Source organism: Arachis hypogaea, chromosome 20 (assembly GCF_003086295.3).
Source record: "Arachis hypogaea cultivar Tifrunner chromosome 20, arahy.Tifrunner.gnm2.J5K5, whole genome shotgun sequence".
NCBI classification, from domain to species: Eukaryota; Viridiplantae; Streptophyta; class Magnoliopsida; order Fabales; family Fabaceae; genus Arachis; species Arachis hypogaea.
This window is the reverse complement of record NC_092055.1, coordinates 134,742,873-134,814,570: the sequence shown is the minus strand read 5'-3', so window position 1 is coordinate 134,814,570 and position 71,698 is coordinate 134,742,873. Positions and strand designations below refer to the sequence as shown.

The 71,698-nt window shown below is 36.9% G+C and overlaps 5 protein-coding genes and 1 pseudogene across 7 annotated transcripts in view; 2 read left to right on the top strand and 4 right to left on the bottom strand.

Annotated features, from left to right (window-relative positions):
- The window catches only part of LOC112784794 (sm-like protein LSM8), a 3,592-nt gene extending 2,632 nt beyond the window's left edge, over positions 1 to 960 (top strand). Inside the window, exons 5-6 of the mRNA XM_025828120.3 lie at positions 571 to 623; positions 705 to 960. Of these exons, the coding sequence (XP_025683905.1) occupies positions 571 to 623; positions 705 to 795 (144 nt within the window). The 3' untranslated portion in view covers positions 796 to 960. The remainder of the gene's footprint in view (positions 1 to 570; positions 624 to 704) is intronic.
- Positions 961 to 2,453: 1,493 nt separating this feature from the next.
- On the bottom strand, positions 2,454 to 4,746 carry LOC112786850 (uncharacterized). The gene is made up of 5 exons (XM_025830222.3): positions 3,807 to 4,746; positions 3,550 to 3,636; positions 3,319 to 3,468; positions 3,029 to 3,214; positions 2,454 to 2,700 (listed from the first exon to the last, which is right to left on the bottom strand). Exons 1-5 carry the CDS (start codon positions 3,978 to 3,980, stop codon positions 2,596 to 2,598), a joined length of 702 nt encoding a protein of 233 aa, XP_025686007.1. The 5' UTR covers positions 3,981 to 4,746; the 3' UTR covers positions 2,454 to 2,595.
- A 17,324-nt stretch (positions 4,747 to 22,070) lies between these two features.
- LOC112785200 (pectinesterase 31) lies at positions 22,071 to 27,301 on the bottom strand. Of its 3 annotated transcripts, none has more exons than XM_025828649.3 (6): positions 26,916 to 27,301; positions 25,831 to 25,935; positions 25,606 to 25,683; positions 24,280 to 24,467; positions 23,015 to 23,188; positions 22,071 to 22,356 (listed from the first exon to the last, which is right to left on the bottom strand). In XM_025828649.3, the coding sequence occupies exons 1-6, from the start codon at positions 27,168 to 27,170 to the stop codon at positions 22,206 to 22,208; spliced, it is 951 nt and encodes a 316-aa protein (XP_025684434.1). In that variant the 5' UTR covers positions 27,171 to 27,301; the 3' UTR covers positions 22,071 to 22,205. The 3 variants fall into 3 exon arrangements, with proteins under 3 accessions (XP_025684434.1, XP_025684433.1, XP_072086404.1); XM_025828648.3 differs by having other exon boundaries at positions 25,606 to 25,710; positions 26,916 to 27,267; XM_072230303.1 differs by lacking the exon at positions 25,606 to 25,683 and having other exon boundaries at positions 26,916 to 27,252.
- A 15,846-nt stretch (positions 27,302 to 43,147) lies between these two features.
- Positions 43,148 to 46,336, top strand: LOC112784331 (uncharacterized). Its single transcript, XM_025827484.3, has 2 exons — positions 43,148 to 44,620; positions 46,019 to 46,336. Exons 1-2 carry the CDS (start codon positions 43,343 to 43,345, stop codon positions 46,094 to 46,096), a joined length of 1,356 nt encoding a protein of 451 aa, XP_025683269.1. The 5' UTR covers positions 43,148 to 43,342; the 3' UTR covers positions 46,097 to 46,336.
- A 14,680-nt stretch (positions 46,337 to 61,016) lies between these two features.
- LOC112783922 (protein FAR1-RELATED SEQUENCE 5-like) lies at positions 61,017 to 61,970 on the bottom strand. The gene has a single exon (XM_072231271.1). The coding sequence runs from the start codon at positions 61,968 to 61,970 to the stop codon at positions 61,017 to 61,019; it is 954 nt and encodes a 317-aa protein (XP_072087372.1).
- Positions 61,971 to 63,468: 1,498 nt separating this feature from the next.
- On the bottom strand, positions 63,469 to 66,949 carry LOC112783921 (pentatricopeptide repeat-containing protein At5g15340, mitochondrial-like; annotated as a pseudogene).
- Between the last annotated feature and the right edge of the window lie 4,749 nt (positions 66,950 to 71,698).

Below are 71,698 nucleotides of genomic sequence, written 5' to 3'. Positions count from 1 at the left end.
AGATCGTTGGGTTAACAAGTATGAGTGTATGACTTCAATGAACTTAATATTTTAACCTCACTTAGAACAATCAAACTGGATTGCGGTGCTAGGAATTAACAGTTCTTTGTTGTGAAACATTGACTGTAAAGCACAGTGAATCAAACATCAAGTTTCATACTATTTGGGTACAAGTTACATGCTTCTCTTTAAAATTCGAGCTATAATTTATTTGTTGGAATAAATTACCATGTCTTAACATCAAAGATTTAAGCGTTACAATTCTAACCTGAAAGAGATAAAACTACCCAATGAACATCCCATTTTGGGTACTTTTGTTGACTTAATCTTTGATGGGTATGGAGTTAGTTTATATTTTTCATTGTTGGAATTATCAGTGCTCAATTATTTCAAGGTATAAAATGGTAGTTTATTCTTTATTGTTGTGTGATTAGAATAAAATCCTTCAAGACTCGATCAGATTGTATTTTAGCCATTTAGTTCCTTTCTAGATGCAACTTACTATAAAACGGTGAATATTTTGCTCTGTATGTAGTTCATTGATGACCTCATTCTGTTTTCTATTGGCAGGAAGGTGTCCAGCAACTTGTTCTAGGCTTGTACATCATTAGGGGTGACAACATGTATGTTCTTCTCAACATAAACATTTCTTGTTGTTGCATATATCTCTGCACCCTAAAACTTGTGTCCTTTTTCCATTGCAGAAGCGTTGTTGGTGAACTAGATGAAGATTTGGATTCAAACCTGGACTTGAAAAACCTTAGAGCACATCCCTTAAAGCCTGTTATTCACTGAAGTGAAGTTGAATGCCATTGGTTGTGACTTGCTTGGTATGAGGGCTTCAAAGAATTTGTATGAATGAATATATTGTTTACAACATAATATCTCTATCCAAAGAATTTAAATCTCTTGTATCTTGATGTTGAGAACACAAATATGAGCTTCTTTTTTATTTTTATATTTTAAAAATAGCAATATGAAATAACGATAGAAGTTATTTAATAATTAAAATATATACAAATAGGATACCATAACTTGCCCTAGATTGACCAAAGTTCAAAGGTATCCTAGCAATCATCTTGAAATATTAGAGACAACAATATTCTAAACAACAAACATACGAGAATGATTGTTTATGAGTAATAATTGGAAAGATAATTAGGAGGATAATTTATGATTTTCAATCATTCTTCATTATTTAAACAACTAAAAATCCAATCCTACGGCCAAGGATATCCGTGGGCGAATGCATCAACTAATCTTTCGTCGTGGATCATCTTCTTAAGGGCAAACATCTGCTACGAAATATTATATAAACTTGCAAAAGACATACTTATCCTAATAAAATCTAAACACACTCTTTGTCCTATTAACTAATTTACAATAAAATAACTGAATATCTAATCAATAAAACAGAAATTTTCACAGAGAAATTGAAAAATAAATATACAATTATTAGGAAAATCAAGTTAAAGTTGTGGTTATCAGTACCATGGATAGATAATGGTAGGATTGACACAAGACTAGAGTTTCTCTCCCTGAAGCAACCCAGGGATTATGATTGGCCATTTATTTTTTTATTAATAACACTGAGAAATTTCATTACTTATGTGACAATTCTTAATTTATCAATCTCTAAAATATGTTAAAATAGCACTAGTAGTCAGCAGCAAAAACAAAATCATGCAGAGTTTCAAGAAATTTACAATATTTCTTACATATCCCTGACTTATAAAATATAATATAATAAGCATGATTTGAACACGGCAGATACGAACATCAAACATATGGGTATGTGTTTATACACTTCAAAATCCAAATAACAATTAGTAACCTAAATATATTTGAGTTAGGTTTCAAATTCTTGTCTGTAATATGTAGGATACGTGTTCTGTTATCTTAGATTAAGAGGTTGTCCATTTAAACCAGCTAAAAAGGACCACCACGCAAAAAGTATTGATTTCAGTTAATCATTTAAAGTTTATTTTTCGGATTTTCAGCAACAAATGCAAAATTTTAAAACTTCCTAATTTCGGAATATTTAATGTAAAAACAAAACTTGAACTTTTGCATTTTATCTCCCACCATATTTCTCACTCGACAGATCAAGGACTAATTCAAACTTGAACACAATTTAAGAATTTGTCACTAGGTTGTTGCATGCACAAAGCGAGATTGAACCTCTCGACACTTATCTAAACGGACGTGTGAACTAACCACTTGACTAACCCAAATTGGTTTAAAACTTTTGACTTTTCAATACAAATTATTTTTCTTGTACTAATTTTTTGTCTTACGCAAGCATTTATTATTAATTTTTTTTTAAGAATAACTTTTGATATTTAATATATTCTCCTGTTTTTAGCATCCCATCCCATTAGAAAACAAAGCTGTCCAAAATATAAGTACTTCATACTAAGTACAAGCCAAAAACATAAAATAAAATTAGCAAGTAATTAATAGTTGTATGCATATTCATATATTGACAGGTTACAAGAATTGAATTACAGTTGATACAAGGCCATGGCATTGACCCTTCAGTTGGCTGTAAAATCCTCCAAAGAACAAATTAAATTGAATAATGAGCTGCAAATTTTAAACTGAATTCTTCTTGGATTTGTCCCTCTTAAACCTACCATAATCTGCTAATAATTTACCATGAAACTCCTGCCTCATTTCATCCATCATTCTTTTGAAAACCTGTTAAATCATGCATTCCACCAAAAACTTAGTTTAATAAAACTAAATAAGGATCATTTAGGTGCTCCAAGTTATAAAATTCTCTAGTAAACTCATAATACAGAGATACTAAGAGACATAATTTGATCAAACAAAATTTAAGACACTAACTTTTATGTGCTATCTCTGTCTATATATCTTTATTGTCACGAAACCCTTATCCCAAAAACTTAAGCTGATAGGAGAAGGCAACATTAATAGTTATATCTCTAACATTTATATTTCTTAACCTAAAACACTTATGATACTAAACACAGGGAAATTGAGTGATCAAAGAAAGTTTAATTACCAACTGCATGGCCTCTTGCAAGACACTATCTGGAATGAGAGCAATTGCTGGAGAAGAACAAAAACTCATTTTCATCTCCATTTCATTACTAAGCCAGCTATGATTTCCTTTCCTTTCTGGATATAAAGTCCCTCTAACATCCAAGGTAAAGTCCCTAGATACTATGCCTTGTAACTCCCACCTTAACTGCCAAAATGAAGGAGGAAGAAACTCGTCGCGCATAAGAAGTTATTCGACCACAGATCGGATATGCAATATATATGTTAATTTGAATTATAATTCATGCTTACAAAGTGGAGCTCCAAGATTTTGGTGACATGATGAGGAATGTTTGGTGGATAATCTTGTCCATTGGACTTGAATGTTAATCTTACATCTGCTGTTGGATATACATTTATGAATAAACATTGTATTGGAGGCATTTTGATTCTCCACTCTTCCTGTATAGTAATAAACACAACAATATTATTATTATTTATTTCCATTTTTTCTTTCTAGATTTTGAATGTGAAAGTCATCACCTCATTGAGCTGTTTGGTGCTCCCTTTGTCTGGGAATACAGCTCTGAATACTCTGTGTTTGTCATCCATGTAATGATCAAAGGAAGCCTGAAATTGAAAACATGGTGAATATTTCGACGAATCTCAAAAAAAAAAAAATGTTGTTCGAACAGTTAAAACTAGTTGTTCATTCAAACAGTAATAAAAAAAGTTGTTTGAATGAACAACTAATTTTAATTGTTCGAGTAATACCAACTTTTAGTATCAACTGAACATACCTCTGGCAATTCTTGAAGAGGAACATTGATAGTTTTTCTATAATTGAATGAACAAGTTTTTTGACACTTTATCACTAAGTTTGAATTTGATGCTGATTTTGTATGGCAGTTACCATGTAGCCTATGATTCTTCAGTAGTTGGGGTTGGCATGGAGAAATGAGAACACTTGCCATTGTCTTCTTATAAACTATGATATTTGTGAACAAATTAAAAACAAGATTATCTAGCTTTATAAGGCTTCCTTCTCAACATGGCAAGGAATTTTGGTTAGTATAATTAAATAACTAAATTAGATTAAATTATTTTTCTCTTAATCATGTTTTTTTTTTAAAGAAGAGAAGAATTAGCTGTAATGGGACAAAATAGTTTATCCAACTTAATATTTTGTTGAACTATGTTTGAAAGCTTTAATTTAATTTAATTTTTTTTTCTAATTGGACAAAATTGATAGTTGATGCTTGACACCAAAGTAAACCATTAGGACAAATTGGATAATTACAAAGTTAAATGCAATTTAGCTTTACAATTTTATGTTATATATAACTAATATAAGTCCCTTAAACTTTTTAAATATCTAATTATGTTAGTCTAAACTTTATAAAAGAAAATGTGTTAAGTAATTGTGAATTATTTTTTTTTTAAGAAAAAATTGTCAATATAATTAATCGGTCAAGTTTTACATATTTAAAGTTGAAAATTAAAGTGGTAGAGGATAAAGTATATAGTAAAATCTTAAATAAATGTATATTATGATATAGCAACGATCTATAGATAGAATATGCAAACTAAAATTTCTTGATATTAATAATGGGTTACGTTGTTTGAGGGATCACTTTATGTTACTTCCCTTGGATGGTAATAAAAGCTTGCAAGTATGTTCGATCATAGGGGCTCAAAGGACAAATTTGGCAAAATTGGTTGTCCACGTGGCCCATTTCTTTTGTAGTTTTGTGGTGTTCTTGCTTCACGGCAAAGACAAATGGCAAAAGAAACCAAAGTAAATGTGCCCAATAAATAAAAAGTTCCGCTACGTTACAAACAGCATATCTGTCAACTTCTGCCAAATCTTATTTATAATTGTGTTTTATGAAAGTATTTTCGTAGATGTGTCTAATAAAAATATCTTTTTTATGATTGTGTTTAATAAAAGTGTCTTTATAGATATATTTTCTGAATATGTTTCTTTATATATGTATTTAAAATATAATAATTAATTATTATTGATAATAAATTGGCAGATAATATATTGGTAGTTGGTATCTTATACTTTTTCATAAATAAATAAATAAATAAATAAATAAAACGGATAATTTGGACAAACCTTAGAAGTTGATGATTGGGTAAAAAAAGGAGAAAAGGAAAGAGGGGGGGGGGGGGGTAAGTGATTTATTCCGAATGTTTGTTGAAAAGAATTAGCTATAAAACTTTTTCTTAGTTGCACATACTCGCAGCAACGTAATTGTTTGAATATTTAAAAAATGACTAATAAGATTAGGTGTCTAATCTGTAAGTGAAGTCTTCTTCCTTTCGTCTTTTTTTAGTTTTTCTTTTTGTTTACTTTAATTGTGGGGACATAGATAGAGAAATAACTCTAATCTGTAGATATTTCTTCGAAATACGAAAAATTTTTTTACTTTAAATTATATATTAGTATTTGTTATTTTTTTCATAAAATCTGTCCCAAAACGAGGAATACACATACCAAGAAAATAATAACCAGAATTAAATACGATTTTAGTTTCCGTATTTTAATTTGAAAATCAAATTCATCCTTAAGATTTCTTTATTTAAATTCATTCCTAAAGTTCGATTTAATTTTAAAATTGTTCTTCGAACAAAATAGGGAGAAAGAGAAAAAAGGAAGAAAAAAAAATAAAAGAAGAAAAAAAAAAGATGACATCAATGAGCTGTACTATCATCGTCATCATTGTTGAAGCAAGAAGAAGAGAGGCTGAGAAAGAGAAGGGACACACAACAATGAAAAATCAAAAGAGGAGCAAAAAAGAAAGAAGGAGGAGGGTGCGCCAGCGCTGTGGAGTCCACCGTGAAGGAGAGTAGTGAGAGAGAAAGGGAAGACCGAACTGAAGGAGAGGGGATGAATGCAAGCAGAAGAGAGAACAATGAGTTATTTTTCTGTCATCATCATTGTGTTGATCTGTCTCTGCGTTGCTGCTATTGTTGTTGTTGCTGTTATTATTCCCCTGTTAACCTAAGAATACACCGAAGTTTCTAGACTCGCCGGCAACACCGTCCTTATCCTTATGATCTGATTCGAATTCTTTCATCCTTCAATCTATTTTATTTTCATCTTAATTCTGCTGCCAATATTCATTTTCTGCGTTGCTTCCACTTTGTTTTGTTTCACTGTGAAGGGTGTTTGATTAAGCATGAGAAATTGGTGCCTTGTCTAAGATTATTGATGGTTGATGATGATGTTTGAATTTGTTGAATGGTTGATAATGTTTGGATTTGAGATTTTTGAGATATGAGCTGTAAAAATGGTAAATTTATGAAAAAGTGAGGAAAAATATGCTTATGTGCGAGGATATTTGTCTAAAAATTAGAGAAATGACGATTTTAAAATCAAATTGAACCTTAGGAACGAATTCAAATGAAAAAAAACTCGAGAATGAATTCGGTTTTTAGGTTAAACCATATAGACCATAATCATACTTAACCCTAATAATAATAATAATAATAAAACTTGACCATAGTAGACAAGATGACAAAAATACTTGCGCAAGTGGATACTTGCCGCGACGAGAGTGGTTTAATGGGGACACAAAATTTTCACAAGGATGGAAATCTGTCTTTGCAAATAAACGAAAACAGAGACAGAATAGAAGTATTTACTCTATGAAAATTTGTCAAACTCTCACAAAAGATAAAATTACTAAAATATTCTCACTTATATATAAAAGTCATGTTATATTATTTTGTCAGAAATTATTTTTTTTAATGTGCAAGTTAAAAATTTTAGATGTGAATTATATTAAATTTGTGATTGGATTGTATTTTAATATAATAAATTTAATTGAATTATATATATATTGAATTATATTATAATTATGTTATTTTTAAAAAAAAATTAAAAATTAAAATCCGTGAATAACCATGGATATTCGTCTTTTCTACTGAAAGAATTAACAAAACCCATTATTTATTTTTTTCTTTTTTAAGTGTTGGAACATTTCCTTTCTATTTGTTCCGAAAATAGTTGAGTTTTTATTCAATTATTAAAAAAGTACTCTGTATAGATTCATCCCCATTTTCTTAATTACTAGATATTAATTTAGTGTTAAAAATAAGAACAAATTAAATGAAAGCAGAAAAGGTTGATGAACATAAAAGACGACAGGACAAATAGTACTCTATCTAAGCATGTGGTGGCTCTGCTCTATTCTCCTTTACCATAAACATGTGAAAATGAATTGGACCATTGCATATGTTTATTTTAGATATAACCTAGTCAAGTGGGTTAGTTACTAGGATCTTGTCATTGTTTCTTTTTTCTAATTTTACGTATACACACATACATTTAGGCACATGCCAATTTTGAAGCCTTGTCCTTCTCCGACTTATATACACACACTCAATATATAATAAAAGGAAAAGTAAAAAGAATAACCAACTACCACCGACGAATAAGTTTTGAACTTTGTTTGATCATGTCTATTACAAGAATAATCAACAACGCTACTCAAAGCTAGTTTTGATATTATACAAGATGTCTCTGATACGGGTTGAGGGATGGATCGGGAACTTACGGGTTGAGATGGATGCTTGATTGCTTGATTGGAGCAATGGGGAGAGGTACCTGCAAAGACACTCCGACGCTCATGTCAGAATGGATTTGAGAGGTGTAAAGTGTGAGGAATGAGTGAATACCTGGAGGGACCTAGGTCCTCTATTTATAGGTGATGGTGAATATCTTATCTTATCTTATTTGACTAAGATAAGGGATACGTTTGAATTCGAAAATTGGTTAGGAACTCTAGTGGGCCGGTTCCGGGCCTTCTGGAAGGGCGAAGCGGGTCGAACCTGGGTAACCGGGTTCGGGACCGTTCCGGGTATAGGATCCGTGGGCTGGATCCGTAACAGTTGCCCCCGGAGCGAGAGAGTGATGTTGCTCGGTCTCATCGCTGGAGGAACCTTTTCCTTGCCGTTGTGGTTTGGCAAGGATATCGTTTGTTTGGTTTTTCCAGTCGAGGTCGACAATTTGGGGAGTTCCCAGCCGTTTCGTGGTCAGGTCGACAATTTGGGGAGTTTTTGGCCTTTCATGGTCAGGCGAGAAGCGCGTTGTTTGGGCGTTTCATCGCATGCCGGGTTTGATGACCGTAACAGTTGCCCCCGGAGCATGAGAGCGAGTGAGGTCGGTTTGTCGCTGGGAGATGTGGGTTCGACCGCGAGTTAGGTCGGTTTGTTGATAGGGAGATGTGGTTTCGACCGCGAGTCAGGTCGGTTCCTTTTTGGTCGTTTGATTCCTTTCGAGGGGAGTTCGGCGTGTCGACCCTGGTCTTTTATGGTCGTGGCGACGTTTCGCCTGGCCGTTTTTGGTTTGACGCGACTCTTCTGTTTCCTTCGTGTCTGTTGCGTTTTTCGAGGCGTACTTTATTGGTTTCTTTTTTCGAGGGGCATTTATTGCGAGGGAACGTTTTTGGGTGTTTTTCCTCTATTGCCCCTGTGCGTCATTTTATTGCTCAGGGCTATTTGCGTCTTTCTGCTTTCTTTTGAAACCGTTTTGGTTTTTCTTCTTGCTTCCCTCATTCATTTTACTTTCCCTTTGTTCTCTAATCTGAAAAAATCTCTTTCTCTCTGTTGCGTTTTCTGGAGTTGAGTTTCTGCCTCCCATCTCTGTTTTCCAGGCTTGTTTTCTGCATTATCAGGTTGGTTTTCCTCTGCTCTTTCCTTGTTTTCATTTTTGTGATCTTTTGTTGTTCTATATTTGCCATGCATTGTTCTGCCATTTCCTTTTTTGTACTGCGTTTTGTGCTTTGGGTGGTTGTGTTTGTGTTTTAAAGGGGTTGAGCACCGCTGTGTTGGGTTGGTAGTGGCAGTAGGGTTTCGGTTGTCTTCCTTGCTTCTGCGTAGGGTTAGTAGGCTGATGGTGGTGCTCCTCCCTGTTTTAGGTATGCATCGGCGGAGGAGTGAGGGTGTGGGTACTCCAATAGCCCCCTCCCGGGGCGTCCCCGCTCGCTATACCTGGGTGACTAGCGACGTGTGGGGCGTTCCGTCGCGGATGACGGAGGCCGATCTTCAACGCCTCCGTGATCAAGGGGCAATTTGTGGAGGTGGCGATATGGAGCGGCAGTATGAGCTTGCCCTCCCAGACGCCGACGAGCGCGTTTGCTATTTGAACCTTGATTCGCCCACTGTTCCGGACTGGATGTGGGTTTATGAATCAATGTTTACTCGGCTTGGTGTGCGGCTTCCTTTTTCGCCGTTTGTTCAGGAGCTGCTGAGTCGGTGTTCCGTGGCGCCGTCTCAGCTTCATCCGAATAGTTGGGCAGCCGTTCGAACTTTTGAGCTTGTGTGTCAGTATCTTGATCTCCCGGTTTCTGTTCCTGTCTTCCTTTTTCTTTTCTTATGTACTCTTCCGTCTAAGGAGGGGAAGCATAAGAAAGGGTATATGTCGTTCCGGGCTCAGCCTCATCGCCGCATTTTTGGTTTGTTTGAAGACTCTTTTCATGGTTTTAAGAGAGAGTACTTTAAGGTGCGCCCCGTCCGGGGGCATCATCTATTTTGGTTGTCGTTAGAGGGCGTGCGCCGGTTTTCGACCTATTGGAATTTCTGTGCCGGTCCGTCGGTTTTGACTAAGGTCACCTATGATGGTTTGTCTTCAGAGGATAAGGACATCGCCAATGTCCTGTGGCATTTGTTCGGGGAGCGTCCGTTAAATTCTCGAGACGTTATGGGGATCATGTGGCTTGTCGGACGTATATTGGTGTGTGGCTTGTTTCTTTTCTTGTTCATGTTTGTCTTTCCGATTTTGTAACTTGATGTTTTTTCCTTTGATTTCTTGTAGTCGAGATGGCTGGTGGTTTGACTTCCCTGGCGCGTTTGAAGGCAGCGATGGATCGGGAGGAGGGGTCATCGGCGTCTCCTACTACCCCTGCCTCTAACCCTACTACGGATTCCCGAGCCGTTTCTCAGGAGGTGGTTTCGTCGGGGGTGAGGGCTGGTGCTCGGGCTTCACCTTGTCCCGTGAGCTCGCCTGAGGTTGTCGTGGTGACGGCTGCCGAGGCTTCTTGGAAAAGAAAGAGGCCTGAGGATCCTAGTAGTGAGACCTTTGGGGAGGAGGGTGTTGTGCCTATTGTGATGGATCGCCGTTTCGATGCTTCGGGGTTCATAGATCAGCACTTGATGCCTGGAACGGAGCCATTTTTTGATGAGTGTGATGTTTCGTTCCAGGCTAAGTCGGTGTACCGTGCCCTCCTTCGGTCTGCTGTTATTGTTCGGAAGGCTGAGCCAGTGATGGCTCAGGTCGGTTTGTTGGACAAGAAGCTCCGTCAATCTCAAGCTGAGGTGGCTAAGTGGAAAGAGCAGTTCAAAGCTGCCGAGGTGGCGAGAGAGAAGGCAGTGAAGTCTTCCGAGGAAGCTGGGGTGGAGATTCTCCGCCTTTCCGAGGTCGAGACTTCACTTCTTTCTCAACTGAGTGCGGAGCGGCAACGGGCTTCTGATGCGGGTTCTCAGGCTGCCGTGATTCTTGGCGAGCTGGAGGTTTTGAAGGTTGAAGTTGCTGCTCTGAAGAAAGAGAAATCGGAGTTGCTGGCTGACGCGAAGGGAGCGATTGTGGCCACCAAGGAAGCGATGAGGGCTCAAGCTTCGGTGCTGGCTCCGGGTGTGGACGTGTCCGTGAAGGGGGCTTTCAAGACCGTCCGTGATGGCCAGATTGTTGACCTTGAATAGTTTAATTGTAACTTTGTTATTTTAGTTTGTTTTAAACTATTTTATTTCGGATATTTGGTTGGCCGTGGGCCGTGTATTTTGTCGTTTTTTGAACTCTGGGTTGTGCCATCGTGGCCGCTTATAACTTGCTTTCTTTTTAATGACTCATGTGGCCGTTCGGGCTTTTTATTTTGAGCCGTTTATGTGTTTAAGCCGTTGTGACTTGGGGCCTTTGGTAGGCCGTTAGTGTTTGGGGATATCCGTGTGTTGGACCCCGAGGTTGATCAGTTCTCGGTGTTTGTGGCCGTATCTTTATTCCGTTTTGGGAGGTAGAAGGGGAAAGGGTAAAACAGTGGAATTTATTTGGGCCTCGTTAAAACCCTCCGTTATGGCGGGAAAGAGTACCCGTGTTTAAAAACTTTAAATATAAAAGAGTAAAACAAATGTAGTACAGAAGTAAAATATGAGTTAAAAAGGAATTTAGAAAGACAAGGGAGGACCTAGGGAGTTCAATCTAAGTGTAGTAGCGTCGTAAGTTGGCGGCGTTCCATGTCCTCGGAATTTCGTCGCCGTTAAGTCGTTCGAGCTTGTATGCTCCCCTTCCGATTGTGGCTTTGATTCTGTATGGTCCTTCCTAATTGGGGGTGAGTTTTTCTTCCCCTGGGGTTGGGGCTCCGATATCATTTCATCGTAGGACGAGGTCGTCGGGTGCGAATTCTCGTTTGATGATGCCGTGGTTGTACCTTAAGCTGATTCTTTGTTTTAGAGCTAGCTCTCTGACATGAGCTATGCTTCGTTCTTCATTGATGAGGTCTCGTGCCGCCTCCTCGTCGTTACCTCCGACCGTCTTTCAAGGCTTGGGTCTCCTATCTCTACTGGGATGACGGCCTCCACGCCGTATGTTAACCGGAAAGGTGTTTCCCCCGTGGTCGTTTGGGGTGTTGTTCAGTATGACCATAGGACCGATCCGAGTTCGTCGGCCCATAGTCCTTTGGCTTCGTCGAGTCGCTTCTTGAGTCCTTTGACAATTATTTTGTTTGCGAATTCTACCTGTCCGTTTGTTTGGGGGTGTTCTACAGAGCTGAAGCGGTGGGATATATGTATTCCTTCTAGGAACTCTCTGAATTTTTTGTCGGCAAACTGGGTTCCGTTGTCCGAGATGACCATCTCGGGGATCCCGAATCGGGTGATGATATGTCTCTAGATAAATTTTCGGCATTGGGTTGCCGTGATGGAAGCTAGGGGCTCGGCCTCGATCCATTTAGTGTAATAATCTATGGCGACAATGAGATATCGTAGTTGACCGGGTGCCGTAGGAAAGGGTCCGACAAGGTTGATTCCCCAGGTGCCGAATGGCCGCTCAGCCAATATGATGCTGAGCTGGTGTGGGGCAGCCTAGTGGATGTTGGCGTGCCTTTAGCATTTATCGCAACTTTTTACTAATTGCATGGAGTCTCGGATAACAGTGGGCCAGAAGTACCCGGATCGGATGACTTTCTGGGCAAGGGTTTTTCCTCCGATATGGTGGCCGCAACAACCTTCGTGGATTTCGCGGAGTATGTACTCCGTGTCCCCGGGTTCGACGCATTTGAGGAGGGGTTGCGAGAATCCGCGTTTGTACAGTTGTCCTGCGACGACCGTGTAGTTGGCGGCTTCCCTTTTCGTCCGTTTCTCCTCTTTGGGGTCTTCGGGTAGTGTTCCGTCGAGGAGGTATTGTAGGATAGGGTAGGTCCATGATCCTTGGCTGGAGAGTGTCAGGCAAGCGTTAGCCATTGTGGATATGGATGGTGATTTAACGATTTCCTGAATTAGCGATTTGTTGCCGTGTCCTGGTTTGGTGCTGGCTAGCTTGGAGAGAAGATCTGCTCTGGCATTTCGTTCTCTGGGAACGTGTCGTATGGTGATGTGGTTGAACGCTTCTTTCAGTTCATTCACCTTGGCTAGGTATTGTTGGAGTAGAGGGTCTCGCGTTTGGTAGTCTCCGTTGATTTGGGAGCTGACTACCTGCGAATCGGTGCTTACTTCCAGGACTTTTGCTCCGATGTCCTTGGCTAGGGCTAGGCCTGCCAGGAGGGCCTCGTATTCTGTTTGATTATTGGAGACTGGGAATTCATATCGTACTGATTGTCGATTATGACCCCGTTTTGGCTTTCGAGTATGACTCCTGCACCTCCGGAGGTGACGTTTGATGAGCCGTCGTCGTGTAGCTTCCATGACTCGGGAGTGGGGTTTCCTGGAGTCATCTCGGCGATGAAGTCAGCCATGGCTTGTGCTTTGATTGCGTTTCTGGGTTCAAACTTGATTTGGAACTGGGACAGCTTGATGGACCATGCTAGCATTCTTCCTGCTAGGTCGGGCTTCTGTAGCACCTGTTTGACCGCTTGGTCGGTCCGGACTGTCACGGGATGGGCCTGAAAGTATTGTCGTAAGCGTCGGGAGGCCGTGAGGAGCGCGAAGGCTAGCTTTTCCAGGCGCGAGTAGCGAGTTTCTGTGTCTTGTAGGACTTTGCTTATGAAGTAGATGGGTTCTTGTTCCTTTCTCTCATTTTCGCGGATGAGTGCCGCTGCGAGTGCTTCTTCCATTATAGAGAGGTATAGGTATAGGGTTTCCCCTGTTTGGGGTTTGGCAAGAACCGGCGGTTCCGCCAAGACTCTTTTGAAGTGTTGGAATGCTTCTTCGCATTTTGCCTCCCACTTGAAAGGGGTCCCCTTCTTCATTAGCTTAAAGAAGGGGATTGCTTTTTGTGCCGACGCTCCGAGAAAACGGGATAGCGCAGTGAGCCGTCCGGTGAGCTTTTGGATGTCGTTAAGGTTCTTAGGGTTTGTCATTTCAAGGATGACACGGCATTTCTCCAGGTTGGCTTCGACTCCGCGTTGCGTGATCATAAAGCCGAGGAACTTTCCCGCCTCCATTCTGAAGGCGCATTTTGTTGGGTTGAGTCGCATTTGGTGTTTTCGTAGGGTGTCCATTATCAGCTTGAGGTCGCTGACAAGTTGTTCGCCGGACTCTGTCTTGGCGAGCATGTCGTCTATGTAAACTTCTAGTTTGCTTCCGGACAAGTTCTGGAATATCTTGTTGATGAGTCTCTGGTAGGTGGCTTCGGCGTTTTTCAGACCGAAGGGCATCACTGTGTAGCAGTATGTCCCGTCTGGGGTGATGAATGCTGTTTTTTCTTCGTCGGGTCGGTGTATCGGTATCTGGTTGTAGCCGGAGTATGCGTCCATGAAGCTGAGGTATCGATGGCCGGATGCGGCATCTACTAATCCGTCAATGTTTGGTAGGGGAAAGGCGTCTTTTGGACAGGCTTTGTTGAGGTCCGTGTAGTCGACGCACATTCGCCACTTCTCGTTAGATTTTTTCACTAGCACGACATTGGCTAGCCAGGTTGTGTAGGGGAGTTCCCTGATGAAGTTGGCTTCGAGTAGGGCTTTAACTTGCCTTTTGACCTCGGCGGCTCGGTCTGGTGACATTTTTCATCTCCTTTGTGCTACAGGTTTGGCTTTGGGGTCCACGGCTAGCCGGTGGGACATTAGGTCGGGGTGTATTCCCGGCATGTCGGCTGGTGTGAAAGCGAACAAGTCTTTATTTTGTTTCAGGAGTTGTGAAAGATCCTCTTTAAGATCGTATGGGAGGTTCCTGTTGATGAAGGTGTATTCCTCTTTGGTTGGCCCTATTTGTAGTTTTTCCATGTCGCCTTCTGGCTCTGGCCTGGGTTGACCGTCTTGTCGACCGTCCAAGTCGGCTAGGAAAATTCCAGCCGCATCCCGGGATTTCTTCCGTAGAGCTAGGCTGGTGTTGTCGCATTCTGCTGCGACCTCTCGGTCTCCGTGGATAGTACCGATGGAGCCATCTTCGGTTGTGAACTTCATGAGGAGGTATTTGGTAAAAATGACGGCGGAGAAGTCATTGATTGTCTTTCTTCCGAGAATGACGTTGTAGGCGGTGGAGTTTTTTAGGACCACAAATTCGGATAGGATTGTCTTCCTCTGGTTACCTATCCCTATGGTGATGGGGAGGGTGATTGAGCCGTCCAGTTTAAGGAAGTTGTCTCCGAGTCCCGTGACACCGTTGCGATGTGTTTGGAGATTGTCGTTGTGGAGCACGAGTTTGTCGAAGGCTCCTCGGAAGAGGATGTTTGAGTCTGCACCGGTGTCCACCAATATCCTTCGTACTAGTCCTGTTCTGATTCTTGCTGAGATGACGAAAGGGGCGTCTTCAGCCGAGGTGCCGTGCTGGCAGTCCTCAGGTAAGAAAGTTATTGTATTGTCGGCCAGGGTGGTTGGAGTTTGGTTCTTGATGGCCATGACTTTGAGATCTTTTTTCAGTGTTGATTTTGACTTGCCCGATATGTCTTTGCCTGTGATGACGTTTACTATGATGGTTGGGTCTTCCTCTGGGCTTTCCCTAGGGGGTTGTTTTTGCGTTCTTGGGTTGCGCCCTTCTCTTTCTGGCGACCTGTCTCTCTCCACACGTTTTGGTTCTCTGATGATTTTGGCAAACTCTGGGAGCTTGTCGTCTCTTATGGCTTGTTCGAGGGCGTCTTTAAGGTCAAAGAAGTCTTGTGTCATGTGTTCGTAGCCTCGGTGGTAGTCGCAGTAAAGGGTTTTGTTGCCTTCCGTTCTTTCTTTGAGTTGTCGGGCTTTCGGTATGATGCCTCGATCTGCTATTTGGTGGTATATCTCGGTAATTGGTGCTGTCAAGGGTGTGTAATTAGGGAATTTGCCGATTCTTGGTGGTCGGTTTGTGTTTGTCGGTTTGGGGTGGTCCCTTTGATTTTCTCTGGATGGTGGGTTATGTCGTTGCGCCGGGTTGCCGTGTTGGATGTAGGTGTGTTGTCGCTTGTTGGCAGCGACGACCTGGCTGACCTCCTCATCATTTATGTAATCTCTGGCGACGTTCTGGATCTCGTGCATGGTCCACACTGGTTTGGTGGTGAGGTGTTTGCGGAAGTCTTCGTTCATGAGCCCGTTAGTTAAGCAAAGGCTTGCGACTGAATCCGTGAGCCCGTCGACCGTTAGGCATTCGTCATTGAAGCGGTCGAGGTATTTCCTTGTGGATTTGTCTTGTTTTTGTGTCACCCCTAGCAGGCTGATGGGGTGTTTAGCTTTAGCGATTCTGGTCGTGAACTGGGCCATGAACTTCCGTGTGATGTCGTGGAAACCGGCTATGGATCCGTTTGGGAGGGCGTTGAACCATTTGATTGCTGGCCCGGCTAGGGTCACCGGGAAGGCCCTGCATCAGACCGCGTCAGCCGCTCATTCTAGGTTCATCCTGTCCTCGAAGGCCGTTAGATGTTCTTGGGGATCCTTGGTTCCATCGTACTTCATGTCGGTGGGTTTATCGAAACCTTTGGGGAGTTTTGCTCTTAAGATCCTTTCTGTGAAAGGTGTAGCTCCCATTATTGTGTGGTCATTTCTTGTGTGCTTGGTTTCTCGGTGTCGCCGATCTTCATCTGAGTCGCGCTGATGACTTAGATCTCGGGAGGTACTGCGGTTGTGCCTTTTGCTGTACCGTTGTTCCGATGACTTTTCTCGCCTGGGGTCGCGTGAGGTGCTGCGATCATCTTTCCTATCGTGTCGCCGTGTTGGCGATCTGCCGTGGCGAGATTTTGACCTAGAGGTTGCGTCGCTTCCGTGTTCGGTGTTATACCTTTCCTTGGAAGCTAGTCTGCCTTCGAGTTCTTGGACTCGGAGGCAGAGATCCTGGATTATTTGTGCCGCTTTGTCCCCTGTTTTCTCAGGGTGTCGCGGATCCGGGACGATGTGATCGTTTTCTTTATTTTGTGCATGGTGGATGGTGCTTGCTATCCTTCCATGGTTTGTGACCTCCTGATGCTCGGGGGTTGGGTTCTTTGCTCGAGAGTTATCTCAGCTTGAGGAGGTTTCTTCGAGTACGTCCCCCATTCCGACTCTAGTCGGCGCAAGTTCCCCACAGACGGCGCCAATGTACAAGATGTCTCTGGTACGGATTGAGGGATGGATCGGGAACTTGTGGGTTGAGGCGGATGCTTGATTGCTTGACTGGAGCGATGGGGAGAGGTACCTGCAAAGACACTCCGACGCTCAAGTCAGAATGGATCTGAGAGGTGTAAAGTGTGAGGAATGAGTGAATACCTGGAGGGACCTAGGTCCTCTATTTATAGGTGATGATGAATATCTTATCTTATCTTATTTGGCTAAGATAAGGGAGACGTTTGAATTCGAAAGTTGGTTAGGAACTCTAGTGGGCCGGTTCCGGGCCTTCTGGAAGGGCGAAGCTGGTCGAACCCGAGTAACCGGATTCGGGGACCGTTCCGGGTATAGGATCCGTGGGCTGGATCCGTAACAGGTATCAAAATAAATCCAACTCTTTTATGCATTAAATTCTGAAAAAAAATGATACATTAATATACATAAGGAAAAATATTCGGTGCTGGTAATATCTTTTCGCCGTGTATTTCATTAAAGATGTGGTTCGTTGTTACAAAGTTTTTTGTAGAGCACATATTTAAAGTAAAGTGGTGGCTCCAATATACAATACAGTTAGAGAGTTTTTTGTCGGAATTTTTTCAATAGTTGTGCTTGGAATTAAACAGAAAAAAAAAAAGAAATGTATTTATAAAAAATACTCTGATATTTAAGTTAATAAATATTTAAGAAGTATAATAATTTTATGAATATAGAATGTTAGAAATAAGATGTTTTAGCGTTGGTAACATCTTTTTTAACATATAGTCCTTCGATGATTTAATTCGTTGTTTGAAATTTTTTTCATATAACACATAATTAAAGTGAAGTAGTGATTTTAAACTATAACTCGATTGACAAGTCTTGGTTGAAAGCTCTTTAATAATTGTGGTCGGAGTTGAACTAAAAATATATAGAAATTTATCTACAAAAGATCCTTTTATGAGATATAATAATTTTATGAATAAAAAATGCCAGAAATAAGAGCATAAAAACATAAGATATGAGATGTAGTTTATAGAATTTGATGATAAATTTGCTTTGTTGAGTGGTAAAAAGTACTTTATGTAAATATTAAATTGATGAATATCATTCATATTTTGTAACTGTTTGATCATTAAGTCATGACTCATGATTAATAAGATTGGCTGTTGTGAACTAAGAATGAATGATAATTAAGATTAAGTTACAATTCATCATGAGCAATTAAGTCAAATTATAATATTTATTGCTTAATGAATAAAAAAAACTCATTTAGGCTGTATTTAGATATCATCCTTTAGAAATTCAAAAAAATACGTATAATTGTAGAAAAAGATATAAAGGAGAAAAAAAAAAAAAACCTTTGGCTAAGACAATTTGATTGTATTTAAACGGAATTGTGTCGTAATATTTTTTGTCTTAGAGTTATGTTGTCACTACTAAGAAAAAAATCTCTCTGTTTCTCTTTTTTATTATTGATATCTTTTATTTTTTTTATTTCTCTTTATCTCTAAATATTAAATTTATCTAATAATAAAGAGTTCTGGTAATAACAAAGACGAAGTCTTAAATTTAAATTTCATCATCATTAATATACGAAAATATATTCCGATGGTCTTTGAAATAAATTCATTCTAAACAAAAGGAATATAATTTGATGTTAATAATTAAAATCGTCATTCAAAAATTATATTCATTAATTTAATTTTCTAAAAGTTAGAGTCAATTTAAAAGATTAATTTGACACATACTTTTTTATAGAGTATTTTTACTAATTTCTTAAAACGATAGGTTGAGTATTTTTTGTCTTTAACATCTTGGGTTAAAATTAAAATTGTCTCCGATTTTTTTTATTAATATCATTTTTAACGTTACAAAAAGTTATAAAATCATAATTTTTCTAATTTTTGGACCAAAATATTCTTAACCTCAAATTCACTCTCTGTCCTCATTCTTTTTTTTGCTTTCAGCAACCACAAATGAAATGCACAAACAAAAAGGAAAAGAGAACAAAAAATGAAGAAAAGAACAGAGGAAGAGATGTAGAATGAAGAGGAAAAAGAGGAGAAGAAGAAGAAAAAGCAGGAATCGCCAGCGAAAAAGGACACCACTGCTCGCTGACATTCTCCTTGGGTGATGACTCCATCCGTTCTTACAGCGATGACAAACAGGACCGAGGTGGAGTGGTGAAGTTTTGAGTAGGGAGAGTTGTTATTGTTGATGACGATGATGGAAGGGATACATAATACCTACACTGAGCTGGCTCCAGTGGCAACAGTGACCCAATGGCAGCAGCAGCAGCAATCTCTCTCTCTCTCTCTCTCTCTCTCTCTCTCTCTCTCTCTCTCTCTCTCTCTCTCTCTCTCTCTCTCTCTCTCATAAATTAGCGACAACATCGACTTTCCTCTTCATCATGCCCTCTTTTTTCTCCTTCCAAATTTTTTCCCCTCTCTTGCTTCCAATTTTACTACGGGGAGCAATAGTGAATGAATATTGTTGACAGGTGTGGTGGTGAGTGAAAAATGAAATTATAGCAATGTAAATGGCAGTAGATGTGATGTAAGTAGTAAAGTGAGGTGAACATTGGAGTGAGGAGAACGAGGAAAAGAGAAGATGATGATGAGTATTTTGACCTAAGAATTAGAAAAAAGATGATTTTATAATGTTTTGAAACGTTGAGAATGATATTAATAAAAAAAATTGAAGACTATTTAAATTTTGACCCAAGACATTATGAACGAAAAAAATACTTAATCCTAAAACCTCAGTTCAAGTTTTTGCATCACATGCATTCCATCATTGTCTCGTCAAATCATTAACCAACATGCATAATCATCATTCGTTTTTTAACCTCAAATACTTTTTAGGGAAAAACTACCATTTGTACCCATGAATTTTGCGAACGCTGATAAAAGTACCCATCAAACAAGAAAACTAATGTTGTACCCATGAAAGATGAGTTCCGTGTGACAATAGTATCCAAACCGTGATTTTTCGTTGACTTTTTAATAAAATTTTCAAATTACCCCTTCTATCTTCTTCCCCAAATTCCAAATTTCACAACCCTCATCATTCGTTTTCCTCTACTGCTACCAGCCACCAAAAAATAAAAAAGATTAAAAATTGTGGATTATTAATTATCTGAGGTTATTGTTCAAATATTATGGATTTGTAGATCTAGTATAGAAAAAGAAAAAAAAGTTTGAAATTAACAAAAGAAACATACATTTTGGTTTCTTGGTGTCACTGTGAGAATAAGAGGCGCAGACCCAAGAGCCTTTGGAAACGGAAGGAAGGATAGGTCGGAGATAGAAGATGTGATAGCCTCGGTCGCATTTGTTGCAGAGGAGAAGCTTCACTGGGAACTCACCGGAGGAGCAGCACTTGCTGATGATGTCGTCGTCGAAGGTGAGCTTGGGAGTGTGGGTCCTTCTTCACCCTGCATTCCCCTGGCCATCTCTTCGATCATACTCGGCATGTTCAGAAGCTCATCCTCATCAATGTACCCCTCTACCATCATCCCTCCTTGTTCTCCAGTACTCAAAGTGAAACAAGATCCTTCAATAATAATGTTACTACCACCACAACCTTTCAGAGGGTTCTGCGGTGGCCTCGGAAGCCTAGCCTGAGCAGCAACAGCAGTTGCGATGTGAATATCAGTCCACCAAATGGCATGAAGATACTCTAACAGCAGCCCCTTTTTCTACAGATCGACGACGCTGAGCAATGTTTGGAGTCACCGTTGGAAAGAGAACGTGACCGCCGGTCTCTTGTTGGCTCTGGTTGTTGAATTCTACTACTTATTGCTTTCGAATAAGAAGAACAACAATATTCAGGTTGAAGAGGTTGAAGAGTTTGACAAGGGTGTGCTTTCTTAGTGTTGTTGTTGCATCCGAAGAAGAAAGAAACAACAAGGGTAATGATGTTAAAGTTGATTTAGATTTAGATTTGGAGAACAAATTAGGATTGAAATAAAGAGAGATGGAGGTTGAGGATAAAGGTTGGAGGAAGACATCAGGTGCTTGGGTCTTAAGGGAATGGTAACTGGCGGTGGCAGAGGAAGACGAAAGATGAGGGTTGTGAAATTTGGAATTTGGGGAAGAAGATAGAAGGGGTAATTTGGAAATTTTATTAAAAAGTCAACGAAAAATCATGGTTTGGGTACTATTGTCACACGAAATCCATTTTTCATGGGTACAACGTTAGTTTTCTTGTTTGATGGGTATTTTTGTCAGCGTTCGCAAAATTCATGGATACAAATGATAGTTTTTCCTACTTTTTAGTGTTTGATAAAATGTTTAAATAAAAAACGTGCATAGAAGCGTAAAGTTACTCACTAAATTGAGATCACCAATAAATACATGTTTCCTACTGTACCTAAAATTATTGTCTAATTGTAAAATAAATAAATAAATAATTTTAAATTTATTATAAAATATAAATTAGACAAATGTTTAGAAGAAAGTATAAGGACACAACGCTTATTGTGAATAATATAAACAACGGATTAAAAAAATATTAAATTAATTTCAAAAATCAAAATTTTACTTAATTATGAATAATCAGATTTTTGAATTTGAATAACTAGGATTAGACAATTTAACTTCTTCTAAACACATCTTCACACCATGTCCCGTCTCTGCCTCTACAGTTTGCCGTCGCCGTCGCCGCCACTACCGGAGAGAGCTTTAACGCGAGGTGCGTGTTAAAAAAAATCTAGTATAGCGAAAAAAGAAATATCCCAATGTATACGAAAAGAAACATCCTATATTCGATATACATAGGAAAGAAACATCCAGTATATAAAAAGAAACATCCATGGCATATAAAAAGAGCAACCAGTTTAACGAGGAAAGAAACATTCTCTTTAATATAAAACCCTAACTATATACTAACCTATTGTATACTAATGGAGTGAACGAAGACCAACGACGCACGGTGAAAGGCAGGGAGACTCGACAGCACGGCGTGGAGGCTTGGTCAGAGATGCATTGTCGGAATAGTGGCGGAACAAAGATTTGGTGCTGCAAGGTAGAGGAAGAGGCACGCGCTTTGTGGGCTTCAAAAGCTAATGAGCAGCAGCGCACGAGGGAAGAGGAAGAGACGCGGCGTGGAGGGAGAGGCAGCGATGCGGTGTTGGGCAACAACGGCAAACCATGTAGGTGGCGGCAGTAGCGCACTGTAGATGCATAGTGGCAGCGGTGCAAAGAAGCTTCGTGACCAGCGACGGTTGGCAACAGTACAAGAGGAAACGACGCTCGGAAGGATGAAATTAGGGTTTAGTGAAGGTAAAAGGTAAGAGTGAAAATAAAGATGGGTAATTAAGTTGGGATGCTTTTTTATGGTTATTGAGCCTGAAAGTGTAGCTCATTGTTCACGTTGTTCGCATCCGCCGTTGTCTATTTAGCCGAACTCAATGTTAAATACCAAGTGAAAGGCACCATAAAATTAGTCAAATATGATATTTTGTTTTATATGTGGAATTGAGATTGATAAGCACTTCAAAATTCAAGATACTTATTCAAGTATTTGAGATAGTCTCATGTCAAAAAAGTGTTGTCCTCATCAGTGATATTGTTATTTCTAAGCAAAATATGGAACCTTGAAAGCCATTCTTTGAGCAAGCCAAGGTTTATTTGCTTCTGGATCAATGAAGCTATGAAGCAAGAACTGTTCTGCTTCTTCTCTGGCCCATTTGACCCGTTTTGATCGGCAATAACCCGGCCCGAAACACCTGTATCGCATTCAAATATTAATTTGATCCCTAGAAAAAGTACAAAATAAAATAGATGGATATCTCTTATTCTGTACAAGGGAGGACCAACTTAACTAATATTGAAAATTTTTGAAATTTTAATTTACTAGGTCATAAATATTTTGTAAACGGTTGCAACTAAGACATATTAGTCATATATATATGCGACAATTTAGATTGTATTTAGTTTTTCTTTTTTGATAGAGGATTTTATAGGTCATCCAAATGAAAATATTTTTACCATAAAAATGATAGTTAATACTACTATTTTTAATCAAACATATCAGATTATTTAATTATTTTTAGCTATTATTTTTGTATAAAGGAAATTTGTGACTATGTTTATTGTAACATAAGGATGCAAAAATGAGTATACAAATGAAAATTAACTCTTTGGACATACCTAACATTATAAAAATTAACAATAATATTATATATACATAAAAAATTTACCACCAAATTAACTACTCATATAGAATATATATTAAAATATAAAATATAAATTAAAAATAAATTAACACCACATTTATATACAAATATATAATATAATTAATTTAGTGACTAATTTTTTATATGCACATAGCATATTTGTAAAATTAAATATGAGTAAATGAAAGGGCTTAAAGAAGAGAAGAACCTGTATTCAAAAAAGCAAGCAGTTTTCTCATTGTCAGCATTACCCCAATTGTTCCAACCAGCAAGTTGTATACATGGATCCATATAAGTGAATGCAAAGACCACTCTTGCAAAGGGTCCCCATGGTCTTCCAAGATATGCATATTCCCTTCCCCCATTACCTGTGATAACACATCTGCCATGCAAATATTTCATCAACTTAAAAGGATTACAACCAAAACTCAGCTAAATTATTTAGTCTCTTTAAGAATGCTGCTGCTCTATAACTCATCAAGTGGAACTTTGTGGGGCTTTTAAAGGGTCTAGACCTTGCTTTGAATATGAGACTATCATATTAGTATTGAAGTAGATTATATGATAGTAGTCAAATTATGTTCATATAGGTAGCGTTTGGTGGAGAGACAGAGACGAAAAGACTGAGACTGAAAGACAGAGATTAAGAAATAGAAATTGAAATAAATCTCAGTATTCTATTTGGTGCAAAGTGGGAGACAGAAATTGAAATAAGAATAAAACTCTAATTTAATTTGTACAAAGGGTAAAACTAGAATTAATTAATTGAAATGAGGATATTTTAGGTATAAAATGTTATTAAAATTTCAGTCTCCATCTCTAAAAATTTTAGTCCCCTGTGTCCCTGTTTTTTGGAGGTACTAAAATACTGAAATTTTAGAGACAGAGACAAAAATTTTAGTACCAGTCTCTGAACCAACAAATATGATACTGAGTCTCAGTCTCTCAGTCTCTGTCTCAGTACCTCAAAACAAACGCTATCATAAGAATGTTACTTTATATTTGACAAAATTGTTTGGAGACTAATTTAACTCTATATAAATCTATGACATATTAAATGACATGTCACATGTCATTGATATTGATACATTACACGATTATTTTGACAGATGGTATTGATCTGTCTTGTCATTATGTCACGTGACATTTAATGTGACATATTATTATCTAAGTGACAGAAAAATCAATTTGACTTATAGTTGTATTTTTTAAAGATTAATATAACTAATTTATTTTGTAATGGACTGATTTAAAAAAATGAATAATCTTTCGAAGACGAATTTAAGTATTAACCTAAAGTATTCAAGTTAAAACACAATTTGCATTATTCTATGGAAAACATGATAAAGTGTAGGAAAGGAAAGGAAAGGAAACTAACCCTATTTCCCAAGTAAAATTTTTAGAACTTCTAGTGAAAAATATTGCAAAACCAAAAGAAAGAAAGATAGATGAGAATGATCACAATTCACACACCTTTGGAACACAAAACCAGTTGTTTCATGTGGAGATTTTCTGCTCTGTGCTGTTATGAAGCCTTGGGATTTGCAGTGGATATGACAATGCTCCAAGAGGGCAGTGCTATTGCCAAAAATGAAGTCCACACTTCCTTCAATGTAGCAATCTCTAAAATATTGTTTGCCATAATGTAAATACAGTGTGTCCTGCATCATAATTATGACACAAAATCATTAATTTATTCCACTTTTTTAATTCAAGTTGTTATAATTATTTCAGCAAAAAAACAGGCTATAAATTAAAGGGTCAATAGTTCAATCAACTATTAATAATAAAAAGACCACCTCCCACAATGAAATTACTTTAGGATTTTTACAAAGAATTTTGTATCTTAAGTAAAAGATGGATTATTTGAGAATTATCAATTCTTTTTTCTCCCTAATTAAGCATATCAACATGTACAAAGAACCATGTAAGATACTCTAAGAAAATATGATAAGAGTGAGGTTAATGAATAGTAGCATGATTTTATTTTATTTTTGAGTCATAAATATCTTTTAATTTATAGAAGATAATTCTGTTCAAATTAAGAATCACATTATAGTAGGATTAATTTTTTACTTATTCTTAAAGCTTTTTATGAACCGTTCATTTCTTGTTAATTAAATAAATATTAATTTTTTTTATTATATTTTATATTAATAATTTAGATTTATGATTTAGAATTTAAAATTTAAGATTTAGTTTTTAAAATTTAGAATTTAGGATTTAAGATATTTTATTTTTTTATTTTTCCTTCTTCTTTTACTTTTAATAATAAATTAATTCTTAGAGAATATTGCATTCTTTTTTTTTAAGAACACATTAGCATTGGTTCTAATTCTATCAATGAAAAATTTTCTACTTACAAATACGAATCAACCTCTCTTAAAAAAAAATAGGGTAAAATACAATTTTTATTTTTAAAATTTGTCAAAAATTTTAAAAATACTCCCAAATTTTATTTGTTTTAATTTTATCCTAAAGTTTTTTTATTTGCATCAAATATATCTCTGAGAGTTATTTTTTCAAAAAATTTAAGACCAATCAAATAATAATACATGACAATTATATTTATTTGCTTGTGTTAAATATTATTCTTGTAAAATTATTATTGCTAGGAGTATATTTGATATAAATTGAAAATTTTTAATACTTTTAGCAAATTTTATCGACAAAATATACTTTATTAAAAAAAAATATAACATGTGAACTTGACTAGAAAACAAAATTTTGAAAAAGAAAAAAAAATATAAAGAACCTTGTAAAGTATAAAGTACTAGTTAAATAAAAGAGTGAAGAGACCTGCCATCCAAGGAACCTGCAATTATAGAAAGCACATCGATCAGCTGTTACTCTCATAGCCACAGCTTGCCCTGAACCCTTCCTTCCACCAAAAACAACCTCACACTTTTGTTATAAATTATAATCAAATTTCATAATAAACAAACTAACTTCATATTTATAATTAAAATTCTATTCAAATTCAGATAAAAAGTTTACTCGTTAAAAGCAGAGGAAAGTGATTACCTGAGGGGAAGAATTCTCGAAGGTAATGTTCTCAGCAATGAAGTCTTCACCTTCCACAATGGTGCTGCCACAACCAAACGTTCCTCCTCCTATCACCTTTTCACCCTGCAACCTCATAGTACGGATTTGTTGGATGCATGACATTCAAATATGTCCCAACAAGTATATAGTTGATATCCCTAGTATCTATGTTACTGCCCTAAGTTTAATGTGTCGATTAAGATTTAATCTCCAAACTGTTTGCTAAATTGTTATTATTCTTAATTACTATTGTGTGAGTTTAATTTTTTATGCAATGATAATGTAAAACAATCATAATCATTTAATTAGATTCATACGTTTAAATGACTTTTAAAGTTATAAAATTATTTATTTTTATTTATGTGATAAGATATAATTAATTATATGTATACTGAATCATATTATGTAGAGCATAAATATGAATAATATTTAATAAATACTATATTGAAATGAAAATATGCATCAATAAAGCTTATTTGAGGGACAATTTTAATGTGCCTTAAAATTTTTGGAGAGTTATTTATTTATTTTATTGATAGAGCTAATTTGAATGTTCACTCAAAAAATATATAGCATGAGTAATGCTATATATATAGGTACAAATTTTGTTGTCAACTAAATCCAACTAATTTAATCGAGCATCAATAAAAATTATTCTCATTATTTTTATTGGATTTGAATCTTCTAAAGTTTGAATTTCACTTTAGAGAGTAAAGTGTGACCTTTCATCATTAATTTTATAAGTGAGACAAAAAAAAAATATGAAAGAGGAACTATTCAAGGTAAAAGATCACACTTTCCTCTCTAAAGTAAAATTCTCTAAATCTATTTTTATTTGTCACTCACTCAAATTTTATTATTCAATTTGGTTAGACTTCATTTAGAAAAAAAAAATGTACGGATATACATTTATTATATAACACATGATTACATGCACCAAATAAAAATATAAACTGCCAACGAATTATAGCTTAAATGATATAGTCTTTCTATATTCATGTAGAGGTCGTCTGTTCGAGACTCCTGACTTTGAAAAAAATTAAAATAAAAAATAAAAACATTACTTTGGGGTGTTGGATTCTTGTAGCAGTGTTATTCCATGTGAGAACAGTGTCCTCAAGAAATATGCCGGCAAGCGTGATGAACCTCTTTGTCTTCGCCACATAAACAGGCTGCCTGTAGATTCCCGGGGCCACCCGGATCACCGTCCGGCGAGTGTTGCCTACCGGCACCGCATCGATCGCCTCCTGCACCGTCCGGTAGTCTCCTTTTCCGTCCTGTGACACCGTTATAACCTTAACAGAATGCGAAGCCTCCATTAATTGTAGTAGCTTCTTCTATGCTCTATAACTCTTTCAAATTCAACAATTCTCTCTGGCCTTTTATTCAGTGAAAGTAGCTTGTAGAGAACGCAGAGAATCTAAAGAAAATTAAAGGACTCGCACTACACACAATATATATTGAGATTCATATTCTTGGTTGGTCTGTTATCTTAACTTTTTTTTAAATATTATTATAATAATAAGTTAATAACACTTGCTCGTTTAGTTTTGGGCAGAATATATATTTTCCTTATGCTAATAATAACTTGGAGTTATATAAACATAGACCTAATTCTCATATTGGTTCTTTAAGTTATATTGGTAGCTCAATATGATTTTTTTAAATTTTCAATTTATTCAATTTGATTCTAGCTATAACTTAATCTCTGTGACTCACTATTAGTTTTTAATTATGTTTTTACTTTTTAGTGCTATATTGAGATAAATTAATAATGGTCACGTTGGACTCTTTAATGATTATCTAATGTGACAATTGAAAATTGTTTTTAATCTCAATTTGCTTTCTAAAATGCTTTTAAAAACCTTAAGTAAAATTGAAATAAGGATTTTAAATATTTTATAAGGAGAAAATTAAGACAGACACCAATTTAAATATTAACTCTAAAAATATATATATAATATGATTATTTTGGTAATTTCAGTTTATAAACATGACTTGAGTGCAAGTAATTGCATGGTTCACGGTGTTCAATTTTCGATTGCGTTTTGGATACATTATTATGATGCATAAGCAATTCCATGCTGAATTCATGATGAAGAGAAAATCCTGCTTAGCAAACTCTTTCAACAACAACAACAATCTTTCATCAGCCAATAATGGTCTATTGACTTTATGCAGTTTATGGATTTCATTTGCCTTTTGTATATGATTGAAAACTATAATAATAATAAATTCTTTTCAGTGCATCAAGTTCTTTTTCCCCTTTTAATTATTTGGTGTTAGACACCTAGTGCCGAAGAATTTAAATTAGGTATTCCACCACTAATAGTTATTAGTAATTTTGTTGACACAAATTATTTGAAAAAATAAAATATAAAGTATATTTTTTGTTCCTAAAATTTACTAAAAATTTTAAAAATATCCATAAATTTTAATTTGTTTTAATTTTATTTTAAAAATTTTCGATTCACATCAATTCTGCTCTTTTAGTTAACCTCGTTCAAATCATTAATAGATGTTAGTGATATGGCAAAATAAGGTGTCTGATGTGACAAGGAGAGTGAAATGCCCAAAATACCCTTGTGTGAGTAACCATTTGTCTCTCCTTTTTCAAATGATTTATCAGATTTTCTCTCCCTAGCCACGAAGAAAACAAAGCCAGAGAACATAGTCACACGAACACGAACAGACTTGGAGGAAGGAGAACGTCGCGTCATTCTCTTCAATCCGCAGCGACGACGTTGCAGGAGGACGCAGGTGGCAACGTCGTCGACACTGAGCGACGATTCTTAACTAGGGTTCAGAGTAACTGTTACACCGTTCATTCTTTGACAACGAGGGAGCAGAGACCTTCATCGCCAGCGAGGAGCAGATGGCGAGAAAGATGGAGTAGAACGCCGATTGCGAGACAAGGGAGACACCTACGTAGCCAGCCAGCTACCGATCGCCAACGAAACAACCATTATGAGAGGTCGAGGTAGCGCCATTCTGATCAAGATTTCTAACGAGGTAGGCAACCATTTCATTCTAAAAATGCATTGTTTGAACGATTAGGGTTTAGGTTGTTTTTATCACTTTTGATTGATATTTAGGATTTTATTGCAGTGAGGAATTAAGGGTTTCAGTTGATAATGCTCTGTTTTTATGAAAATGTCACGTGTGGGCATGCTCTATTTTTTTTTTGAATGATTAGTTACTTTGTTTTGAAAATTTTTTTATAATGGTAGGAATGAATGATTTCAGTATTAGGGTTCATCACATGGATAGATTTTGTAGTGGTAAAGGGTAAAATTGAGTAGATTGATGGTTAGATGACAACAGTTGATTGGTGTGACAAAGATAGATGGAGTATTATGGAGTTCTTTATTATTGAATTATTTTGCCAATGACTTATGTTATTTAGGGATCACTTTGATTATGACTTTTGTTAATTAGTGATCATCTTGGTTATGATTTATGTTATTAAGGGATCATCTTGATAATGACTTATGTTATTTTTTGATAATGACTAATATAATGGCTTTTTATGCATTTTTTATTAATGCACTGTTAAGATCGTCTCTCATTACTTGAGTTTATTTGTATTATCTAAGATAATTGGTGACAATAGTGTGTTAATGCCAATTTTAAATTCAAACTATTTTAATCCTTTTAGGAGTATTTGAGTTGATTACACTTTTAAAACTGATTACAAATGCCCCCACTACTATTACTTCTGCTAATTTCAACAGTTCTAGACGTATCAATACCCAAACCTCAAATAGGTTTCATCATTCACCCACAAATAAAATATAAAAAGCACCATAAACCAACCTACAACACCAAAGATGACACCCACAAACAGTTTCCATTTAGCATAAGCTAATTTAGCTTTTAAGGTAGAAATCCTCATCTTCAATCTTGCAACGTCAGCCTCTTGTGTTTTTGTAACTCCATGTACGCAAGCAAAGAAAGTGCACTCCTTTCCAATATGCAACATAAAAAAAAATACTTGAATAAACCCATGAAGACATATCAAAATAAAAGCACTGAAACTTACATCATAGTATACGCAACCCCAAAATCTCCGACCGAAATTCTCTAGTGTCTTCGACTATCTCAATATAGGGGGTTCACTACAGCTGCATGTAAGTATTCGTCGTCGCCTACTATTTTTTTTTTTTGTGATGATGTAGAGCCTTGGGAAGTCATGGGTTAGGGTTTCTTCCTTGTTTTTATAGAGAGAAGAAGAAGAAGAAGTTTAGGGTTTAGGTTGGGATTTTTACTGTTTAATTTTTTTAAATGACTCAAATACCAGTTGCCACATTAGAACCCATTTTTTGCCATGTCACTAACGTCTGTTAGTGATTTGAACATTGTTAATTCTTAGGGGTAGAATTGATGTAAATAAAAAATTTGTGAAACAAAATTGAAACAAATTGAAACTTAGGGGTATTTTTAAAAATTTTAGTAAATTTTAGGGACAAAAAGTATACTTTACCCAAAAATAAATATCTAATTGTGAAATAAATAAAAATTGAACTTCCAAACTATTCTGAGAGTAACCTAAAACTAGGTTGCTTTGCGCCTGAACATGAAGTCCAAACTCCTTTTGGGGCAGCGTCCGACGTCTACTGGTGTCGAAGTGCCGTTGTCCGAGTTCCTCATGAGGAGGCGGGGGGTGATACCTACAAGGGACTCTGATATTTAAATTAGTAAGGGTTTTAGGCAGGTTTTTAGTAGATTGGATTCGAATTATACCTGAGGGTGTCACGATATTTATAAGTGTAGATATGGAGTCAATAATAATTTTTTAGAGTGGTTCCACCTTTTGGTGGTGGGTAGATATTTTCCTTTGGTTAGGAAGGTTGTTAAGATTTTCTTTCTAGAGGGATAGGGAAAACTGTAGGAGTCGGTTACTTGTTTAGATAAGTAGATTTGCACCTGTATTGTTGTGACCGACCTTCATGAGGTCGGGTGAGAGCTGATTCGCTCGATGTCTGTAGATTGGGCTTTATTCATTTTGGGTCTAGCTAAGTAGTGGGTCAAGGTATGAACAGTGCTCCTGCTTGAGGCCGAACTTCGTTGGATCGGACTCAAGCATTTTTAGAGATCAAGCTAGATCTCCATCACGTCGGGTAAATCGCCTTTCATAAGGTCAAGTTGGATACTCAACATGTTTTATAGAACTGAAATATTGAGTCCTTTCGTAATCATTTGCACGTTTCTTTCGATTACTTTGGTAACCGTGCACATTATTAAATGGGAGGGATGACTTTATTGTTTTGCCCCTAGAATCTTATATATACTCAAACCTTTTTCTCTTTCTTCTTTTTGCTTCTTCTTCTGGAACCTTTTCCCTCTTTCCCTCTTAAGTCTTTTTGTTTTCCTTATTGTGACCCCATCTTCTTCTCAAGATTTCTCTATCTTGGAATTCTATTTGGAATATTCGTTTGTGCTTGCTTGAAGGCTTTTGGAACGTTCGTGCTTTGCTGTTGTGTGTATTCCGTTACTCGATCCTCAATCAAGGTTGGTTTTTCCTTCGTTATTTTTATTTTCTGCAACCATGTTTTCTTGCTGGATGATGTGTTTTTGATACTATCATTTTTTATGTTTGTGCAAAAAATAATTTCTTGCAGTAATTTTCCTAGTTGTTTTATAGTAATAATCTGTGTTCTTTTTCTTTCTTTGAAAGTTATTCCCCTGTTTATGAATTCGCGTTGAATGTGGGCTTTGTTTCATGCCCGCAAATAGTGCTATTTTTTGTTCTGATAACGGCACCATTTCAAATTCCAATAGGATGGATTAATCGCTTTGTCCTTCAGAGGGTTTAGTAGTCATGGTGGTTTCTTCCATTTTGTTGAAGATAAGCCGACTTCTTGCAAACTGTTTGAATATTTACATTGTTGTTCCTGGTGTTCTGACTTGTAGTGATGATTTTCTTTTGCTGTTTTGTAGGTATAGCTTTCTATGTCTCGCTCAGTAATACTCAACATGTCTTCTAAGGTTCTGTCCAACTTAGACTGAGTAGATATTACTATTTTTTCTATTGTCCCCGTAGTCGATAATGAGTACGTCGAAACTTTCCGTAGACAACATAGGCTATGTAAAGATTGAGGGGGTGAGGATAAGCATGAGATTGTGATTCCTGACCCTGAGGAGAGATTTTGCTTTTTCCGACTTGACAAGTCTGAATGTCATTTCATGTATGTGTATGAGTGTTTTTTTACTAAGTTGAGGGGGAGTCTCCCCTTTTCTAATTTTGAGTTTGAAATTCTCCATCTCTGTAAAGTTTCTCTTCTCAACTTCATCTCAATTCTTGGGGTTTTATGAAAATTTATCAACTAATAAGTCGAGAGCTTAATCTGCCACTATCCTCTAAAATTTTTTTTATCTGTTTCAACTCGCCAAACCATTTAGTTCCAAAAAAATAAGGCTGGATTTCTTTTTGAGCTGTTCAAGGTAGGAAAGTTTTCTGTATTTTTGAAGATTCTTTTCATAATTTTAAAAATTATTTTTTCAAGATTTGATCTGCATAGGGTGTACAACCTTTCTTTCTGAGTGAAAAAGATGAAGCCATTTTTAGTCTGTACTAGGAAGAGTTCCCAAATATTATTAAATACAATCTTGAGGACTTAGATGAAGTAGAGGAGTGTATAGTGGCCCTGTTCCAAGAGTGTTGAAGTCAAGCTCCTAACCTTGACACAAAAAAATTTATGTTAGGAAAGTTGAGTTACGTTCTTACCAAGCTAGGTAGTAATCCTTTGCATTTTGTAATATCCTCTTGTATTTATTAAGTTTATATAACCTGGATTTCGTTTCTGGTTTTGTAACAAGAATGACTAATGGATTGGGCGCTTTGAAAAGTATTCGTCAAACATTCAAATTAAGGTTCTTCCTGAACCTTCACCTCCTCCTCTTATTCCTCCTACTGGGTCCAACATTCAAACTACTCCTCATGTGCCCCCCTTTTCTCGAGCCGAGTTCCAAAAAACACACAACTTCCTCTTTTGAATCTGGTAGTTGTGTGACCAAGGTTTTAACATTGTAGCCTATTTTGAGGAGCACATCCTTCCCCATAATTTTATAAGCATGGATGATGTTTCCATAAAAATCATCTTCTTGTGTTGGCTCGAGGAGGTATACGGACGGCTCGGATTTGCCCTGCTTTGTTAAACAACTTGAGGAGACTCCCCTTGGTGTCACTCAGTGAGTTTTGACCGACTTTAGAGCTGAGGTGGCATCTTTGAAGGAGGTTAAGGAGGAGTTGGATAAGGAGAAGGAAGCTCTTATTTCCAATCTGTCAAAGTCTCTCTCTTTCTCTCTCTCTTGAGAGAGAGAGAGAGAGAGAGAGAGAGAGAGAGAGAGAGAGAAGCAATCTGAGGCTACGTGTGCCATGGCAGAGGGTTTGAAAAAGAAAGCCGAGGAGAGTTATAGTCGGGTCTTCGGGGAAAAATTAGATTTGAAGGATGAGGTCGCCAAGTTGAAGGAGGATTATGCCACCTTTGTGGAGTCAGTGGCCTGAGGTATGGATGAAATCACTGAGAACTTGAAAGCTCAGTTCCAGGTTATTGCTCCCGACGTGGACCTTTCTTCTATTGATTCAGAGAAGGTTGTGATTGATGGGAAAATAGTCCTTCCCATGGACGATGATAGTCCTTCAGGAGACCCAAAGACGTCAGATGCCCGAACTGAGGAGATCTCTTAGAGCTTTCCGACTCGGATGGATGAAGATCTTCCCTCTTCTTCAAACCCTTTGGCTGAGGCTCTCCCTGCGACTCAAGATGAAGGTGCTGCTGATCTAACCACTGGTGAACAAGAATGTTCTTAGTTTATTCTCACAAACTTATTGATATTCTCTGGCCCAGTTTATGGGTCTTTAAACAAACTATTTTGTAATAGATGTTGATGGATATTTTGTTTTTGTTTGGGCTCGTCGGAAACTTTTTCCACAATTTATTTTATGGAAACTTTTATGTGACTTAACAAAATATATTTTTAATGTCTTCGCTTTATTTGTTTGAGTTGCTGTAGCTTTGTGACTTAGATAAAATTTTGACAAGTTATTGATGACTCTCTTTTGAACTTGATTTAGTCGAATAATTTGTTTTGGTGGTGTCGGCCGGTGGAGGTTGAATACTTAGTTGGATCACTCTTTTACGAGGTCGAAACTATGTGTTTCCTTAGTCGGGAAATTTTATTAGTTAAGTACCGACTTTAAATAGTCGATTTTATAAAGTTACTTCTGTGATTCATTTTAGACTCGCATTTTTTACTAACTTTCTTTTAAGTAGCTTTAATGAAGTTAGGCCACGATCTGCTTATATAACTTCGTACACTAATTTGGACCTTGTCGCTTCATCTTGCCGACCATCTAGGTCGGACAATAATTTTTACATTTTTTCGAGCTTAAATTAGTACGTGTGGTAGAACAATCAATGGAATAAAGAATAAATGATCATTAATGAAAATAATTTACAAGTGTTATTTGCTACTAAGAGTTTTCTTTACGTCTAACTTCTAGCCCTTGTTATGTTGCCTCGTTAAAATCCCCTCAAGGAAAATCCTTTTTGAGAAAAAACCATGAATTCAAAAAAAAAAAAAGTACATCAAGAAACAAGGTTCGCTTTCTAACTGTAGTACCTTTTTATGTTACATGTGTGCCATAACCTTGGGAGTTCGTTTCTTTGTAGGTCAGACACTTTGAAGTAACACTTTCCCAAGACTTGAATGATCTTATAAGGTCCTTTCCAGTTTGCAGCCAACTTTTCTTCGCCCGACTTCTGTATGCCGATGTCATATCGGATCAATATGTGGTCGTTAATGGAAAAGTTTCTTCTGATGACTTTCTTGTTATACCTTGTGGTCATTCTTTTGTTCAATGCTTTCTCCCTTATCCGGGCTTGATCTCGAATTTCTAGAAGGAGATCGAGTTCTTCCATTTGAGCTTGGATGTTTTCCACTTCATTGTAGAATCTAACCCTTGGACTTTCTTCGTTGCCCCCTATGAGAATCATGGCTTCTATGCTGTAAGCAAGTCAGAATGGAGATTTTTCGGTTGTTGAATAGAGATTTATCTAATATCCCCACAAGACTTGAGGAAGCTCTTCGGCCCATGCACCCTTTGCATCTTGTAGTCTGATGAGCGGATATTTTATCCACTTTTTGCCATTATTTTCATATATTATTTTTAGCATGTTTTGTTTAATTTTTATTAAGTTTTCATAGGTTTTAGTGTTAAATTCACATTTTTGGAGTCTACTATGATTTTGTGTGTTTTTGCGCAATTTCAGGTATTTTCTGGCTGAAATTGAGGAGCTAGAGCAAAAGTCTGATTCAGAGACAGAGAAAGCATTGCAGATGCTGTGCGGATCTGACCTCCTTGCACTCGGAAGAGCTTTTCTAGAGCTACACAAGTTCAAATGGAGCAGTCTCAACGACTATGAAAAGCTAACTTCCAGAGCTTTCCATCAATGTATAATGGTCTATACTTTGCTTCAGAATAGAAGGTCCAAAACTGGCGTTCAACGCCAGCCTCTTGCCCCAGTCCAGGCGTCCAGCGCCCACAAGGAGGAGACCAGCGTCCAAATGCCCAAAGAGGACCCCCTAGCCAGCGTTCAACACCCTAGAGGCCTTCTAGCACGTAGATCTCATCAAAGTTCAGCCCAAACACTCACCAAGTGGGCCCCAGAAGTGGATTTTAGCACTAAAAAGACTGTTTTACCTTTCTTATGTAATCCTTAGTCATTAGTTTAGTATTTAAGGGATTTTTTACATAATTATAGAGGATTTTAAGCCATATTTTGTTTATGATTGTATTTTCTATCAGTATGAGTTTCTAAACCTCCTAGGTTGAGGGGAGGAGCCCTGCTGAATTTTATGGATTAATAAAAGTACTACTGTTCTTTCTCAATTTATGTTTGATTTTCTATTCTAAGATGTATTTTCGTTCTTCATCAATATGAATGCGTTGAACTGGCATAAGGTTATCACATTCTACATGGGTTCAGAGTGAGTCTTTCATCGGACAATGATGAACTACCAGCTTGATTATACATCTCTTAGACGACTAATCCATGACTTCGTTAGGGACTTCTCGAGACACCAGTTCTGCCGAAGTACGGGGAGATTAGGGTCTCTGTGGTAGAGGCTAGAACCCAAACGTGCAGCATTCTCTGATCCAGAAGATCTGACCTTGTCTGTGATATTTTGAGTAGGATCATTAAAGAGAATAGACTGCAGGAGCTTCACCCTCAATCAGAATGGATCCGCACTAACCCTGGGGTTCAGATCTGGAGGAGAATTGGCGGCTGCTCAAACCAGCGTCAATCACATACAGCTTGCCATAGAAGAAATCATTCACAATTGTAGAAGACAGTAAGATCAGAGTTAATCCAGAAGGACAAAGTATCTCCAAGCTTTAATCACCTTCTTATCATATTTTATACGACTTTTGAGTTCTAAGTACCCTTTTTCTCTTTATCTCTTTTATGCAATTAAACAAACATACCTACATCTCTTATTCCCCTGATTAAGATCTGCAAGATAACCATAGCTGCTTCAAAATACAATCCCCGTGGGATCGACCCTGACTCGCTCAGGTATTACTTGGACGACCCAGTGCACTTGCTGGTTCAGTTGTACGAAAGTGTGGGAATTTGTGCACCATAATCTTCACTTGAACCCGGCCAGTATGACTTTATTCGCAGCTTCTGCTTGTCCATTGGTCTGAGGGTACTCTATCGACGTGAATTGAAGCTTAATCTTGAAGCTTGCCACCAAACTTTTAAAGGTTGAGTTGGTAAACTGGGTACTATTGTCCGTAGTGATGGAGTATGGAACTCCAAACCGGATAACAATGTTCTTGTAGAGGAATTTCTGACTTCTTTTGGTCGTGATAGTTGTCAGGCATTCCGCCTTAACCCACTTAGTAAAATAATCAATCCCGACTATGAGGTATTTCACCTTTCCGGGTGCTTGAGGAAATGGTCCGAGTAAATCTAGGCTCCATTTTATGAATAGAAAAGGTGAGGTGATGCTGATAAGCTCTTCTGGTGGTGACACATGGAAATTAGCATGTTTTTAACAGAGTTGGCATTTCTTATCAAAGTCGGCCGCTTTCCTTTGTAAGGTCGGCCAGTAGAAATCTGCTCGCAAGACCTTCTTAACTAGTGACCTAGCTCCCGAGTGATTTCCACAAATACCATTATGGACTTCTTCTAAGACTTCTTTTGTCGACGAGGTCGGGATGCACTTCAGTAAGGGTGTGGAGATTCCTCTTTTATAAAGTACATCGTGGACAAGAGTATAGTTCTGGGATTCTCTTATGAGTCTCCTTGCCTCTTTTTCCTTTTTAGAGAGGACATCAAATTTGAGGTATTCGACGATAGGGGTCATCCACCCTAAATTCAGATTTGTGATTGTTAATGCGTCCGACTTGTCAACTTCTTTGATTACTGATGGGGTGTAGAGAGTTTTCTGAATTAGACTCTTATTGTTGTCCCCTGGCTTGGTGCTGACCAATATGGAGAGGGCATTAGCTCGACTATTTAATTTCTGAGTTATGTGCCTGACCTCTACTTCCTGAAATTGAGCTAATTGTTCTAGTATTTTTTCTACGTACTTCTTCATGTTGGAATCTTTGACTTGATAATTCTTATTTATCTGAGAAGTTATTTCCTGAGAGTTGCTAAACACTATAATTTTTGCAGCCCCAACTTATTTGGCTAGCCTCAAGCCAGCAAGCATGACTTCATATTCTGCTTGATTTTTGAAAGCTGAAAACTCAAATTTTAGCAAGAGCTCTATCTGAGTTCCTTCGTCATTTTTAACAATGATTCCTGTTCCATTTTCAGCTTTTTTTTATGATCCATCTACATATAGATGTCAGGCTATAGAATCTCTTTGGGCTCCTCAAAGCATGAAATAATGATTGCAAGTCCTTTAACTTCACATCATTATGTTATGCAGATCTGGACCATGGCTTTCCAAAGTTACAAATTTTTGCACCACTATCACAGTGTTATAGTCAAATGATTATAGTTGTCAGATGATTATAGTTGTTAACCAAAAAGATTTTTTTGACCAATATTAATTCTTAACTTACCTTAAAACACATGTTATCCAAAAATAAAATGAATTTTTTAGAGAAAAGCAAAAATAATAAAATGAGAAGAGAAATGAGGTTCTCCTTAAGTTAACAGGGATGGGATGGGACACTAATGCGCTACAAGCTTCTTACTTTATCCACACCGTTTTCACACGTGGTGTGTTCTGTGTGAAAATCACTAGTTGATTTGACTTTTTTGTATGGTAGGTGACTAAGAGCCATCAAATTTAGAGGTTTCCCTTTGAGCTCGAGAACCAGTTTAGCGTGTTTAAGTCAGTAACGCAAAAAAAAAAAAAACAGTTGTTATTGTGACAAAATAGTAGCTAGATAATATATTTTTAAAACAGTGACAATTTGTTAATTAGGTCTTAAAATAATAGTAAATAGATAAAAAATCAATAAAAAATATTATGGAAAAACAACCATTTGTACTCATAAACTTTGCGAACGCTGACAAAAGTACCCATCAAACAAGAAAACTAATGTTGTACCGATAAAAGAAGGGTTTCGTATGACAAAAATACCCAAACCCTAATTTTGTATTGACTTTTTAATAAATTCCCAAGTTGCCCTCCTTTATCTTCAACCTCAACTCTCTTTCTCTTTCTGTTTCTTTGAGCTTCTCTATGTCTCCCATGACCACTGTTTCTTCTTCTCAAAATTTTCAAATTTTCCAAACTTTCACCACCATCTCCTCGACCACATCGCCGCTTAGTACCACTGTCTTGCCCTCCTCCTTGACCTTCATTGTAACCCTTTCACCTTCACCGCACACGCCTTCTCCCTCATCCACGATGCCTGATTCATCCTCTCCAACCTCGCCAAGAAGGCCACGTACGACGCAGACCTTTGGTTACTCACCTCCACTCCTCCTCCAGTGTCGGCCGTGACTCAGCAGCAGCACCACCACCATCACCAGTATGTGCAGAATCAGACAGCGGCCGAGTTAGCTCGGCAAACTCGAATGGCTGTTGTTGCGGCCTCGAACGACGCGGTAGCAATAGAGTCGAGTTTTTGGACTTTGTGTGCTTACTGCTACGTTATGTATGAGTACCCAGGGTTTACGAGGAGTGCACCCTGCGGTGCCAGAGTTGCCACAAGGGGTTCTAGGCAGTGGTAATAAGGTTGCCGCCACTGAACGGGAAGGACTCATTGTTCTGCAGCTGGGGTTTGGTTGGTTGGTTGTCTTATGGTTCTTTTCTGATGTCTTTAGTTTGGTTTGTTCTGATTTTTTGAATGTTCTTGTTTTTGTATTGATGTTGTTCCTAACTTCTAATGGTGGATATATATATATATATAGGCTTGCGTCATCCACCTTCCCCTTTGTTACTACTATTGGGGTGCCATCATCTTTCTCCACTAGCAGATCTAGAGTATCTGTGTCTTACTTTGTTGGAGTGTTAATTATGTGACATTGAGAATGGAATTTGAATTCAAAGAGAGGGAGAGAGAGAAAGAGAGAATAGGCTATGGAGGTTGAAGATAAAGAGAAGGACAATTTAGGAATTTTATTAAAAAATCAACAAAAAATTAGGGTTTGGGTATTTTTGTCGTACAGAACCCATCTTTTATGAATACAACGTTAGTTTCTTTGTTTGATGGGTATTTTTGTCCGTGTTTGTAAAGTTTATAGGTACAAATAGTTATTTTTTCAAAATATTATTAATGCACTGAAATCAATTATTAAAATCAATTACTTTATATTTGTTTATAAATACATTATAAATATATATGTCATTTAGTTTATTTTAATGTGTATTTTGTATTTTAACCAATGTTCTGAAAATCGATTCGAACCGGTCGAACCAAAAACTGTTAGCAAATACGGTTCGGGCAGAAGACAAAACCGTCAAATCCAAAAATTGGAATTGGACCGTCGAATCGATCGGTCGAATCGAACCGTGACCCGGCCAATTTTTGAAACTTTGCCAAACGTTGTGTTTTGACTTGGCTCCAAAAAAAGAACCCTAGTCTTTCACCCAGACACCCAGAGCACAGACCCACTCTCGAGCCTCCCCTCCAGCCCTCCACTCTCACCTCTCGCTATCAATTCCCACATCTCCAATCTCCACCTCTCACTCTCACCTTCGTCCAGCCACCGTCGCTGTCACAAGGTCCGTGGTAGTCACCCACCGTCGCAAGTTTCTTTCAGCCAGCTTTCCATTCGCGCAGCCAGCTTTCCTTTTAGCCGTCAAAATTGTAGCCACCGCCAACGCCAGTTGTCTTCGCGAGTGTCTTCCCGCCGGTGCCAGCTCTGTTCGACCCTTCCACCCCAGCCACTGTCCCTGTCGCTGCCAGCTCTGCATTCTTCCCTGTCTTCCACTAACCCTAGGTATAAATCTAATTTGTTGTAATAATAATTGTTGAAGTATGATTAATTGTTGGTTCTAACGTCTAAACCTTATTGTTATTACTTGAAGTATGATAATTGTTATTTCTACATTCATCATTTCATTCAGCAACACCATTCGTATATAGACTGGGTCAACACCCATTTGAAGCATTATTAAATGATTAATTGTTGAAGCTGATTGCTTTAAGCATGATTAATTGTTGAAGCTGATTGCTTGAAGACTGAAGCATGATTAATTATTGAAAAACTGTTTGCTTGAAGCATGATTAATTGTTTAGATGTTGTTTGTTGAGATTATTGGGTAGTGGGTTGCTGCGATATTGTAATTGGATTGTATTGTTATTTTTATTGATTCTGTTCTGAATCTGATTAGTGATTTTCTGGATGTGAAATCAATCAAAGAAATTAATTTTATGTTGTTGTCGAAATTATTGCTAAAAATGGATTTGTTACTCTACTGCTGCTGTTTTTTAATTTTTGAGCATGCTATTTTTTAATTTTTGTTGATAGATTTATTGATTTCAGATTTTAGGGTGATTATTTGTTGCTATGTTTTAATTTTAAATCAAATTGATGCTTTCAAAAAATTAACAAACAGCAGATGTCCCATGTTATTGATTTAGAGCAAGAAAATCATGAAGATGACGCTGTTGTTGGAGGTCTTAGGAGTGATTATGATGATGGTAGTGTATTTTTCTGATGCAGAAGACGGTAGTTCAAGCCACTCTCATTTCTAATGTTTTTTACTTCATTCTTTAACCGCAAAATTTGGTTTTTGATGCTTTTAATGCTGAATTTGATTGATTCTGTGGATATTTAGGCACCCTTTTATTTATGATTTATGTAATTGAGAATTGGATTGTTTGGTACTGCTCTATATGTATACTTGTTCTATGTCTTGGTGCTGAGTCTCACAAATATTCTCAATTACTTATAGCTATGGTTTCCTTCTTGAATGGGATCTTATTTTTCCAAAAAAATCATAGAGGATTAGGGTTGTGGATTTTTTAATTGAGTGATGAGTGTAAAGCTAAAAATGATGATGACAAAAGTGGAGTTAAACCCCAAAGTAGTCCCTGAGATTCACAAAATGCATCGATTTAGTCCCTAACTTCCCAATTGCACTAATTACGTCCTCCAGATTCCAAAAAATGCATCAATGTGGTCCCTCTTGAATTTTCCGTTCATATTTCTTGTCGGCGGGAGTGACGTGGCGAATGATTGCCACGCTGTAGACCCAAGCCATCATCCCCAACTCTATAGTTGCCGTCCCCTTCTATCCGTGTTGGCCGAGCAACTTCTTACCCTCCTCACCGTGATGCTGGTAGTTCTTGCCTATTACGGTACTTCTCGCAGTCTTTCTGTGTTGCTTTGCTTCTCGCCGTTCTCGCCGAAATTCTAGTAGGTGAGTCCTCTCTTTGCTGTGTTCTTGCTACGTTGTATTCATTTGTTAATTTGCTTAAGTAATTTCTTAATTTTTTTTGTTCTTGTTCTTCCGGCATTGAATTTTTTTCACCTTCCATCTCCTTGGTTGCAGGAAGCCACATGGAAAGGTGACACAAATTGAAGACAGAGAAGAAGGATCATATTGATTTGGCATAGGTTACTTTGTACTATCACTATTTAGCCCCTTACAGTATCGTCTTAGGCTTTTCAGAATTCTCAAGCTCATAGTTCATCGATATTACAAATTTCACAGCCAATAATCTCCAACCTCAGCAAGGTAAATCATTAAGCCACCTAAAATGGGAGGCCATGGCGGCCTCAACATTCTCCCGCAGAAGCGGTGGAACGTCTACAACTACGAGAACAGGGAAAAGGTCTGCCGCGACGAGGAGCAAGCCGCCAAAGACGAGTAGATCAAGTGCGACGAGGTCAGAAAGCGCGACGCCGAGCTCCGCCTCGAGCCCTTCTGCACCGCCAAGCGTTTGGCTCCTCTCGTTAAGGCCAAGGCAGAGGAAAAGAAGGGGGAGGAAGAAGAAGAAGAACCGGAATTGAAGAATTCGGGTGACAACAGACATATTAACTTGTTCGAGGGGATTAAGATTTTCGATCTTGTACGAGAAATCGAGAAGAGGAAGGAGTTGTTAGGGGAAAGGGAAGGGTGGAAGAAGGAGAAGAGGATGAAGAAAGAAGAAGGGAAGTCCTCCGGGGTGGTGGTGGGTCCCAAGGATGAGAAGTATAGGTTAGGGTATGGGGTAGCAGGGAAGGATGTGAAGATGCCTTGGTATCTTGAGATTTGTAATGGCGCCGATGAGAAGGGCGGTGGGGATGATAGTGATGGGGAAGTGAAGAATGAGAACAAGAAGAAGAATGAGAGGAAGACTTTGGAGGAGTTGAGGGAAGAGAGGTTGAAGAGGGAGAAGCACGAGAAGGAGCGGGAGAGGAATGATTGCCAATACGACGGCGTTTCCCATCCTCGTCACTCCCGCCTGCAAGCAATATGAATGGAAAATTCGAGAGGGACTACGTTGATGCATTTTTTGCAATCTGGAGGACGTAATTAGTGCAATTGGAAAGTCAGGGACTAAATCGGTGTATTTTGTGAATCTCAGGGACCACTTTAGGGTTTAACTCGACAAAAGTGTTTGAAAACATATTTTAAGAGTGTTTTAAAAAAAACTGAGTTTATAAATTGATTATAATTTTGGTGTGTTTATTTATATTTTATTTATTATTTTCTTATAAAACAATTTTTTCGATTTAATTATAATCGAACCAATTAAATTTATAAACTAATAAACCAATAAATAAAATAGTTCGATGATCGGTTTAATTTTCAGAACCTTGATCTTATGTAGGAATGGCTTAATTATAATAAATTAATAATGCCTAATCACGTTTTAACATTTAACTACAATTAATGTATACAAAACGTTAATGTCGATGTCGTTTCATCGATCTCGTTATCCTGAACCTTCGCTCCATTGTTTCCGCTTTCAATCAATCAAAATCAATTCAATAAAATCCCACTCATTCTTCTTCTATCCACAATCATCGTTCCATTTGTCCTGAGAGAGAAAGAACCGATCTGATCAACAAACACAATGTCGTACCTCAGTGGAAGAAGACGCAGCGGCGACGACACCGTCGACGACTGGGACGAGTACGATCCCACCCCTTACGGCGGCGGCTACGACATCAGCCTCACCTATGGCCGTCCCTTCCCTCCCTCCGATGAGACCTGCTACCCAATCTCCGGTTCCTCCGAGGCCTTCGACTACGATCGCCCTCAATACTCCTCTAACTCCGAACCCTCCGCTTACGGTGACGAGGCCCAAGCCACCGAGTACAGCAGCTATGCCCGCCCTAAGCCCCGTCCTGCCCCCGCCGGCGGAGCCTCTGGATACACCGGAGGATCGGGTTATGATCGGCCATCTCCAGACTACGGCAGAAGACCCGACAATGAGGATTCCGGGTCAGGATACGGATCCGGTTATGGTAGGAAGCCAGCATCTGAATACGGATCTGGATATGGTGGTAACAAGCAAGAGTCTGAATATGGATCCGGCTATGGTAGGAAGCAAGAGTCTGAATATGGATCCGGTTATGGTAGGAAGCAAGAATCTGAATATGGTTCTGGCTATGGTGGTAACAAGGAAGAGTCAGAATATGGATCCGGTTATGGCAGGAAGCAAGAATCTGGATATGGTTCTGGCTATGGTGGTAACAAAGAAGAGTCTGAATATGGTTCCGGCTATGGTAGGAAGCAGGAATCTGAATATGGATCTGGCTATGGTGGTAACAGACAAGAGTCTGAATATGGATCTGGTTATGGTAGGAAGCAAGAGTCCGAATATGGATCCAGCTATGGTGGTAGGAAGGAAGAGTCTGAGTATGGATCAGGTTATGGTAGGAAGCAAGAATCTGAATACGGATCAGGTTATGGTGGTAGAAAGGAGGAATCAGAATATGGTTCTGGTTATGGTGGTAGGAAGGAAGAGTCACAATACAGCTCTGGTTATGGTGGTAGCAAGCAGGAGTCGGAATATGGTTCTGGCTATGGTGGTAGGAAGCAGGAGTCTGAGTATGGATCGGGATATGGTGGTGGTAGGAAGCAGGAATCTGAGTATGGATCCTCCGAGTATGGATCCGGGTATGATGTCAGCCGGAAACAGGAATCTGAATATGGATCCGGGTACGGTGGTGGACGGAGACAGGAATCTAAATATGGGAGGAAGAATGAGGAGGAGAATGTCAGTTATGGGACGAGTGAGTACGAGGAGAAGCCAAGCTATGGTTATGGCCGCTCTGAGGAAGAGGGGTACCGTAAGCCCAGCTATGGCGGCGAAGAGGGCGAAGAGAGCTTTGGACGCAAGAAATATGTAAGTCATCAATCACATTTCATGAATTACTTGGTTGCACATTTAAATTTTGATGTATTGCAACTTTCTGATAATTGCAATTCTTTGTATAGTGTAGCTTGTTAGTATGTAGCTTATTAATTTCATAGACTCATAGGAGCTTGTTTTGCTTTATTGTTTGTGTTTCAAAACTTTAGTTAGATTGTTCTTTAACTGCATTGTTACTATGGAGTTGGTTGATTGCTTTGATTAGTTGATGTAATGCTGTTCGTTTATATTTTGGTGGCACTTTTGGAGAAGCTCGTAACGATTTGTATAACTTAATGGCGCAGTTTAGATATTGTATTTGTTCCATGGTTGAAATGATAACGCATTTTGAGCTTGAATGTGTGAATTTGTTCCTGTTTCCTATGAAGTAGAAGGATTTTGCAAGTATTTTGTGCTCATCATTTCATATTCTCCCTGTATAATCAATACTTGTTCTTGTTGTGCTTTCATAATTAAAAAGTCTAAATAATTTTAGCAATTTCACCAAATACTATTTTCTGTAGCTTATGCTTATTTATTGAAGGTAACTTTTGCTTTGTATTACCAAACATAACTGCTATAGCTTTTGAAAAGCAGCAGTAATCCCAACCGGTCACCGTAAATTTAAGTGGTTTTGTATTCAATTTCAAGACTCGGATATACATTTATTTAGATTTTACCTTCTTTATTCCCTTGTACCTTTTCAGGCAGATATGAGAATATGAGATACTATAATGGAGGAATGGGTTGTATTTTCTCATTTTCTGCTCTGTTTAGATGATTAATACTTTAGATGAACCCTTGATCTTTGTAGTTCAAACTTCAAAACCTCCAATTGTGATCATATAGTGACCTCTAATTCTCTTCAAACTTTCTTTATTAACTTTTCTCTGTTTGAATAAATTATTTAACTTCAATTATGAAATTTCCCGATTTTCTTTTGTAAAATAGTAATACCTGCTGTTCGCATTATTAGTTTACTCATACACTGAAGTGCTATACCTTATTTGGAACCTTTTAGTGTATACATGATGGAAATCTGTACATGTAATGGTGCAAGGCATCTATATGTGTATTCGTCGAGTTCTCCCCTGGATGTTTTTTGCAAAACATATACAGGTCAATTGAATTTTGTGTTCTGGATCTAGCATCATTTGTTAAAATTCCATGAAGGTTGGATTGTGCTTGGAACTAATTCCTTGGTATAGTTGGGTTCAAAATTATATCTAGTATTGGCAAACAATGTCCACCTTTATATGAAGTGATTTTCCCTATCCAAGTTATCTGCATTTTAAAATGCTTCCTAATAATTTGAAGCATTGACATTTTCTAAATACAGTTTTTTTCGATTCAAATTCATATTAATCTTGTGTTCATTTCCCACCATTGCAGGGAGATGACTCTGATGATGATGATGATGAGAAGAAGAAGCATCGCAACAGGCATCATCATCGCTATGGTGATGATTAAATCAAAATACCTGTGGTCACTTTGTGAATGGAGGTCATCCCATAGTTCTCTACTAAATAAAGGGTTGGCCCATTATTGTGTCACTTTTCAGTGTGTTTTGGCTGTTACTGTGATTTCTTGAGCTTTGAAGAATTGTTTCCCTATATTAAATGTGTTCTCTTTGGCTTTCTTGTTCTCAACTTACATATAAAATCATGATGATAATATATTATATAGACCTAATGTTTGAGTTTGGTGTTAGCAGCTTTCTATTTCATGATCACAAGTACTTATCTTTTAAGATACTATTCAGTTCAGTACTTCAGTAATGCACTTTGTATTTTTGTATAAAAACATCATTTAAAGACTACGTTAACACCCAAATCTTTCTAAACACTAGCTATTAACCTTTCTAAACATCATCTAAATACTAAATAAAAGAAAATGTATAAACAGTCAATATTTTGTTTAGAATGTAGTCATTTTTTTCCCATTTAATAACTCAGCATTGCTAGGGGGGATTTTTTTTATTTAAATTAAATAAATATAGTATTTACCAAAATAAATAAACATTGAAAAAATTATCAAAATACATCCTTAGTCACGTCTCGAGTATTGAAGGTCATTATCCAAAATGGCCACATCTCGAGTGTACTGACCTCGTGTTGTGATAGGGTGTCTGCGAATCATATCTCGGATACAACTGTGATATGAATATAAGCATATCTCGGATACACTGCACCTGAGATGTGCGTTTTCTGATTCGGGTCAGTGCATCCGAGATAAGGGGAAATTATCATGGTATTACCAGATTCGTCCTCTATTTGTTTACCCATTTTGGTGAATGCTTTTTTACGAAAATATTGTAACGTTGTAGATAAAAAATGGGCCCATAATATCGAAAGTAACTAGTTATACAGAAATCATGTTTCATTACACATTAAACACATTTAATAACAACCATTACATCAAAGTGACAACATTGAAACCAAATGGCCTAAACCCTAAATTGCATGCGTCGTCATGGATCCGAGTGGGGCGCATTGGGACACCCACGGCAGAGCCCACATCTCTTTCGCACGCTCAATGGCATCTATCTCATTCCGGATCCGAGTGGATACCGGCCTTCCCGATGCCTTCCTTCGCATGGCTGAGTTGGGTTTCAAGCGTGCACCGTACCCTCGCAGCTGCACATGCTGCCAGGGCGTGTCGACATGGGTAATGCAATGACTGGAACAGGCCGCAATCGCATGTACGCTCGGTCAGACGAACGCGATATGAAGTCTGTGACCAACCATCCACCGACTCTATCTCTTCCACGGATGCCCTACGATCACAATGGGTGACTTGCATATCTTGGGTGCAATGTATTCGAGATATGCTTATGTTCATATCACGGTTGCATCCGAGATATGATTCGCAGACACCCTATCACAGCACGGGGTCAGTGCACCCGAGATGTGGCCATTTTGGACAATGACCCTCAGTACCCGAGATGTGACTGAGGATGTATTTTGGTGATTTCTTCAACGTTTATTTATTTTGGTAAATACTATATTTATTTAATTTAAATAAAAAAAATCTTTACTAGGGAGTCAGCAATTTTTTAATTTTTGGGCCAGCAAAAAACCAACATTGGTATTTTTTACACCAAATAAAAAAAAGCTCAAATGCATATAGAGAGCGTGAGTACACGCTCTTCTTCTTCACAAAATCCCACTCTCTCTCTCTCTCTCGACACTCTTGCAATGTGCCCTCTTTCTTGCTCTCAATGTTGATGAGCACTCTCAATGCGAATCAATCTTCTTGAGCTCGCTGTCCATCGCCAGTAGCGTCTCGAATAAAAGCGGTGTAACTCTCTGCGACAACATCTCTCAGCTCTCTATACATTCACTTTCGTTTCTACTGATGTGTTATGCTTCTGCAAGGTTAAAATTTGTATTACTGAAAAATTTTAATATGCAGGTTAATTAGTTTTGATTTCTGTTCATTTATTGCTTTTTGCAACTCTTTGCTTCTCACTTTCATTTCTAGTGTATCTAAGCTTTGGTATATGTTTTGTATGCAGTGAACCAACTGGGGAAAGCTGCATCATGAAGTTGGACTCTGCAACCAAAACAGACTGGCTTAGCATCATTGTAATATTAATCTTTTTGTTTAACTCAAAATTTGAATTGTCATAGAACTACTCTTTAAACTTGGTAGGTGTAAAATAGCATATATATAGTTCTATTGTGTATTTAACCCTGAGTCTCTGTCCTAGATAATCTGTTCATTATTCGTGTCATCATTCTGTATCAATTCAAAATATGTAAGAAAAACTCATAATGGCACCCAAAAATATGACTTAATATTTCCTATCTATTCATGAAAATCTTTAAGCACTCTATCATAAATATCTTTTGATTTTGATTTTGATTCATCATATCTTGTTTATGAAACTTAGGTACTTTTAATTTATAAATCTTTGGAAAAATTCATTGTGCCATTATATTAGTTACTTAACTGGTAATTGACTTTTGACAATGGTTATTGTTGGCAGAGCTTTGTTGTGGCAATACTGGCAATCGTTACTGATGCGTTATGCTTCTGATCGGAAATGTACAATTGATTTGTAATGTGACTAGATTTTTTGTGTTTGTGTTAATAATATGTTTTATTGGTTATCAAACAATACATCAATTGACTATTAATCTTTTTTGCACCCAATCAATTGACTTATGTGCTTTCATAAAACATGATTAATATGCTGTGATTATTTGAAATGGAAAAAGATCCAGATATTAAGATGCCGCGAAAAAGTACAAATACAAAGAAATCTGGAACAGAAACAAGAAGGAAAATACAGCAGAAAGCTCTTGAAGAACTAGCATCTCGGGTACATTGTGTGTTTATTACTTGCAAAGTTATTGTTTTAGCACCTACTGAATTTTATCTATCTGATTTTATAACAGTTCTTTGCTTTTTTGTTCTCTTCAATAGTTCAATTTGTACTTATCTATCAGATAATTTATAACAATAAAGCTTTGTTGCATGATATGAAACCACTCTTAGACCTATTTAGGGTGCGCTTGCTTCTGATTATTCGGAAAGTAATTTTACAGTAAACTTGTGTCCTTATAAATGCTTAGATTTCTCATAATTAAGATCTTGATTATTAGTTGTGGTCCAGTTTCGTTGTTTCTGCTTGTAAAATCCGTAAAATTGGCGAATAATTAACCAATAAATTAAATTTTAATAAAAAAATTAGAAATATAAATTTTATAATAAAATAGAATAGAGCTAATTAAAAAAAGAATTTTGACACCAATTTTAAAGAATTTGGCCCAAGATTAGGCCGGATGGACCGAACCGGTTGGACTGAGCCCAAGGCCCAACCCAAGCCACCTATACCCATGAGCTTTAGCTCATTTCTCTTCCATTCACATATGAAACACGCTGGAATCAGTTTTGGGGAGGAAGAAACAAGAACACCAAACCTAACCCTCACTTAATCTTCAATCCTCCGTAACTTTCAATCCGGAGCTCTGATTGATGAGCCGTTTATGGCCACGCGTTCGTCTTAGAGTCCTCTTCAATTCTATTTGAACAAAGTGGTAAGTCTCTCTCCAATTCGTTCCCAGTTCTCTGTGCCCCTTTATGTGAGAAATTGGTTTGAGTTTTGAGTGATTTTAATGATTTTGGTGGTTTAGGTGCAATTTAACATTGGATAATTGTTGGATTATACTCCAATCATCAATGAGTAAGGTAAGGAAACTCTAAACCTTTGTGGTTCGTCTAATTTTGTGTGCCCTAGTGTTAAATTGTTCAATTGTATGAACTAGTTTGAGTTTATGTTGAATTAGAGTTGAAATTGTTAAATTGGAGCTTGATCGAATACATTGGAGACTTGGTGGAGTTTGGATGCCATTACTTTGGGGATTTTGGATTCTTGGAGCTGTATTTGGTTCCTCTTTGATGGTGTCTCAGGTAATACGTGGAAATTAGCCAATGTATGATTTATGTTTCGCATATTTAATATATAATGTTCTGTGAAAACTTAGGTTAGGCGACCATAGGATAGGTTGGAACGTAAATGAATGTTTAATGATTAGTATCCTTGTGATGATTTGTAATACGAGTTGTGTGTTTGATTGGAAGACTGCTATTCATGAAAATATTAGGATGTGAATTGATGAATTGATGATTATTGACTTGATGACATCAATGTATATGTCTAGAATTGGTGAATTATGATTTTGTTGATGTAATTGAGAGATTGATGCATGACTTTGTTGATTTGAGACATGGAAAACCATGGTGGTTGTTGTGGTGTCGAGGAAGATGTGTTGTGTTGAGGATTTATAAGTATGGTAAGTTGAATTGAGGTTGGTTTTTAAGAAAGTTGAGGTTTTGAAGTTTTGTGAAAAATTGATTTTTGGCTAAACTTCGACGAGTCATAACTTGGTTTTCGGATCCCCAAACTATTTCAAATCTATTTTATATGAAAATTAGGTCCGTGAAGTTGACGCCGTTCGAAGAACGGATGAAAAATGTTTTAAAACGAAAAAGTTACACGCGTCGGAAGTTTAAGGTCCAAAATGAGAATTCTGCAGCTTTCTCAGACTTAGTAAAATTTTTGGAAAAACGTACGCCCACGCGTATGCGTGACCTAAGATTTGCGTACACGACCAGTCGCTCGTGATGCGACCAACCTTTTCGGGTTGGGATTCTCGCGTACGCGAGCAGGGGACTTGTGCTCGCGAGCAAGGATTTCCGCACGCCCACGCATACGCGTGGCCCCTGTTTCAACAAAAATGGATTTTTTGTGTTTTTAAGTCAAATTTCAAACTTTTAAACCTCTATTTTCACTCTTTTAGCCCCAGATCATAGTAGTAACTCTAGTAGTAAGTTGAAGCTAAGAAATAGGGGTAACTTGGGGATGAAGTAAAGGTTAAAAGTGATGAGTTATGAGATTGTGTATGTATGACGGCTATATGATGTCATGGCTATGACGAATGATTATGTAATGAATGCGAATGGTTATGAATATTATACGGCTTATGAATTTAATGTTATCTGAGATATGAGTTTTCCTAGGTATAGAACCGTGGCTTACCACCACGTGTTCCAGGTTGAGACTCAATACTCTGTTGACCTTACGTCGTAAGGGTGACCGGGCACGTATAAATTCTCGGGAATGGATATCCCCCATTGAGTAAGTTATATATAAATGTATGAATGTATGAATTATGAATGAAATGAGAAAAAGCTATGCATAGACTCATGGGGATGTGCGACAAGGGACAGTCCAAGGATTTCGGACTTGTCGGGTTGGCTTGATAACCGACAGATGAGCCTCATCAGCCATAGGACAGGCATACATCATGTGCATTATGTTTGTTTGTTTGATATGCATTATTTGAGAGTGCCTAACTGTATATATTTTGTTAATTGCTATATTCGTTACTTGCACTACTTGTCTCCTACCTGTGCTTGTAATTGTCAGTTTGTCTATCTGTGCAAACTCACTGGAGACGGAGGAACGAAGGAAAGGTGGTCAGGTTAAGGTTAAGATTAAATTAAGATGAGTTTAGATTTTTCCTAGATACCTACCCCTTTTTATGGTTTCTGTTTAGTATTTTAAGCTTTATAATTTAAGTGTCAGCGTTCTAGGATTGTCTTTGACATTTCTAGGTTATATATTATGTGTGTGGTGTCTTTATCGTGCTGAGAACCTCTGATTCTTACCCCATACTGTGTTGCTATTTTTCAGATGCAAGTCAGGAAGCTCCTCGGTAGGCATCTGGACTTCTGAAGTGAAGTGGTTCTGGGTTCTTTTGTTGTTTAGCTTATGTATATATGTACTTAGCTTTCTCTCCGAATAACTTGTTTATTTTGTTCCTCTTAGAGGTTTAAGGAGAGTTAAGGTTTTATCTTTGTATTTTGGGTTGATGGGAGATGTATATATGTATGTAAATATTCTCCGGCCAGCCTTGGCTTCGCAGGCTGAGTCAGGAGCTAGTTATTTTATATTCTTGACTCTCTATTCTCACTTTCTGTTTACTTATACTTATGAACCTTAGTTTTATTCGCACGCAAGTAATCCCGTTTCCTGAGCGTTGCGCTTTTATTTTCGCGAATTTTGTTTCACCCATTTTTCAAGACTCCTAGTTTATTATATTCTTTTTGCTACTATATGTATATATCTTATTTTAGAGATCATAATGCCACACCACCTCTGCTTTACGGCTTAAGTGGCTCTGTGTAGTAGGCTGTTACATTGCTACTGCTGGCTCAAGTTGTCTTGCTACTTATAAAATTTACACAAAAATATGAGAAGTGAGAATTGATTTTTTTGTCAGTTAAAACAAAAAAGAAAAGTTGAGTTTTTGTGAAAAGAAGCAAACCAAAGACCCCCTTAATCTATGCATGGTGTGACTAAGTATAATCTTGAATTACATTAAAAAATTAGATAGGTAAATTCGTTGGTTTAAGTTTCAATTATTTGGTTTTGACATGTAATTATATGTATGCTAGATAGTGTGTACGTGGAATTTATCCGTGCATATGTGATGTTCATAACTTTTGAAGTAGTTCATTAGTCATACTTTTGCACCCAATTTAATGAGATTTTGCATACCTTACTCAGCACATTTGGCACCCTTCTTAATGAAATTTTGCACACATGAATCAGACAGTTTGCACTCACTTTAATGAGATTTTGCACACATGAATCAAATAATTTACAGTCACTTTTATCAGATTTTACACACATGAATCAGACAGTTTACACTCACTTTAATGAGATTTTGTACACCTTACTCCTCACAGTTTGCACCCAATGTAATGAGATTTTGCACACACATATATAGACAGTTTGTACCCAGTTTAATGAGATTTTGCACACATGACTTAGCATAGTTTGTCCCCTTTTGTATCTGTATTTGAATGCGAGTATTATTATTATTATTATTATTATTATTATTATTATTATTATTATTATTATTATTATTATTATTCAAACAAATCATGGTTAAATTGGGTGAAGATTTTTTACTTTATGTTTGCAGAAATTGATAGAATGTCATTCTTCTCCCAATTTATTTTTCACCAAATCATAAATTCACTCACAAAAAAGCAAAAACTTCAAGTTGATAAAATGAAATTTTCATCCTTGAAGACTATTCAAAATTGGAAAGTTGATAGGCGATTATTCCTCGCACTTGCTAAAGCATATAACACAACAACAAGCAAACTAGAATTAGAGGTGGGGGATATCGATGTGACAACAGACAAAATTGGGGCAGCTCTAGGATTACCTTCAATTGCTAAAAGCTTTCCGAAAGAAGAATGGGCTTCAGAGCAAGAAAAATTGGTTGCCCCGTTCAAGTCTGTAAGAAGCCCATGGCTACAAGAAATATTATATTCACAAATATTACATTCAAGAGAATATAATGTTTCAACATCTAACGGGAGAGATTACTTTAGGAGAGCATTTACAATGTTCATTATTAACTCATTTTTTGCACCAACAAGTAGCCCTGTCACATCCCCAAAGTACTTACGTGCCATTGTTGATATAGAGAACATCACAAGATACAATTTGACAAGATTTGTGCATGATGAGCTTATGAAAGGGGTTGAAAAATTCAAGGAAAAAATACATTAAGTATTGATGGTTGTCTTTATATTTTGATGGTAATCAATTTATTGTACTTATCTTTTTTTTTTCTTTTTCGATTTCTCTTTTTGATGATAATCATTACATTTACTATTTTGTTTGTAGAGTATCTATTACCACAAAGGCGCATTTGGAGATAAGGAAAATTATATGGGACCTCCACCACCATGGGTTGCTTATTGGGGGATAAAGAAAAACTTGACAAGAAGTTGATACAGGAGTCATCAAAACAAAGTCCAACGGTTTGTTTTATCCATTCTATCTTGTTAATTTAATATAGGTTTTTTTTATCTTGTCACATTCTTCTCTTTTCTTACAAAACATTTATTTGTGTGACTATTATTGTTACCCTTTTAGTTAAGTAAGGTGTTGATGTTAAGTTTGCAAAGAATACAACAAGAGCACCAACTAATTTGGCTAAGAAAAGGGAACGAAGGAGCTTAATAAAGATGATAACACAATGAAGGAGAAGAAAGAATGGTAAATAAATAAAGTTGTAGGGTGTTATAAATGAAAGGGCTGAAGCCTATGAGTTTTACAAACATTCTTTACCACTAATTAAACTTTTGGTACTACTAGATTTTTTTAATATTTTGCTATTATTTTTATGATAGCTTCAAAGCGCAGTAATTCTTGTTCTAAGGTCACCTTTAAGTTTATAGATTTGGACTAGTTTAATTTCTTATTTATAGATTTGATGAAGAAAATAATTACAACAAAATGTCAAAGGAAGAAGGCAATGTGTCAAATGAGCAAAAAGATAAAGGAAGGTAAAATTAGTTTTGATTTATCTTTTGTGATAAAAGAGAATGTAAAGTAAAATATAAAGTATATGCTTCTTTCTAGTGATGCAAAGCAAGATGTCAAAACAAGATAAAAAATAGTGTATATGCTTCTTTATAGTTATGATTTCGTTTTTTATTTGTCGTTGTGCAAATCTAATTATTGTTTGTATTGATTTAATAGGGAAGAAGAAAAAGATGAAAACAGTACGAGATCGCCAAATTAAATTAGTTGAAGAAGTTGAACCAAACAAATTAATGACGCCTAGCAATATGGGTATAAATTATAGTTCTTGGTGTTTGTTGTTTCTTATTTTGATTTTAGTGTAATTTTTGTTACATAATACTATTTGTTATTATAAGTATTCCACGCTGTTTTGGCAATGATTTATGTGAGTATATATGAAATTTTGCAACTACTTTAATAAGATTTTGCACACCTTACTCAGCATAATTTACACCAAATTTAATGAGATTTTGCACACATGAATCAGAAATTTTACACCCACTTTAATGAGATTTTTCACTTTAATATTCTGAGTGAAGTGTGCAAAATCTCATTGCAAAATGTTTGATTCATGTGTACAAAATCTCATTAAATTGGGTGCAAACTCTGCTGAATAAGGTCTGCAAAATCTTATTAAAATAGTTGCAAAATCTCATATATAATCACATTATTCATAGTCAAAACAGTGTAGAATACTCATAATAACTAGTATTACATAACAAAAATTACATTGAACTATCAAAACAAGAAACAATACACTATTGCTAGGCATCATTAATTTGTTTGGTTCAGCTTCTTCTACTAATTTTATTGGCGATCTCGTGTTGTTTTCATCTTTTTCCTCTTACCTATTATATCAATATAAACAATAATTAGATTTACACAACGACAAATAAAAAAAAATTATAACTATAAAAAAAGACATACACTATTTTTATCTTGTTTGGACATTTTTTTTCTCATCTTGCTTTACATCACTATAAAAAAGCACACACTTTATATTTTACTTTATATTTTCTTTTATCACAAAAGATAAATCAAACTAATTTTTACTTTCCTTTATCTTTTTCCTCATCTGACACATTACCTTCTTTCTTTGACATTTTATTGTCATTATTTTCTTCATCAAATTCATAAACAAGAAATCAAAATAAAACAAATCTATAAACTTACAGGTAGCCTTAGAACAAGAATTACTGAGCTTTGAAGGTAGCATAAAGATAAAAGCAAAATATTAGAAATCTCTAGTAGTACCAAACGTTTAATTAGTGATAAAGAGTGTTTGTAAAACTCATAGGCTTTAGTCCTCTCATTTATAATACCCCAAACTTTATTTATTTACCTTTCTTTCTTCTCCTTCATTGTATTATCATTTTTATTAAGCTCATTCGTCCCCCATGCTTTTGTTGTGTTCTTTGCAAATTTAGCATCAACAACACCTTGCTTAATTAAAAGGGTAATAATACCGTGCAATAATAGTCACAAAAATAAAGGTTTTGTAAGAAAAGAGAAGGTGACAAGATAAAAAAAATCTATATTGAATTAACAAGATAAAATAGATAAAACAAACCGTCGCCCTTTGCTTTGATAACTCCTGTATCAACTTCTGGTCAAGCTTTTCTTTATCCTAATAAGCAACCCATGATGGTGGAGGCCCCATATAATTTTTCTTATCTCCAAATGCGTCTTTATGGTAATAGATAATCTACAAGCAAAATAGTAAATGTAATGATTATCATCAAAAGAGAAATCGAAAAAGGAAAAGAAAGATAAGTACAATAGATTGATTACCATCAAAACATAAAGACAACCATCAATGCTTAATGTATTTTTTTTCATTGAATTTTTCAACCCCTTTCATAAGCTCATCATACACAAATCTTACCCAATTGTATCTTGTGATGTTCTCTACATCAACAATGGCACGTAAGTGCTTTGAAGATATGACAGGGATACTTTTCGGTGCCAAAATTGAGTTAATAATGAACATTGTAAATGCTCTCTTAAAGTAATCTCTCCCGTTAGATGTTGAAATATTACATTATCTAGAATGTAATATTTCTTGTAGCCATGGATTTTTCACAGACTTCAACGGGGCAACCAATCTTTCTTGTTCTGAAGTCCATTCTTCTTCTTCTGAAAAGCTTTTACCAATTGAAGGTAATCCTAGAGCTTCCGCAATTTTGTCTATTGTCACATTGATATCCCCCACCACTAATTCTAGTTTGCTTGTGGCTTTGTTATATGCTTTAGCAAGTGCGAGGAATAACCGCCTATAAACTTTCTAATCTTGAATAGTCTTTAAGGATGAGAATTCCATTTTATCCACTTCAAGTTTTTTCTCTTTTGTAAGTGAATTTATCGTTGTGAAAAATAAATTGGGAGAACAACGATATTCTATCAATTTCTGCAAACATAAAGGAAAAAATCTCCACCCAATTTAACCATGGTTTGTTTGAAAAATAATAACAATAACAATAATAATAATAATCATAATCATAATAACAGTAGTACTCGCATTCAGATACAAATACAGATGGATGCAAACTATGCTAAGTCATGTGTGTAAAATCTCATTAAATTGGGTACAAACTGTCTGATACATGTGTGCAAAATCTCATTACATTGGGTGTAAACTGTGATCAGTAAAGTATGCAAAATCTCATTAAAATGGATGCAAACTGTCTGATTCATATGTGCAAAATTTGAGTAAAGTGACTGCAAATTGTTTGATTCATGTGTGCAAAATCTATTAAAGTGGGTGCAAACTGTATGATTCATGTGTGCAAAACTTTATTAAGATGGGTGCAAAGTGTGCTAAGTAAGATGTGCAAAATCTCATTAAAATGGGTGCAAAAATATGAGCAATGAACTACATCAAAAGTTATGAACATCACATATGCACGGATGAATTTCACATACACACTATCCATATCCAGCATATATATAATTATATGTTAAAACCAAATAATTGAAATTTAAACCAACGAATTTACCTATCTAATTTTTTAATATAATTCAAGATTGTACTCAGTCACACCAGACATAGATTAAGGGGGCCTTTGGTTTGCTTCTTTTCACAAAACTAAGCTTTTCTTTTTTTCTTTAATTAACAAAAAAATCCGTTCTCACTTCTCACATTTTTGTGTAAATTTTATAAGTAGCAAGACAACTTGAGCCACCAATAACAGAAACAACAAAATTGGACTACAACCAATAATCAAGATCTTAATTCTGAGAAATTTAAGCATTTCTAAGGACACAAGTTTACTGTAAAATTACTTTTCAAATAATCAGAAGCAAGCGCACCATAAATAAGTGTAAGAGTGCTTTTATATCATGCACCAAAGCTTCATTGTTATAAATTGTCTAATAGATAAGTACAAATTGAACTATTGAAGAAAACAAAGAAGCAAAGAACTGTTATAAAATCAGATAGATAAAATTTAATAGGTGCTAAAACAATAACTTTGCAAGTAATAAACACACAATATACCTGAGATGTTAGTTCTTCAAGAGTTTCCTACTGCATTTTCCTTCTTGTTCATGTTTCAGATTTCTTTGTATTTGTACTTTTTTGCGGCATCTTAATATTTGGATCTTTTTCCCTTTCAAATGATCACTGCATATTAATCATATTTTATGAAAGCACATAAGTCAATTGATTGGGTGCAAAAAAGATTAATAGTCAATTGATGTATTGTTTGATTAACCAATAAAACATATTATTAATACAAACACAAATAAAAAACCGAGTCACATTACAAATCAATTGTACATTTCCAACTAGAAACATAACGCATCAGTAACGATTGCCAGTATTTTCACAACAAACCTCTGCCAACAGTAGCCATTGTCAAAAGTCAATTACCAGTTAAGTAACTAAGATAATGGCATAATGAATTTTTTCAAAGATTTATAAATTAAAAGTACCTAAGTTTCATAAACAAGATATGATGAATCAAAATCAAAATCAAAAGATATTTTTATTATAAAGTGCTTAAAGATTTTCATGAATAGACAGGAAACATTAAGTCATATTTTGAATGGATACAGAAGGATGACACCAGTAATGAACAGATTATCTAAGACAGAGACTCAAGGTCAAATACACAATAGAAGTTTACAGTTACCAAGTTTAAAGAGCAATTCTATGACAATTCAAATTTGAGTTAAACAAAGAGATCAATATTACAATGATGCTAAGCCAATCTATTTTGGTTGCAGAGTCTGACTTCCTGTTGCAGTTGTCCCAGTTGGTTCACTGTATACAATATATATACCAAAGCTCAGATACACTAGAAATGAAAGCGAGAAGCAAAATGTTGCAGAAAGCAATGAATGAACAAAAATAAAAACTAATTAACCTTCACATTAAAATTTTTTAGTAATACAAATTTTAACCTTGCAAAAGCATATCGCATCAGTAGAAACGAAAGGGAATTATAGAGAGCCGAGAGATGCTGTCACAGAGAGTAATGCCACTTCTATTGGAGACGCTACTGGCGATGGACAGCGAGCTCAAGAAGACTAATTCGCGTTGAGAGTGCTCATCAGCGTTGAGAGCAAGAAAGAGAGCGCACTGTAAGAGTGTCGACAAAGAGAGAGAGTGGGATTTTGCGAAGAAGAAGAACGTGTGAGGTAAAGAGCATGTACTCACGCTCTCTATATGCATTTGGATATTTTTTTATTTGGTGCAGAAAAATACTAACTGGTTGTTTGCTGGCCCAAAAAATACAAATTTGCTGGCCCAAAACAAGAAATGTATGCTATAAAAATATTTCATGTATAACTTGGCCTAAAATATTTTAGATTATATGTATATGCACGCATGCTCAAATTAAAGTAATTAGAGTCATAATAGTATTAACAGTTTGGAATTTGGTAGGAAAAACATCATATTTCATGTTCAGATCACACCCTATCCCCTGGTGTTAGAAATTCTTAGCAGCACCTAACATTTTGGTAAGGTTCTATTCAACACTCATGTAGCTTACTAAAGAAGCTGCATCAGTTAACTATAAAGTACAACTGATTATCCTTTATATATACCTTAAAATAGTAATTTTTACATCAAAAGTCTATTTAAATAATTAAAAAAAATAACATGGCTAGCAAAATAAATTCATAAAAAATAGTATGTCCATGTGTCTTTTTTACCTCTATTTCCATCATGTTTATTCTCCTCTTGATTGAATTGTCCTTCTTGCAAGGAGTGCCTTGACATGTATTTGATTCACCCTTCAGATGTTAAAAAAAAAAGTAATCATTATTTGGTTACTGCAGCAAGAAGTGCCATGCATGCACTACTCATCAATAAGAAAATGGTAAAGTAAAATTTTCATTACAATTATTTCATCCAAAAACAAAAGGCAGCTCAAAAGTACTACACACATTATTACTATCATCACATATACACTACCCTTATTAAAATAATAAGGTTGGAGAATTCTTTTTCAATTAGATAGCTTAGTCAAAATCATCGGCTTCAATTCAGCATTGATGAACTTATACATTGATGAACTTGGTCAAAATGTATTTTGGAATTTCTCTCACACGTTCATGCCCTAGGACAACCAAGCTATGACAGCATAATATACCTCTTGATTCAAACATTTGACACTTGCATGTAATATCCTCGTTTTCGCATTGTAGATAACTTCATAAACCTTCTCTTTAGAAGTAGATACATCCTCCAAATAGAATAGACTTTAGATGTAGAAACTAGTTTCATAATGTGCAAAATACAATTTACTTTCTTTCTAAATTGCTTTTGTACTTCCTTAAACTTTGCATTAGTATAGACACCTTGAAATTGCTTCTTTATTAAGGAATTAGTGGCACAAGGTATTATTGATTTATAGTCTTCAACATCAGCCTTTCTTTCTTGTTCCTCCTTCCATCCAAGGCAATTGTCATACTGTTTGACAAATTAAATCAACAAGCTCTTGTTATTTAAAAATTTATCAAAATATGAATGCATACTCCCACTTCGTTGTGTGGATTGCATACCAACCCAAAAAAAGTGGTAAAAAAAATTGGAACCCATCAATGTCTTTCTTCATAGATATCTATGTATCATAGTAAACAAATATACATAAAAAAAATTCTTGTGAGCAAACTTAACAAAAGTGGATGCAAATGTTGCCATAAACAAGTTAATAACACATTGAAACTTAGAAAATATTAGAATAAGAAAATTATACTAGAGGCACATTGAAACCTGTTAGAATTCTAGCAAATAGAATATGATAGCCACTTTATACTTTCAAAATACTGATATACTAATTCCTATGTGCAAAATATAAAAATTCATGTGTAGAGAAGTACCTGATAGCCATTTGTTATTGTCTAGACCATATTCAATCAAAAAATCGTCCCATTGACTTTGAAAATCATCTTCTGAAGTACACTCCCAAACAATATTATTTAAATCACTTTGTAACTCTTTATATCTCTTGTATCCATTGAATTTTTTTGGAATCTTTTTCAAAGTGTGTCAAATGCATAACCTATGACGTGTCCTGGCATCACATTCTCAATTCCAGCTCGCATTCCGAGGCATTGGCTTTTAGGCGCCTTTCCATGCATACATCTAAGCCAAGCATTAAATAACCAAGTAAACGAGCCGAAATTTTCCTTAGTCATTAAACCACACCCAAGAAGCACTAAGTTACCATGGTGATTAAGCCCCACAAAGGAACCAAATAGCATATTGTAACGATTAGTTTTATAAGTAGTATCAAACGAAACTACATCACCAAAGTACTCGTATGCTGCTCTACTTCGAGCTTCAGCCCAAAATATAGTTTTGAAACGCTTGATTTGATCAAGTTCAAGATTAAAATAAAAATCAGAGTTCATATCCTTTATCCGTGTAAAATACTTCAACATCTTCCTAGCATCCATTTCTTCCGTAACATTGCGTACCTTTCTACTGAAATAGTTCCTAACATCTTTTTCCATTAAGCTTATCTTAGAGAAATCTCCCATTTCATCCACCAACACTTGAGATGTTTTGCTTGGTCTCACGCCTGCTTCATCATTCCTCTCAATGACTCGACACATGTACATATTCATCTCTCTATTAGGTGTCAACAATTTTGCCATCTCCGGATCACAAGGATGTGAATGATCCAAACACACCTTGGATATAACCCAAAGACCCTCCTTATTCAACCTAATAGAAATCCTCGCGGGGAAATTGTAGTTGGTTCTAGAGTTGGTCTTTTCTATTGGTGAAACTCTAGACTTGCGTTTTCCTTCCCTATTGCAAGTGATCATTTGATTCTTAGGAACCTTATCTTTACCAACTCTTCGGGTAAACCTTATCTTAATAACAAAACCAACGCGCTTGGCATAATTCTGATAAAATTGATTTGCATCATCAAGGGTTCCAAAACACATGCCAACCTTGGGCACATCTTGTACAAAAGTAAGCATACATCAGATGGTAAAGCAAAATCTCATTAAAGTGGGTGCAAACTGCCTGATTCATGTATGTAAAATATCATTAAGGTAGATGCAAATTGTGCCGAGTGAGTTGTGCAAAATCTCATTAAACTTGGTGCAAACTATCTGATACATGTGTGCAAAATCTCATTAAAGTGGGTGCAAACAGTTTGATTCATGTGTGAAAATTTTCATTAAGATGGGTGCAGACTGTGCTGAATAAGGTGTGCAAAATCTCATTAAAGTAGATGCAAAATGTAATGAGTGAAGTATCTCAACTACTCTTAGGTATTGAATCAACAAAACCCTTTTGCTTAAATAAGAATCATTAACAAACTTCTATGATCTATCATAACCAAAGATTTAAGCCAATTAAAAATTTATTTATCATTAAAACTTCTACGATCTAGTATAGCATCATTGAATTTCATTCATTCAAAATAAAAGGCCAACATCAAAGTGTTGATGCTTCTCCATAAAAAAATAAGAGAAAAGAATGGGATGATCAACATAAATCCAAAAAATAGCTAAACAAAACCAAACAGAAATATCAACTTTCTTAGCATAGTCGGTAGGATGGGCATCAAATGCCACAATGGTAAAAAGAACCAAGAATGCAATAGCATAATTTACTTTTTCTTGGATTTAGATACATAGAGAACACAATACGTGAGGATGTATACTACAGCAATCCTTTTAACAAATGACACTAAAACTTAAAAAAGGTGAAGATTTGAATGTATGTACATGGAATGATCTGCTAACAAACATTCCTTCATGACCAAATCTGCCTAGTTCTGAAGATTTGAATTTCATAATTTGGGAGAATTCAACAGTATAGTAATTATACTGAAAAATATTTGTGCCAACAAGTGTAGGGAACTAGTGAGGTGTGAACAGGAGAAGAAATAACACAAAACAAAACAGAGAGGAGCTGCTTCCAGTTTGCACATCCATTGAATTGTTACAAATTTGATGCTTCTACTTCTACTTCGGGTTCTTAGCAGCTAAGGTTAGATCAGTTTCATTGAGCATGCATCTTGTCTTATTATCTATGTTCCTTTCTTATTTATTTCTATGCTTATTTCATATAAATTAATAAATTATTATGTTGTTAGGAGGCCAAACTAGGTGAAACACTATTTGAAGGTTAATGTATAACTCATAATTGCATGTCTCATTTTTAATATAGAAATTTTGAATTATGGTTAAATGGATGTAAATTTTCAGTATGTTTGATGCTTTAACATGGTGTCTTACACTGAAATGTAGAAAGACAACCGCAGTACATAACTGAAATTACAGTGAAAAATCAAAACAAGCAACAAACACCACCATTTTTTATATTTTCTGTCTTAGACATTTCATCAAACAGTTGGTTTGCGTGAACTGTGCATTGTTGCATTATGAAAACCAAAATCGAACAATGTATAATTTGGATTTTATACATTCAATTTAAACTCTATTATGAAAAACATAAATAACATACTTTGCAAGCTAAAAAATTCATAATCATAATCATCATGGTGTTCATTGATGCAATATGAAAGCCATTACAAAAATCATGAAATTAGAAGAGGGAGAAACTGCTTACTTCAATATTCTATTCTTCTAAAACTGATTTCACCATTGACATGGAGCGAGAGAGTGAAATTCTGAGTTGCTCTGCAGTTGAGAAGGAATGAGCGATAGAGAAGAGAATTTCTATGCAAGAGTAAGAAAGTCAACAACCGGTGAGAGTGTCACATCCTCCATTAATCGAGACCTTCATTCTCCTCTTGGAAGAGTGCAAAACACAGCGGCACCGATGATTTGAAAATCGGACAAGTCAAGTAAAGGAGCCGCGATCTTGAAGAGGTAAAGCTTCATAACCTTCGTCAATGGAACTGCGAGTGCAGAACCATGTTAACCCTCATCAAAGAGGCTAGAAGCTGAGATATCCGCCTAATGCCTTGGAGAGGAGCGTGAGAGAGATTCGTTTGTGTTATCGTATCGAATCTTTTCAACAACGCTCGTGAGGCTTTCCGTATTATGATGGTATAAAAATACTTGCTGGCTGAATGATGGTTAGGTTTTTATATATTTGCTGGTCCTGAGACTTTTTGTCAATAACTAGATGGATGATTGGGAGGACTGAGTACAAAAATAAATAATTTCTCCTTACATAATACAATTTGAAGGTCATAATATATGTACCAGCGGCTGCTTACATTACCTTAACAAACCAGATCCTGGTTGTCAATTAGCTTCTGATTTTAATAAAAAAATAATAATAATAATAGTAACTGTTGATTTAACTGAAACCAGCTCTGATTGATTATATATTATGCAATATGCATAGTATATTCAAAATATGCACCCTACCGCTGTATCAACAAACCCTTCACGCCCTCCCATTGTGTGGAAGAAAAACTCAGTAGCAGACAATCCACTGTAAAAAGAATTGGCAACAAAACCTTTAGCCTGCATCAACAGTGACATACCAGTTTTCGATGTCAGAAAACAGAATATGTAATGCACAATAATAGCAACAGCTACACCAGTTCTGGTATCAGTTACAAACAAATAATATTAAATGAAAACAATATTCTACAATAGTAGTTTACTACTGTCCCGTCCTGATAATAAAGTGAAAACAATTGCTTGTGACGACAATATATGACAAAGCTTCGAAGTCATCTACGAATTCCAAGATAGCTTCTCATGTATAGGTGTGTTACATAAATGTGTATGCAATACTCTGTTTGTTGTTAATTCACAACTGTGAATCACTTCAACATTAATATTATCAATGAACAAATACAACAGCAGTATGGATGAAAAAGAAATTAACTGGGAAATTGAGTCTCTATGAATATTAAATAAGAATAGAATTACAGAAATTAGACTAATTGGTAATTGCTACAACTAGGAGATTTTACTATAAAGAGATTTTAAACCTACAAGTATACTTTTATGGGCAACTTTAAAATATATACACTAGTGGATCAAGGGATTAACAGGTATATCTCACCCTTCCCCAACAATCCTACCAAGCTCCCATCCGTGCTGAATTCACCAATAGTCAGAGCAAGAACAAGAACCTTGCTTGAAACTATGAAACCGATATCGATCTCGGACCACGATTTCGCGGTTGTATACATAAGATGCAATCTTCATAGCAGAATGACAGTCTTGGCAAATCCTTAGGTTCTTGAAAATGTGTATTGGAGAACCTGATGGAGTGCTTGTTAGGCCAAAAGCAAGTGCAAGCTTCTCACTATGAGTGAACAACACTTGTTCTACCTCCTCCAATGCCTCAGTGCAATCATCCCTGGTGGAACAACCAAACAAAACCTGAGAACTTGTATTGGGAACATAGCCACCCAACCTCAACCGGTGAATCATGTCATCTAGCATCATGTAAATCCCTGCAGTTTGCGGGTGAGACTTATCGCCGGCGATGAACTGATGAAGCTGGCCACCAACATACATTGAGCTCGTTCCTGGCACCTTTTTGATACCCCTTTTCTTAAGAACCTTCCTGAAGAAATTTGCCTTTTCCTCTTTCCCAGACAATGCATACATGTTGGAAAGCAAGACATGATACTCAGTGTTATGTGGATCCATCTGAACCAACTCTCTCATAATCTGTTCCCCAAGCTTCACCTTCCCATGTGTGTAACAAGAGCCAAAAAGAGACCCCAGAACAACTTCATTTGGAGCAAATGGCATGCTTTTAATAAAAGCTTCGGCTTCTTCCAATCGTCCGGCTCGACCAAGGAGGTCCACCATGCAAGCATAATGCTCCATTTCCGGATTTATCCCATGAATGGACTCAAGCTCGTTGAAGTACTTCCAACCGAGATCAACCATACCCGAATGACTGCAAGCACTCAACAAGGCCAAGAAAGTCAAAGCATCAGGGCTCACTCCTTCTCCGATCATGGAATCAAACATATCCACCACATCCTTTCCCTTCCCATGCATGGCCAACCCACCAATCATGGCATTCCACGCCACTACATTTCTCCTTGGCATGTTCCTGAACACAACCAAGGCAGCACCAATCCTCCCACACTTTGCATACATGTCAACCAACCCAGTCCCCACCATGACACCCACATCCCACCCAATTTCCTTCACAGCATACCCATGAACCCACCTCCCCAAGCTCACATCCCCAGACCGCGAACAAGCCAAAAGAATCGAACAAAGGCTCACACCATTCAACACAAACCCACACCCAAAAATCATCTCCCTCAAGCTCATAAGCCTCCCTAGTCATCCCATTCTCAACATACCCCACAATCATCACAGTCCAAGCAACCTCATCCCTCTCTGGCATTTCATCGAACACCTTCCGCCCATTCTCCAAACCCTCCCCTTTCACCACACCTTCCAAGACCACAATCCAAGACACCACACTCTTCAACCCCATATCCTCGAAAACTCTTCTAACCCCATCCACAAGCCCACACTTCACATAAACATCCATCAAAGCATTGCAGACTCTAACACACCCAGAAACCCCAAGCTTCACCACAAGTGCATGAAGCTGCAAGCCCGTTTTGACGCAGCCGAGATGGGAGCACTTAGTGAGGACGCAGAGTACGGAGACGGGGTCAAGGGGGAGGGGGAGGGAGCGCATTTCGGAGAAAAGGCGAAGGGCATGGTTGGGGTTAGTGGCAGAGATGAGGGCAGTGTAGTCGACGGAGTCTCTGTGGGAGTTGGGGATTTGATGGAAGAGGTGGATGGCGTGGGAGAGGGAGAGGGAGAGGGAGGAGAGAGAGTAGAGGTGGAAGAGGGCGTTGAGGAGGAAGTGGGGGTCGGAGGAGGTGGGTGGCAGGAGGCCAGAGATGAGGGCGGCGGCGTGGAGCTGGGTGGCGGGGCGGAAGGAGGAGGTGCGGGCGCAGCTGCGGAGGAGGGCGCGGAGGTGGAGGGCGGGGGTATGGTGGGCGTGTGGGAGTGTCCTTGTCATACCATTTACGGATTTACCACTTCAATCAATTTTCGAAGTGTGTACGTATTAATAATTTACTATTAAAAAATTATACCAAATTCAGTCATTAAAATAAAATATAAAATATTAAAAAATTTATTAAATTTATTATTTTTTTATCGAGAATTAATTATTAATATTTAAAAATATAAATTAAAAATACATTATTAAATTATTAAATTAAAAAATTTAAATTAATAATTAAAATAATTAACAAAAAATATTTTAAAAATATTTATTAAAATATAAAATATATATTAAAAATAATATATTCATAGATAAATATAATATATATAGTATAGGTTATAAAAATATGTTATAAATAAATGTTAAATTAAAAATATTTCATCTAATACATAAATTTTTTATTATTAAACTAAGATCATTAATTAATAATTTATTATTTTTATTTATATAAAAATCAATTCTATTTTCCCAAAAAACATCTACTCTACTAAAGCATAATAGCATTGGAAAGCTTTCACAAATATCCAAGGTTTTGAAAATTGGACCGAACCGGCCGGTTCGATCGGTTTAACCGCGAACCGACAACGTAAACGGTCTGGTCCTCCTGTAGAAACCGTCTTGGGAAGAACCGCCAAAGAACCCGCGAACCAGTCAAAAATTGGCCGGTTGGACCGAACTGGTGACCGGCCGGTTCTGCATAAACGTCGCCGTTTTATTGTTTTTTTTTAAAAAAATCCTAAACCTGACCCGACCCGTGGAGCACCCTGCACCCCACCCCCCCCCCTTTCTTCCCCCGAACCCATTCACTCATGATTCAGCTGATTCTGAATCATATTCATCTCACAGTGAGAGAACAGAGAAGAGTGAACCCTAGCCGCCCAAATCCTAACCTGCCACCGCGCCCTCCTTCGTCGCCACGGTCACCAGTCATCAGCGCGACTGCCGTCGCCTGGTCGTCAGCCCAAGTAACCCTCCTTCTTCGCCTGGTTCCTTGCCCAGTAGCCCTCCATCTGCGTCGTCTTCATCTTCTCAACACCAGCAAGCAGTAGCCCGTCTCATCGTCTTCATCGTCACGTGGTCCTCAACAGTCAACACCAGTAGCCCTCCGTCGACCCCAGGTGAGTGACTCGTCCTCTGCTCATCTTCTTTGTTCTTCGCCTCTGTGAACTTCTTCTGTTTGTTGGTTAGCATGAGAAATAAATAATTTGTTTGTTGGTTAGCAGATTTCTGTTTGTTGGTTAGCATGAGAAATAAATAATCTGAAAATTAACTGGCTGGTTTGCAGATTTTTGTTTGTTGGTTTGCAGCTCAATTTCTGTTTGTTGCTCAATTTTTGTTTGTTCCTCAATTGCTGGCTTTGTTTGTAATTGCTGGGTGAAAGTTTAGTGTTTTGTGATTATTGGTTAATGTTTTGGTTTGGTGTTCTCTCTTTTTCAGATTTTCCTTCTCTTGTATTTCTGCATGTTGCTGAATTGGTAATCAATAAATTTGCCTTTTTGCTATAAATTGGGACTTTACTAGGATTTGTTAAATTTGTTGCTTGTTGCTGAATTTGTTGCTTCCCAGTCACAGCATCAGAAAAGAAGCCGATGAATAAGGTTTTAAACTGTGAAATCATGTGTTGTTGCTTGAATTTTAGGAGAAAGAGCAATGTAATGTATTCCTATTTATGATTCCATAAGACCAAGGTTAAATTAACAATTCAGGTGGAGTTGAGTTTTGTTTATGAGTAATTAAATGCACGAAACAAGAATAGGATTGCTAATTAAATTTGGAATTTCTGATTAGTGACTTGTTAAGGTGCTGTTGTTGTTATGCTGCTGTTTTGTTATGGCACTGTTGTTGTTATGCTGCTGTTTTGTAATGATTGTTGCTGAATGCTACTCTGTTTTCATTGTGTTGTAGTTGCTGGTTTTGCTTTGATTTGTAGTTGCTGGTTGTGTTGGTTTTGCTAGCTTTGTTTGTAATTGCTGGGTGAAAGTTTAGTGTTTTGTAATTGCTGGCTTTGTTTTCTAATTGCTGGCTTTAGCTGAAGAAATTGGAGGGGCTGGATGAGGAGACATTGATGCCTCAGAAGACACCACCACCATCAACATATTAATAAGATTATATGAATTTGATTGATGACATTTAATGTAGTTTTTTAAATTTGAAAACTATTTTAATATTTATGTTATACTATAATTAATTAATTATATTTTAGCATGTTTATTTATTATTTTATTTTAAAATGATTTTTTTCGGTTGAACCACCTGTTAGACCGATTAGACTAGTAAACCAATAAACCAGTAGCTAGAGCGGTTTGATGACCGGTCCGATTTTCCGAACCTTGCATATACCACACCACTTTAGTGGAAATCTGCTATTCCATGTACGGTCCGTTTTCAAGTTAATCATTTTTTTTACTGTATACGGAAATTACTAAAAAATCCCTAAAATGATACCTAAAATGACAAAAAAGACTAATCTAATAAGCGGCTTTCATGATACCCTGAATTGAGTCTGCGGCGAATTGAGCCAAACTATTGTTCCAATGGCTTGAAGTTATTGGATAGCATTTCGGACTTGTAGAGCTGGACAAATCCTGAAAAATTTATTGCAAATTATTTGGCCATAATTTTACCATTTTTTCTCACTTGTGCCCAATCATAATTTTTCTACAATACAGTTATCCTCCAAATAAAATTCAAAAAAAATACTAAAAAATTATTAAAATTTATTATTTTTTATTATTAATTAGTAGAATAAAATATGTTGTTGGATTATTAAACTAAAATAACTGAATTGATGGCTAAAAATAATGACAAAAAACAATAAATTTTAATATCGCTAGGGAGTTAGTAGGTTTTGTGATTTGTAGTCATTATTAGCTAGGGTTGTCCATAGATCGGATCATATCCGCAGATCCGCGGTATTTATCCGCATCCGATCCGATAATTGCGGATATGATCCGATCCGCAGACTGATCGGATCGGATAGGATCCGATCCGCACCTATTAAGGATCGGATCGCGGGTTTCTGTGTTGTATCCGCGGATCCGCAGATCCGCACAAAATAATTAAAAAATAAAAAATAAAAAATATATATACCTTAGTTACTTTGTGTTGCAGCCACCTAACCTAACCCTAATCTCATTTTCACATTTTGCACTTCACGCACGTCTTCACCCTTCGTCCCTTCCCTTCCTTGTTCCTTCCTTCACGGCGCTGAAATGTGAAAGCCTAACAAAGTGAAACCCAAAACTCCAGACCCCCAATCTCACCCATTCACCCCGCCGTTCACCCCGCCGTTTACCCCCTGACCCCTAATCTCTCAGAGTCTCACCTATTCTGCCGTTCACCCCGCCGTTCACTCCTGACCCCCAATCTCTCATACTCTCACCTATATTCTGCCGTTCACACCGCCGTTCACCCTCCCGTTCAACCCGGTGTTCACCCCCGCCGTTCTTGCCTGCGCTGGTCGGTGTTCTCGTCAACGTTGACGACGATGTTCAGATCCTTGAGCAGGCTGTTATGGCGTTGAATCTTGGATCTGGATCTGGATAAAATCGAAGACGGCGAGCTCTGGTGGAAAACCTTGATGCTCAAGAACCAGAGCAACACTAGCAGCAGCTGGTTGGATTCTCTAGTGGAAAACCCCCCAATCTCTCACTCCTAGGCCCTAATCTCTTCAGTCTTCACCGTGTTCATGACTTCAGGTAATTTTCATGAGTAACCTGCTAAATTGAAATGCTCTATTTCTCTGTTCTGTATTTGGACTCAATTTTTTAACTTATTTTCAATACATAATAGTAACCTGTTGTAATTACCCTTACTGTTATTGTGTTTCTTAAAGAATTCTGCTCATGTTATTGTTTATATGAAATAAGCAGAAGCCACTTGGGATACTACCTGTTAAAGCATTATCCGACAGAACCATAGTTACAAGATGATGTAGTTTGCTGTTAAGGAATGTCAGTGATCCAGAGAGGTTATTTCTGGACAAGTCAAGCTTCTGCAGCCGGCTCAAACCATTGAGTTCCGAAGGAATTTTGCCATTCAATTTATTTCCAAGCAAATTCAGGTATGTCAAGTTTGAAAGAGTACTCAATGATGAAGGGATTGAACCAGATAAACTGTTATTAGCCAAATAATGAATTCTGTGAGATGCTGGTGTTCTATTCTATGTTTGTATGATTTATGTAATTATGTTAGATATTTCTTGTAGGATTGTGTTGCTTGAAATGGCTGATAAGCAAGCAGTTACAAACAATACAAGTGGATCTGAAGTAGGGAGCATTCCTACTCCACCAAATGTTGCTGCATCGACACCTTCTGAGTCAGCAAGGGGAGGGGAATCAGTGACTAATCCAGCCTCAAGTGATGCTCCTACTGCTGGGACAGAGACACAGACAGGCCAGCCAGGTAAACGAAAGGCTAACAGGCCCGCTTCTATTGTTTGGGATCACTTTAAAAAAAATGCGGAAGAAACTAAAGCTCAATGTAAACATTGCTTGAAATGGTTACAATGTCATAGTCGTAGGGATGGCACTTCTAATCTAAAAAAACACATTGGAACTTGTGCGAAGAACCCAGATAATCATGTTGATAAAAAACAAAAAACCCTTGTGTTCACAAATTCTAATTTAGATGAGCCACCAACATTGAAGGCAGTAGACTTTAACCAGGAGCGGTGTAGGCTTTCACTTTGTAAGATGATAGTAATTGATGAACTCCCATTTAGGTTTGTAGAAAATACTGGATTTAGGGACTTTTGTGGTGAGATGCAACC

Bases quoted from the DNA above. Each gene is read 5' to 3' on its own strand.
- LOC112786850 (XM_025830222.3), bottom strand. From the start codon at position 3,980: ATGGCAAGTGTTCTCATTTCTCCATGCCAACCCCAACTACTGAAGAAT. The intron at 3,215-3,318 runs GTAAGCATGAAT...TCATTTTGGCAG, and splicing joins AAATCTTGGAGCTCCACTTT to TTAAGGTGGGAGTTACAAGG. The intron at 2,701-3,028 runs GTAATTAAACTT...ATGATTTAACAG, and splicing joins TGCAAGAGGCCATGCAGTTG to GTTTTCAAAAGAATGATGGA.
- LOC112785200 (XM_025828648.3), bottom strand. From the start codon at position 27,170: ATGGAGGCTTCGCATTCTGTTAAGGTTATAACGGTGTCACAGGACGGA. The intron at 25,936-26,915 runs GTAATGTTTTTA...ATGAGGTTGCAG, and splicing joins CAAGAATCCAACACCCCAAA to GGTGAAAAGGTGATAGGAGG. The intron at 25,711-25,830 runs GTAATCACTTTC...TTATAACAAAAG, and splicing joins TCGAGAATTCTTCCCCTCAG to TGTGAGGTTGTTTTTGGTGG.
- LOC112784331 (XM_025827484.3), top strand. From the start codon at position 43,343: ATGTCGTACCTCAGTGGAAGAAGACGCAGCGGCGACGACACCGTCGAC. The intron at 44,621-46,018 runs GTAAGTCATCAA...CCACCATTGCAG, and splicing joins GCTTTGGACGCAAGAAATAT to GGAGATGACTCTGATGATGA.
- LOC112783922 (XM_072231271.1), bottom strand. From the start codon at position 61,970: ATGCTTACTTTTGTACAAGATGTGCCCAAGGTTGGCATGTGTTTTGGA.